Source organism: Lepisma saccharinum, chromosome 2, assembly GCF_977018435.1.
Source record: "Lepisma saccharinum chromosome 2, izLepSacc3.1, whole genome shotgun sequence".
In the NCBI taxonomy this organism is placed as follows: domain Eukaryota; kingdom Metazoa; phylum Arthropoda; class Insecta; order Zygentoma; family Lepismatidae; genus Lepisma; species Lepisma saccharinum.
Genome location: NC_139230.1, coordinates 44,204,902 through 44,265,849, shown reverse-complemented (window position 1 = coordinate 44,265,849; position 60,948 = coordinate 44,204,902). Strand labels below are relative to the sequence as shown.

At 36.9% G+C, this 60,948-nt stretch overlaps 2 protein-coding genes across 2 annotated transcripts; one reads left to right on the top strand and one right to left on the bottom strand.

Moving 5' to 3' along the window:
* Positions 1-243: 243 nt before the first annotated feature.
* Positions 244-42,001, bottom strand: caly (ubiquitin carboxyl-terminal hydrolase calypso). The gene is made up of 11 exons (XM_083117327.1): positions 41,773-42,001; positions 39,187-39,404; positions 35,651-35,776; positions 33,393-33,591; positions 29,390-29,564; positions 27,833-28,273; positions 27,150-27,316; positions 11,587-11,709; positions 8,896-9,242; positions 5,458-5,606; positions 244-4,199 (listed from the first exon to the last, which is right to left on the bottom strand). Exons 1-11 carry the CDS (start codon positions 41,828-41,830, stop codon positions 4,124-4,126), a joined length of 2,079 nt encoding a protein of 692 aa, XP_082973453.1. The 5' UTR covers positions 41,831-42,001; the 3' UTR covers positions 244-4,123.
* Positions 13,192-21,933, top strand: LOC145984314 (uncharacterized). The gene is made up of 3 exons (XM_083117972.1): positions 13,192-13,268; positions 15,086-15,210; positions 20,106-21,933. The coding sequence occupies exons 1-3, from the start codon at positions 13,193-13,195 to the stop codon at positions 21,840-21,842; spliced, it is 1,938 nt and encodes a 645-aa protein (XP_082974098.1). The 5' UTR covers position 13,192; the 3' UTR covers positions 21,843-21,933.
* Positions 42,002-60,948: the final 18,947 nt, after the last annotated feature.

The following is a 60,948-nucleotide window of genomic DNA, read 5'->3' as shown; positions in this document are numbered from 1 at the left end:
AGAAAGGAATGGCATTACATTACATAAAATGGTTAAAAATGTAACACTCCCTTAACATTAGGAACCTATGTCCAGCCAGTGAATCTGCACAGTATAATAGAAATAAAGCTTCTTTTATGTTCTTTCTGTTTTGGTGTTTGCATTTTTTAACTTACCAATTTCATTTTTTTTAAGGTATGTGTCTGGATATTAATCTTTTCTTCTACTTATAAACCTGGTGACATATGGTGTAAAATTCAAGCTTTTTATTATTTAATGGAAAACAGTTACACTGAAGAAAATTAGCTTTTAATACTACACAACAGAGATGGGCAAAAATCTCAACAAAATCATTATCACAATGAAAAAATTCAAGGATTTGCATTGTAAATAATGCAATCTGTTATTAAAATGGATTGTATGTACAAAATAAATTAGCAGGGGATTCTTATACAAATAATGAACATAATATATGTTTGTGTGAGTTTGCCTGCTTATGAAGAATTTCTAATATTACAATATAAGATCAGAAACAAATTCAATTTATCAGTTGCAATGCACTTTTGCACATGATTATACATAACACTTGAACACAAAAAAGTTCATCAGAGTTCATAAGATTAAGTAATTGACATGAAATTTGCCTGCAGATTTCAATACAGTATTGGTAAAAATAGACTAATTATGCTACTGAGATTGCAGTATAAAGTGGCTCATAATATGCCAGGAAAAAGTTAAGTTTCTATTCAATTAACTTAATTCTTCAACAATACTAGTAAATATTATGCTGTACCATATACAGAGTTCAAGAAAAAAAACATAACCATATGCACAAGAACTGTTATATTACACTTTTACATAGCTGAAATGGCAGCAATTCATTTATACAAATACAGATCATCAGTTTTTAAAACATTTAAAAAGTACATATAAAATATAAATAACTAAATAGTTCATGATTGAGATTTTAAATCAAAAATAAAATATAGCTGGTTTCTACATCAAAAACAAAAAAGCTCTTCAAATTAGGGAGAAAATAAACTCATTCACATGAAAGATAAATATCCAAAGTAAACAGTAAAGGAGTTGAGAATAATCAACAGTTGAAGCTAGGTTCAGTGCTACGTAGCATGAATTTTATAGCTAATGTTGGATACAGAATTGAGAGGTAGCATGTATACTTCTAGAACAATTGAAAATCACATTTCATAATACACTTGGACTATACTTTCAGTAATGGAAAGGCTAAGGAAAATTACTAGACACATATTAATCTGCATCAACAAATACAAAAAGTGCTGTATTTATTATCATTATTTTGTAAATTTTGGATGCATGTCTTTTACACCATCTTTCAACTAGCAGAAAAATGTATGAACTAGCAAGATACTGGTTGCCACATCTCAACCAGTGTTGTTCAAGATCCAGGAACTGTAAATGAATTCTCTTCCAGTGCAGAGCAGAAAAAAATCCACAAGTGTAAAAAGGTTTGCAGCTGTGAAGAACAGATTTCTCTTTAAAATATGTCAATGTAGTAACAGAACTGAAATCTCATGCATCGCTTTAAAAGGGTTAAAAGAAAGGTTCCATTGAAATCAGTTCTAACTTGATTCTCTGTGGCAAGTGGTACAGTCATGACACTTTTGGGTTGCAACGATCCCATGAAAAGTCAATGCGATTGTTACAATCCAGAAGTGTCTGCAACTGTACCATAAAACTGGAAAGAGATATTATTGTGGTCCAAGTTGAAAAAAAAATAATAAATTCCGGTCTAATCCATTGGCAAAGGTTGTGGTTACTTCATCTTAAACAAACACGATTGGAACATTTTTGGTTCATGATATATTGAATATCATTGGGCCTCATGAAAATAAATTGTTCACATATTGAGCATGAAAAACTAATCGAACTACTGGCTGAAAAGATGCAAGCACACAGTATAACATTTTGCAACATGCCCTAAACCTGTTCTTTTCTTGTTTTGTAAAACAGCAACATGTGAGCAATAGTTGAAAGAAAAAGAAAGAAAACAATTGTAGTCAGCCATCATTCAGATTCAAACTCCCTCGCTATCATCAAAAAGCCGAGTGGTGGTGTAGGACTGCTGGACCACTGAGTTAGAGAATCTGAATGGTGATTTTGTGGATGCTTGTGTTTGAGATTTTAGGTTGAAGTGGGAGTTGTGTTAAGACTGGCTTTCAACCACAGAGAGTACGAGCTGGCAACATGCACAAGGAAATTTCTTCTTTAAGGGGGTGTTAATAGGTAAAGGTTGGCCACTACTTTCCTGTGCTATGTCTTTCTACCACTGAGGACTATGCCATTCCAATATAAATTGTACTCGTGGACCTACTTAGAATGCAACTTTACATTGCACTATGTAGAGAAGAGAATAGATTCAAAACCTAAAACTGGAATTATCATGGACCAGAACCAATTTTTCTGGACCTATTTAAGAACTGTCTAATTTCAGTATTGAAAAGAAACAGTACTGAACTTCAACTGCATTTAAATTGTGCAAGGCAAAAGTTTCCGGTTCCTGTTACCGAACCCAATAAAACACATTACAATTTATGGGTTCCTCGACCTTTAACAAACTTGTACTCAACATTGTGGTAGCTTCCAATAATCCTGCTACTTGGCTCCACACCCCTGGAAGTGTTCAATATCATTAATAACAGACCAATCATAATACTTAGTAGAGATGCACCACAAAAATTGCAGATACCAATATATACATGATGAACAGAAATTAGGGATGAACCCATGATATTTTTGCAGACACTGAGACAGTACTGATACAAAATTTATCACACCAAAAACCAGTATATAATTAGAAATGTTCCATGAAGAATCTGAATGCTTTATTTTCATCCTTGACATACATAACCAGGTGACAGCAGTAGGTTTTGCCTTAGAAAAACAAATTATGTATTTAGACATAAGCAAGGTACCTATATCATACCTTTATATTCATTTTAAGAAAGTAACAGAATGACTTAATTTTGCTCTAAATGTCATTCTCTTTATAGAAATATTGGATCAGCAAAATTATCTGCAAATATTAGCAGATACCCACAGAGTACTGATTAATAGAAATACAATGCTACTTTCGGCACAAGAACACTAAAAAATTCTGTTTGTGTATTATAAATATTGTTTCATATATTACATTGGGGGACAATAGAGTTTTCACATGCTGATGAGAAGCAATGCAGTTATCAGATTTGAAATGAGTATAAAAAGGCAGAACTTCAAAAGTACATTTGTTAGACAACACAACTGCATTAAAACTTTCAAAATGCTGTATCAATAATATAATCTACGATCAAAATCTTGTAAGCAGAAAATTAATATTGGAATTTTGCAGATTCTGATATCTCATTTTCAGCCCATATTGACACATCAGAAATTGTTAAGAGTTCAAGAACAAAAATCATACAAGAACTTTTATCCTAATCAGCATTTTAGAAACTTGCTCTTAAAATGGTGATGCTCCTAATTATGTCTTAGCTTGGTTAGCGGTAACTGAATATTCAACAAATTTGCATACACAACAAGTACATAAAACCAGAACAGGTAAGCATGTATAGATAACATATACATAATAACAAAATCCCCAGAATATCTGAAAGATCATAATGAAAATAAATCAATGCAATAAGTTCATGACTGAGAAACGCCAAACCAAACAAAACATACAAAGTATAAATTACTTTTTTTTTAAAAAAAAAACTACTTGATACAATAAAAGTTACAACATACAAAAATATTTCTCTGCTATCGTCATATAGTTGCTCACAAAATTGAATGCACAACAATTTCATTATGAAAAACAATTTAAATTACAATTTCAGTCCTTCAGTACACATGCAGTGTAAGTCAATGTGGTTGTTTGTTCCATTAAATGGTTAACCCAAAATTTCTCAAACAGGAATGTTGACAGATTATATTAAAAAGTAGAAGGAAACATATGGAAGGAATCATATTGTGATAAACGAATCATTTCAAGGAAATATATAAAGTAAGATACAGATATTTTCATGTTCTCGTGTGGAAGATGTGGGTACACACTCATTTTTGTGAGTAACTTCACATATCAATTACATATAACCAGCTGCACTTTCTGATTGCTATCCCCTCATTACTTTCTCTTCCTATATTTGGTTCTTCCCCTTCGTCGTCTTGTACTGTTCCTTGAATCTGTTTTCTTTCCAGATCTAAAACAAGAGAGATTACCACACTTTAAACAAATAACAGCATTACATACAAGCATTGTAGGTACACAGGGCTATTGTATAGAGTCAGGCCCTTTCCCCTCTTCAGTTCTCTATTTAACAAAAATACATGTTAACGTTGAATTTTTTTTTAAGTCCCGCTCCATGGCCATGTGGTCTAAGGTGCAAATTTTGGGCTCGGGCTATGGGACACACACAGGTTCCAGTCTCCTGGGGAAAGCATAACAACTTTTCTTGTGTATGGGGCTGGTGGCCACTGGTGGAAATTGGGGAGCTACGAATGAGTAGAGAAACCTGGTCATAGAAAATCTACAACGACTGGGGGTTTGTCGTGCTGACCACACGCCACCCCGTAACTGGTTGGATGGAGGCCAGCAATTTATAGGTAGGCACTGGTCTTGCAGGCTGTTACTCCATGGGATATTATTATTATTAGTTTTTAAGGCAATATTTACATGTATGAAAGCTCACTCTATGCATACAGCAGCCACTTAGAAATCAAATCAGGGACCCCTTGATTACAATGCTATGGTATTGTATTATAAAGGAGATTCAATTCAATATCTAAATGACACACACAGATGTTGTTCAATGTAATAACTGATCAGAAATTAAAATGAGCACATAAAATGTACCAAAATTATCACTAATCAATATTTAAATATAACCAGACACCATCATAATTAAGTTTCAAACTACGGTTAATTCTGATCTTTGATTTTAGACATTTTATTTTATATTTTGGTTACTGAACAATGAATCTGATCTGTGCCAGTTAATAATACTGATGAAGATGAATGATTACATGGACAAATAAAAGAACAAACAGAAATATCCATCCTAGCCCAAACTCATACAAGTATTAAATGTACTAATTTTTAAAAATATTGTCATCACAAACTCATTTTTGCTGAAAGAAAGAAAAAAAAGGGACATGCTACATTTCGACAGACATTTGTGGTATGTCCTATCTTGTGTGCATCAGCCCTTTGAGGGTCAATACCTAGCAAATGGTTTTGAATGGTCAGTGTATAGAGACCTACTGATTTGTAGCATGTGACAGATTATACTGTGAGCTATGAAAATAATAACATAGAGAGGCGGGGGGGGGGGGGGGGGAGAAAATATAGAATACATACCAGAATTTGTTTCAACAACATGCTGGTATACAAGTATGCTTACATTTATCAAACTGCATATTTATATTACATAACCTATTATGTATCCTGTCATTCCTTACCTATGAATCCTTCCTATGGGAACGCCTTGCTTTTTGTGCATTAACAGATGTTGTTGGACTAGATCAGCTAATTTACCTTGTTGAGCCAGCATTGACAAGAAAGTACAAATGAATTCATCATAATTATGGGTTCGCCGACCATCATCTATCTGTAAAATTTGTCAGAAAGAACAGAAACAAGTAAATATAATGGCCATTAATGATTACTTGCCAGCTGTATATACATTTGCTGAGTATATCCACATAATAGACAAACTATAAAAGACATGAAAGGAGATTAATATTTACAGTAAACTATTCTCATTCAAAAGTATGTTTTCCTTTAACTTTGTTCGAATTTATGATGCTGTTGTAATATAACATTAATGTGTATTAAGGTTTTAAGGTGCTTTAAGGTTGAGTCATCATCTTTATCCTCTTTGAGGACCCGATATCCTCGCATCAAAATATGAAGTCTTCAAAATCAAATAACCCCACCATCATCTTATTACAATTACTAGCAACATTAAACTCCTTTGTCACCAGAAAGATCTAGAACAGGCATGAATATCAGGTATGCTTCACTTTGATCATTTATATTAACATGGATGTCAACTGCATATACTTTAACATTATTCAGTGGAACACCGATTTTATATTTTCCTGCATTATACATTCTACTTTCTTTGTCCCAATAAGGAAACCCATTTCCCCCAATTTTAAGTTATTTAGTCTTGGTTTCCTGAAAAATATATAATCGAGGCTCCACTGCATCCATATCATAGACAGTGTCACGGGGTGTAAATGGATGCTTGCACATACACCTGTTTTACGTCCAGCACCCACAAAATTTTTCAGTAATAATAAAACTATAGATTTTGAAGAAAATTATATTGCGTGATAAAGTTATAAGCTTTGACACTGTGCAACTAGTGTTATTTAATTGCCTTTTACAAACAATTTCTTTTCAAAGCAGTCACAAATCATTTCTTTCTTTCTATTTTTAGTTATCCTCTTATATAAATTATTTTTATCATCATTTTTCTTAATATACAAGGGAGATCGAAAAGTCCCTGAACCCAAACTTCAAAAATTTTTTTTTGCCGGTCGTTATTATGATAATGTTAAAATTTCTGTGGAAGCTGGTTTGCGAGGGTCTTAGCTGTACACGACACAAGAGATGGCGCTGGGGAGTGGCGCTAGCAGTCGTGGCGAGGAAATGAACTACGAGCAGTGCTGGTAACAAAATAATCATGCCAGTTGCAAGGATGGGTTTGTCGGTCATGCATTAATCAAGAGATTTCATGAACACGGTAGTGTGCACGATAAGCCGCATAGTGGGTGCCCTTTAGTTGTGACGAATGATGTTTTGGAAGACGTCGCCGCACGATTACAACAATCACCCCAGAAAGGACTGCGGCGGTTATCACAACAGGTGGGCGTATCATATGGCTCAGTACACAAGGCAACAAAACAGTTAAAATTATGGCCATACCACGTGAAAGTGGTTCAGGAACTGCAACCAGGTGACAATGGTGATCGAATGAAGTACTGTTGGTGGTTTCAACAATTCACTCGCAACAATATTGCTGTCCTTGATAAGGTATACTTCATGGACGAGGCCTGGTTCCATTCGTCAGGTCATGTTAATGCACAGAACACTCGCTACTGGTCCACAGAAAATCCACAAATCTTACACGAGGTCCCCCTCCACTCGCAGAAAATTGGTGTCTGGTGTGCCTTGTCCAGATCACGAATTATTGGACCGATTTTTTTCGAAAACCGAGAACTCTATTGTGTACCAGGACATTATAGAGCAGTTTATCGTGCTTTTGGATGCCGATGAACGAGATGTGTGGTTACAACAAGACGGGGCAACATGCCATACATCCAATGCCACCATGGCATTTCTGCGTGAATTTCTTGATGACCGCCTGATTTCATCAGGGCTTTGGCCGGCAAGATCACTGATTTATCCTCACACGATTTTTTCTTGTGGGGTTATTTGAAGGGAAAAGTGTACGAAAATAATCCCCACGATTTAGATACCCTGAAAACCAACATTGCCCAGTGCATTACTGCAATTAATGTGCCTATTCTGCATCGCGTAGCACGAAACATGTGCCTTTGCATACGTTTATGCATGCTGCAGCATGGGGGACACTTTTAGCATCTCTTGTGATGTGCCTACATCCACCCAGATATCCAATGAGAAAGAGCTACACGATCACGCAGGTAAGGTCCACTTGTTCCTTGCTTTCACAGTTTAGGTTAACTGTTGGTTTGGTTTACCTGATTATTTTGTTACCAGCACTGCTCGTAGTTCATTTCCTCGCCATGACTGCTAGTGCCATCTCTTGTGTCGTGTACAGCCAAGACCTCGCAAACCAGCTTCCACAGAAGTTTTGACATTATCATAACAACGACTGGCGAAATTTTTTTTTGAAGTTTGGGTTCGGGGACTTTTTGATCACCCTGTAGTATTGTTTCATTTCACATTCCATATCTGGGTTATAACAACATATAAAATGTTATATAAATTTTAGTATTGCACTCACTGCAAAAAAAAAAAAGAAAGAAAGAAAGAAAACTACATATTCGAAATAACATATGCAAAAACAAACATAAAACTTAGGTGTATCCCTTTGGCAAACCACAATAATTACATTTAAGAGCATGCAGAACAGTTTCCTCCAGGCTCTTCCATGCACCCATTTGGCTGTGAACTGGGGCGCCTGCCCCCATGCCAAAGGATGGCCATAGGAGGCAAGAAGAAATGCATTGTGCTAATGGGAGTATTATTTGATTTGTTCTCTTGGAAATATCAAACTTCTGATGGCACAGAAAAATATATCAACAGAAAGAGGGCAGAATCAGGCTCCAAAATGTTGGTAATTTTTTAAAAATAACACAGTGGTTAAAAGTCCAAAACTAAGAAAGAAAGAGAGCAGTTTGATGAAGCTTTTGACCGGCAGAAAAGCCGAAAATTCCATTTGATTAGTTGCAACTTGAAGTTGTTGATTTTTTTTTTCTCCATAAGGAACACATGGGATTCTGAAAATTCTCTCATCATATTTTTCAAGTATCGTGTCTAGCTTAATAATAGACATAAAAAAACACTTCCACTTGCAACATGGGAAGAAATTCATACTCTTGCATATGCCCAGGTCTTTTTTAGTAGCAATGCCCATTCTGACGATATTGAAATAAATGCACACATGGTGCGTAACTGTAACTCCTCACCTTAACGATGATTTTACAGTGCCAAAAGGCCAAATGCATAATGACTGAGCTACTATGTTTGAGACTAAATAAGTATAAAACTGATGTTTTTCTTTCAGTGAAATTTATGCATTGCACATTGCACCTAACGGTAAGTTCCATGCCCTATTTGCACCCATAGTGCCACCCATGCTCCCTACCAACACAAGTAAAAACATATTTTCTCATAGCCTTTACCTTATACTTCTTCCGTTTTTCATTTTCATCCCTTAATGTTGCTTCACAAATAGTAATCTCATTTTCTAGATTCTTTAGCAAAGCCAATAAGTCTTTTGGAGCAAAAGTATGGGGTTCAAAGAGTTCTGGATATTTGGAACATAGCTTAGAGTCAACTTTCTTGTCATCATTTAACGTGTAGCTTTTGGAATCCTCATTGCAATTTTTCATTTTCTCATCGTCTGTATCACATTTGTGATTTCCTCCTTCCAAACATATCTTCTTTGAAACAGCATCTTCACTTGATTCCAAACTTCTTTTCTCTCTTACTGGTGAAGAATCCCCATTTCCACTATCTGCTGCTATACCTACAATTAAAATTGCCATTTCAACCTAGTATGTTATAATATTTTAAAAGAAATATAAATATTTGTACACAATAACTATATTTCATTGAACCTTCTCAGTTAAGTAAGGTAAAAATCACAATTCCATGCTCCAAAATCACATAATTTGCAACGTAAGGCAATACTACATTTCCTTACCTTCAAGTACTACAAGTTCTCATTTAAAATAATAATACAATAATTACATAAAATAGAAGGTACATCAAACTTCCACCTTAAAAACAAGTAATGTAAGTAGAACTGACAATTCAAAGGTAAACATACAAGTAATAATATGTAGGAACAATTTGTTCACAAGCAAAAACATATTTTATCTATATATTATACAAAACATTTACATGCATAACACACACACACACACACACACACACACACACACACACACACACACACACACACACACACACACACACACACACACACACACACACACACACACACACACACACACACACACACACACACACACACACACACACACACACACACACACACACACACACACACACACACACACACACACACACACACACACACACACACACACACACACACACACACACACACACACACACACACACACACACACACACACACACACACACACACACACACACACACACACACACACACACACACACACACACACACACACACACACACACACACACACACACACACACACACACACACACACACACACACACACACACACACACACACACACACACACACACACACACACACACACACACACACACACACACACACACACACACACACACACACACACACACACACACACACACACACACACACACACACACACACACACACACACACACACACACACACACACACACACACACACACACACACACACACACACACACACACACACACACACACACACACACACACACACACACACACACACACACACACACACACACACACACACACACACACACACACACACACACACACAAAGAAAATAAAGTGACGAGTTCCTAAATTTTGATATAGGAACCATTTACATTTCACTGTCTGGCCACACTACGTCCAGAGATAGAAAGATGGTGTCAGAGTCCAGTGTAGCCAGATGAAGATGAGAAACAGGTGATGGACAAGATGGTGCTCACACTTGCATTTAATGATTGACTCGAATGAGTGGTGTTGGTTGTGTGCAACAGTATACTTTCCTTTTTCAGGCAAACTAAATTTATCATGTATAAAATTCATTATAAGCTTGCTACTAACATAAAAATGCCCTATGTCTACATAAATAACGGAGAACAATTAGGAACACTTTGTGGATTAATCATCATAGTCAAGTTATCTTGAAACAATTCTTGCAACTGTATTTGTATTACTCTCATTATGCTGTGTTATTTTAATGCTGCTTATCTGCCAGTTTTGGATAATTATGATGAGGATGAATGATGATTAGAGTGAATGAAGGAACACTCACACACATCAGACATCTATCTGTAAGCAGTTTAGGGTTACCAGACATGCCCTATGTTTTGAGCATAACATAATCGAATTAAGAAAATACATCTTTCAGTTGAAAATAACGAGGAAATAATTTATTCCTTGATGGGATTTATTACTCCATAATCTGCATTTTCATCAAGATATTGAAAGTGCATGTTTTAATCAGAAAAGTGGTGATGCAGTGCTGTAATAATTATTTAATTATTGTAATAAATAAAAATATCATTGTATTTAAAATTAAAATGTGTTAATTTCACATTATTTGCTAATACATTTTGTAGTTATATATATTTTACTGGGAAATGATTGTGTCCAATATTTTGACTTAAAGTCCTACATTTTGGGACTGCACGTTCTCCTTTTTGCTTACAGTGATCTGGTAACACCCCTAGGCCAGGACTTGACCTTGGAATTTTCAGTGTGAGTTTGGTACTCAACATGCTCAGTCACCAAGGTGGCTGCAATCATTCTTGAACAATCCATGCTGCCCTGTTAAAAAGCACATTCTTCTTCAACATACACTTTAGACCAAACATTCTGGAAGGTAATTCATGGAACTGAACTGGGTATTAGGTCATTAAGTCAATATGAAATATTAGAAAAGCATTGATAAAATCCAACTCCTGGAAGAAGTCATATAAGCAGCATATAACTTGATGTTTTCTAACGATTGTTTTAGCATCTACTACCAGTACTGTAACATCTTTTCTGGAATCACAATTTCAATTTCATGATGTTTATCATGGTAGATGATTCTACCATAAAGCACTAATCTACATACTAATAGTCACAAATTAATGCAATTTACCAGTTGTGGTATCTCCTTTTTCTCCATGTTTATCCTCCTCTCTTTCTCTTTCTCCAGCTACTCTAACAACCACGAACTTCTTGAAATCTTTTGGACTACTCTGTCCAGAATTCCACCCCCAACCTGAAAAAGACAATACATTTTACATATCAGAAAATGAACATGTGTGTTTCATATTCAACAGTGGCATATTCTAAAAATTTGATCAGGTTTACAGCAACAATTCTTATTTATTGTACATATTTATTATCTATTAATTAGATATAATAGAAATTAAACATCAATGTAGGCATGCAAGAAAAACAAAAACAGAAATCCAACAACTTCAAATTATCCAGCAATTTCTTTGTATATGAAAAAAGTTGGTCTACCGATGGGAGAATACACCACTGATATTCAAAAGTTATCAATGCAAATTGAATTTATTTGTCCAAAAATTTCAACCCATCGTGGAACACCCTGTATTTCACCTAAAATAAAGGCTAAGTAAAAGTAAAGTTAAAGCCAGACAGAGTCATTCAAATACATACACATACATAAAATTATAATTTATAATAGATACATAGGTGTAACTTAGGACCTAACTGGGGGCAGAATAAGTTTTCAAGCACATAAACATATTATCCAGGACTATTTTGATAAATAATTGTTACATTTGCAAAATCATAAAAAGTATTTATTGCTTTGCTCCTCAGTGCTCCTCAGGTTCTAAGAGGTTAACAAAAGAACCATTAACTTGTAAATTTTCCTTGCCCCCACCAAGTTACACCTATGCAAATATGTACATATTACACAAATATCTACACTAAGATATTGATTATATTTATCTTTCACATAAGAAAGGCTCTTCATTTTTTTTAAGTTTCAGAAAACAATCCAGTACTATTATACTAGCACATATAATAATTTTACAGCTTGTTTTCAAGAAGATACATTAAACTAAACAAATTTTTCCAAATAAATTCTAAGTCCACCCAACAATTTGCATTCCTTAATTTCAGACTAATCTTTATTCTTCCAATAAGTAATATACACAACTACAAGTTACTGAGTTAATAAAACAATTCACAGCAGTAAATTACAACTTATATGAAAAAAATGATTCATACATAATTTTAAACATTTAACATAATTTTAACCAATACTGCCAACTACATGTTCACTGAAGTTCACCATTCTTTTGCACTGAATCATATTTCTGAGGTCAGTTAAAAACTGGTAAATATTGAAGTAGCTGAGAAACTTTATGTGAATAACTGATTTGAAGGACACCTGCTTTCTCACTCTTTCTATTTACAGTTCAAATTAAAAAATAAAATTAAAAATGCTGTACAATTGCTTTACTACATTGTGCAAACATGAAACAAGGTTAGAGGCACAGACATAATTGAGTTTACCAGGTCTTGGAACTCAGAAAACAGTTATAAAGGATGTATCATGTAGCAGCTAACGCATATTGATGACATGCAAATGAATACTAAATAGTTTGTCACACAAAGAGGAAATACATCTACCTCAGTAAGAATCACGCTTTCGGACAGATGCGTGGCTGTCTTCAAGAATCGTCAGCTACACAAGCCATTAAGAACGGAAACAGGTTTACAAAATGCTACAAAGATTGTTCTACCTTCTTTTTCTTTCAAGATGGTCAGTTCCAATAAGAGGAGACAAAATATCAGCAGGTAATGTTTTTTTGGTTATTGTTAAAGCATGAAAATAATGTAATTAAACAAAAAAACAATATATTGGCTCACCAATTTCTACAAAATTAACATGTTCCAGTGCAAAATATCTATCTAGTTTACATTACAGTCCCAACAGTGCCATTTGCACAAAGTTATAAAGTTGCTCTGTGACTCAATTAGTTAACATAGTTAATATATGTTTACTAGGACTGAGCTGATACCACACTTTGCTGATACTGACATCCTGACTGATTCCAACTGATACCGATACTTGTATAATTTCAGTTTAGAATAACAAAGGGGTAGTTACTGAGTCATAACAATTCATCACATTATATTAACGACATTAAATAACTCCCAAATTATTCTCATGTAGCATTATAGCCCTTTAAAATGTCTTGTGTAATTTTATATGAACTTCCTTCTAGATCCAGAGTATGCAAAAAAAATAAAAGAAGTTTTTGAAATGTTACAAGCCTTTTTAAAGTGTTGCAGTTACACCAAAATATTGGTAAAAATAAGTGTCTCCATTTCAGTTTCATGTATACAATATTCTTGTCATTTGGGTTAACCTGGAGAGGGAGGAAAATGAAGTAAAAATATATACAAATACAGATGTATAATAATGCTCATTTGGCCAGCTCTGATTATGCCATACTGCCCATTATTCTCTGTCATTTGCAATAAAAATAAGTCACTGCAAGTGCAAAACAAGTGTTGGTATCAGCCAGCAGTCATACAAAAGACTCACACAGAAGGGTAGGAATCCACAACCCTCCCTCCCCATAGTGACATTCATGCCTTTCCCAAGAACTCCAAAAATGGCCCAGCATGATAAAAATGCTGGTTTTGAAAATGTTGACGTTCTTGCCCCACGGGTTTGAAAGCAAGAATTGTCAATGAATGGTTTCTTTTATTTCCACATAGTGTTACATGCCTTCAATGTCACGTTTGGATGCAGCACTTTAGTCTTGCCTTTGATCTTGTCATCTGCTTCTCAGGAGGGTACAGCATTTCTTGAAAATCTACATGGAACTTCCTGTGTTGGGCCCCCAAGTCACAAGGAAGGGTGAACGAACTTTTGAAAAGGATAAATCTTGACAAATGAGTTGTTTCTCTTGGCTACTCTTCTAGCAACTCAAGATCATTGGTATCAGCAAAGAAAATTCAAATGACACTTGATTAGGATCTGAAGGTATTTGGACATCAGAAAAATCACTGACCAGGTACCATTTACTATAAGGTATTCTTTTCCAGAATTGTTGCAAGGTTATGATTTTGAACACTGCATATTAACATATGGCATTCATTAATAGTGGTAAGTGGCTCTGCACATACCTATACAAAATACTACATACATGAAGCCACTATAATGGTTAAACATATTGAGTGCTTGACTCTCATTCCCACATTTGATGCTTTTGGATATGAGTCTCGGCTAGGGTATATGAGTTTCACTTTCATTTATACAAGTATCATCAGATGTTAAATATCCAAAATATAAATACAGACAGACATTACAACCTCAATTATGAATTTATTCAGGGGTATATGGTTAAAGAATATATATGTATAATATTTTGCTTCAATTGGCCCAGAATAGTAAAAGTTCTGGGAACCTAAAATTAGGATTATACTGTGCATATTCTAAAGATACAGGAATGCCTGTAGTAGAGGAGCAGGGTTTGTAATCCAGTATATCAGAAAAATATTTATTAGGTGTTAAGTATTTATCATCCAATTTAATGTCTCGAAAACAACATGGTGTCTAGATGGACATAAGATAAACTAACAATCACTGTCTTTCAATACAGGACCTACTTGCCCTGAAGCAAAAAGACAGCATCCAAGCAACTGCACACAATACTACAACTGCCTAAATATTCCTCATCATAATGGAGGATATGTTTGGGTGCCTGCTGAATGTGATCATGGTTTGGTATGTTATTTTCTTTTAATAATGCGATGTACAACAGCATTGTTAATTGATACAAACTTGTAGTATTAGAAGTGTGTACATATTTTCAACAACTACATCTTCATAATTAATTTTCCAAATTTGATTAAGTATACACCTTTATATATTATTATAATTTCTCAAAATAATACAGTGAAGTTTAGGAGCTGCTTAGTGAAACAAAATTGATCTATTTTTCTTATATGTTCATTTGTACATATAAGCAATGTTAAATCAGAAATCCACACTGTAAAGTAAAAAAAGTAAAGTGCTCCCCTGTGTTTTGCACCACACCATGAAGGTGCATAGGGGGTGTGGAGTTAGGGCTCCACACTTTCTTGATCACAGCCTAAGGTGGAGGTAATCTGATGAGCACCACACCCTGGCTGCCTTTACCCCCCAGAATTTTCTCCAGGTAGCCACTTTATACGACACTGGGAAGGCACTGGAGCCACTTGAACAGGTGGAAAAACATCCCAGTTCTCACCTGCAGGGTATCGAACCCAGGTCATCTCTTGAATGGTAGTCAGATGCCATAATGACTGAGCTACCGCAGCCGAAATTCACACTGATATTTTGGTTATTTCATGCAAATTTAATTACACTCCTGAGGCTACCAGAAGGGAGTACTATTACCACACTGTTTTACCACTAACGAAGGGGAAAATATATACATTTCAGATAAGATAAAAGGCATTCACATTTCAGGGAAAGAAAAACGGTTGCAAATGAATATGCTGCAATAAAGTACTTACTTATATGCAAAACTGATTAATCAAGTTCTTTTAATTTCGGTGGCCATTGCCAAAATCCATTTGGGAAAGTGTTATGTTACATCTTGGTATGCTTCTAGTATGTATTGTTTTTCTGCAAGCTGCTAGGCACTCTGTCACCTGTTTGTTTGTGGCATGGTTTACTCTTGGGTACTAGTTTTGATGTTAAGTTTGAGTGAGTAATGCATAATGACATGAGTTTCTTAGATTTCTGTGTCTTAGTGTGTGTGCTACATGCCTGGTGTATCTGTCAGTAGGATCTTTTTTAATGTCTGTCAGGTGCTGCTGAAATCTTTCATTAATGGTGTGGTTGTTGAGTTTGGTTTTAAGTCTTTATGCACAGAAAGGCTAATCTGGAATAGGCCTACAATCCAGAAACCAAGCTACAACAATGTCACAGAAGCATATATTTTTTGTTGTTACAAAAATACAAGCTAAGTTAAGTTTCAAATACAAAACAGAATAAGTGGACATGGTGGTGGTCGGTCTCAAGTTGCGAGAAAGATGAGTGCAGCAAGGCGGTGTCACAGAGAAAGCAAGGAGAGGCAACACACAGCATGAAATCAGAGGAGCAAGATTTGCAGCAGTTGTTCAGAACATGAGATACATTTTCTTTTGTACATAATTGCGATACGAAATTACATGTGTTAAAAAGATGCCGATATTGACATTTGCCATGTTTCATTAAAAGAACAGAACAGCAGTTCCTTAAGTGAACATTTTCAGTTGCTACTGATCAGCCATGGAGAACAGAAAGAGGATCTAAAATTGAAATAGATGCTCATACCACATTTTGCAGTCATTAGTAAAATGAATTTTTAAAATTGAATAGTAAATCAACAAATGAAGCAGCCATCAACAAGAGGGAAGATTTGGAAAAAGTGCTTCTTACCTGGTTTTGGCAAAAAAACATGATGCAGCTATACCAGTTAGTGGCGACATGTTGAAAACAAAAGCCATAGATAGTGATAAAATAACCTGTATTATATCTTGTTCCTCAAAATAGATACAATTACAGTTAATAATGATATGACATGGTATCTAAATCTGATTTGTAAGTAATTTTCAATTATACGTATTATTTTCTCTTCACCTTGACATATGTATAACTCAGGTTCAACCGTACATGGGTGGTTAAATAAAGAATTGCCCTAAACTACTTGTAGATGCTACTCTGTTGATTCTTGGCACAAGTTTCACACTTGTGCATAGCTACCATGCAAATTTACAATGTTTTCCATTGATGGATGAGGAGAGGGATACTGTTGTTGTAGAAATGAGTGTTTCATCATCAGGGAAATTCCCCCCCCCCCCCCCCCCCCGAATTCATTTGAGGGAAGGAAACAAGAAATCTGCTGGTGCAAGATCAGGTGAGTAGGATGGATTGGGCAGTAGTTTATAACCACACACAACCACTTGCCTCTTTGCTATGTCAACCAGGGCATTGCCATGAAGTAATCTCACACCTTTTGACAGTATGCCACATTTCTCCCATAATTTTTTATGTAAGTTGACATAATAGGCACCTATAATGGTACAAACTGTTTAGCAGGCAATCAATCATTACTATGCCTTGTTGAACCCAAAACACTCAGCAGGATGTTCCTTGCTGATGCATGGACCATTCTCTTCTTGGGTAGTGGGTAACCACAATGTTGCCACCCTTTGATAACCTTTACTTTTAGGTTCAAAATTGTGTATCCAGACCAAGGTCCACCTTCCTCTGAAGGTCTGGTCATAATGCCTGTTTTTGGCAAGCCGAGGTGGTTGTAAAACTGTGACGTCATAGAGATAAAAGATCACGGAGGGAAACTTAGTATCCACTAGTTTTAGCAAGGGAAACCGGTTTCTGTGATCTTTTCTTGCTCTTGTATTCATATATTTGCAGTTATTTTTTTAAAAAATAAGATTCATATTACAGTGGAACTCCGGTTTTTTCGTTCCTCGGTTTTACATTTTCCCACATTATACATTCAATATTCATGGTCCCAATAGAGCAAAATGCTATAAAATTTTCCTCCATTTTAAGTTTTTTCAGCTTGGTCCCCTGAAAAACGTAAAATCGAGGTTCCACTGTATATTGTCTGAGTGATAATAATGTCTCACTGTGTTGTAAGCACATGTCCGCACTATCTCAAGAAAACGATAAACACTAACATTGCTCACCATACATTTCCAAGGTTCCGAAAAATTGGGAGAGCAAATGCTATCGAAAAACCAAAATTTCAGGTTGCTAGCATTTTTTACCAGAATGTAGTGAACTTGATTTACAATCCAAATTACACCAAAGAAGAGACTGAAGAAAGGTGCCATTCTTACATTGTTAGTTCCAGTAGCACATGAGCAGGTCAGTGATGATAACAGCATTCTTGCAAGACTTGTGAAGTAGGGATGCCCAAATCAGGATTTTTTACTATGGAGTATATGATCATGAAATGAGGAAGACAAAACATAAAATACAATACATTAAGAAGTTTGTTAATAAATTCAACCTGAAAAATGGAAAAATTGATATAAAACTCTCTCCCCAAAATTCAATTGCCTCAGAAATCTGGATATTAAAATTTCTGAACCAAGATTTTAAATTTTCCAGAATCTGGATATTTTTGGCCATTAGTAGCATGAAAGCAAGATGTGCTAGGAAAAAGGTTCTGTGTAAGTGTGTCTGTAACCTTGAGAACAAAAATCTTGATCGTTCTTGTCATTTATTTGTTCATTAGAAAATGAAAAAATCTTGAAAACAAAACAGCAGGAAGTACTTTGTGTTTTGTAAAAAGTAGAGGTGATTGGGTGCCCAAAACTGAGGGGCAAGAGCAGTTTACTTTCATTAGACAATGATTAGCATTAAGAGACCATACTGCAGGGGCAAAAGTGGCAAAAATTGGGGGGATATCCTCGCCATGCCCCCCTCCTAATCGCTGCTACTGTTTGTAAAGCAAAAACATTTACTCCAAATTCGATATTTGAATGGCAGGATTAAAAAAATTGAAAGGAGAAATACCATGAAGCAAAAGCAATGGCTCCAGAGCTGCTCTTTTTCCAGTTCTTTCTGGCATTAACCATGGGTAAACATGCTTTTGCTTACATATATTTTTTTTCTATGCACAATTAAATTCATGTATTTTATGCAATTTATGTTGCCATGCTCTTCATTACATATTTTTCCTCTCAAAAACAAGAGCATTGCATGCTTTACAATGCTGGAAATACCAGACAATCGGAGAAGTATCATCTTCACGATGTCGCAGAAACCCTGCCAGGGTTGTAAACACGGGGACTGAAAAAAAGCCTGTCATGACCAGCCCTTCAAGAGCAGGGGAAACTAGCGGTTGACGGACCTTGATCCAGACTTCATCTTGTATAATTGGACAAGAGAAAAATTATTTCACAATTCTTGGTACATGGTCAACAGCTCATGTGATTTGTCATCAGCCTTCTGGAAAACTCCTTCATCTCAGAATCCACCTGCTATTCGATTTTGTAAATAGAGATGGCCACGAATGATTCTTTTACCTGAGACCACTAATCTTTACATCCTGGGACAATTCACACAGATATCTGACAATCTTCCATGATTGACTCCACTCTTCTGTCAATAACCGAATGAAGGTAAACTTAAATTCTGCCAGTAACTGACCACATCTAAAATGCATATGCCAGTGCTTCACAGTGCCATAGGATATGGATTCATTCTCTTATACATTAGTAATCTCATCGTGGAGTTTCATTGAAGATCTCTCTTTGTTAATGGATTGATTACAGCTCCAACTTTGCCTTTCTCCATGATTCTACTTACACGCACATTTAGGTTTGTAACAGAAAAACTAGATGAGACCTAGAGCTGCAATTTGCCAGTTTTAGTATGCAGGTATGTATCATAATTCACACAAAATATCAGTCTGTGCAATATGTGCAAATAGGTTACGGGAATTATTTACTGAACTGCCCACGTGTGTGTGTAATTATTTCCTGAATTTTATTATTTTTATTATTTTAAGTTCCCTTAAAGAATGTCTCTGTGTGTATAAGTTTCAGTGCTAAGACATAATGAATCTGAGTATCAAGCATTTCATACTTGTTTCTAAAGTAATTATCATATTGCAGGTGTTTCACCCCGTGTTGAAGATGTGTGTGCTCCCTGGTGAAGGTGAAGTTTGCCAAGAAAGAGGTCTGAATAAATCTTTAGACATTCCTGCTACTGCAGAAAATCATGATCACTTCAAACTTAAACATACAAATTTACCAATAAACAACAGCAATGATAAAAAATCTAATTATAATCAAATAAAACTTTCTTCAAATCAATCTGAAAATAGTCATCAGATATCTCACAACTCTTCTAATTACATTTCTTTAATTCCAATTTCACCTAGCCACAAATTCAATTTATTTAATCACCATTCTTCTCAGGACATCAAGTCTCAAACAATACCCAACATTATGTCAAATATACATCCATTCCTTGAACTAAAAGATATATTGTCATATCATGAACCCACATTAGATACACAAGAATCCAGGCCTATTTTACCCACCAACCAACCGTCACATGCTAACTATAATAATTACAGCCGCCTCATTGAACTTCTCAAAACTATTTCTGGATCACTTTTTGAAACACTAGTACTTAATAAATTACAAAGAACACCCTTTATAAACCAACAAGCAAGCCCTGTTTCTTCTTTATTTGATTCAATGGCTTCATTACATCATAACGAAAAAATACCACTGCATGACAATGTTGAGAACTCAACTGAAATGCTCTCAAATGATAATTATAAAAACCAAGGTAGCTTGTCAGAACTACCAACATTAAATCAAATATTCAGATTTCCATCAAAGGTTAATCTCTATAGGGAAAGGCCATTGCAGACAGAAAATATAAGTCATCAAGATCAAATACATGAAGTTCATAATAATGACGGATTCTTTAATGGTAATGTACATTACCATTCTCATTATATACCTCCCAATACCAAAGCCAATGAAATACATAGATTGCTAAGCACTACACAACATCCATTAACTTTATCCCTTCCACTTTTGAGCAACTTGACAGCAAATAACAACAATGCATCAAATCTAAATTTAATGTCTTCAGAGGAGGAAAAGTCACCTGCCATTAACACATTCTTTGAATCCAACCAGTACAACTCTACAGTGGAACAAAACAATGCCAACCCTTTCATCCAAATTGATTTTAGCAAACCTTACAGACTTTCTGGAAAATCTGAAGGATCATCTAAATCTCCAGATCATATCTTATATTTGGATGGAATAGAACCTTCTCGCAAACCCTACATAACTGTTGACAACTACAGATCAGCAGTATTATCTTTAATTCAACGAAAACCAATTAGGCTACTTCCTTGCACATCAGGTGTACGTTTACCAAATACTACAGACTGCACAAGATATTACTATTGCAATGCAACTGCTGCATTAATAAATTCTTATTCATGTCCTCCCAACACAGCATTTAATAGACGTAAGAAAAGTTGTGATACAGCATCATTTCGTGATTGCTTTGTTGGACTAAACCTTACTCAAAATTATAACGAGTACAATGGGAATTCGTCCCTTGGAGCTAATCAATATTCTGCAAATGTCCCACAGCAATACAAAAACCAACCTCAGCAACATGCAAATTTGCCATTCAAGTGTGGTACAAGTGGAAAATACCCTGATATTACTTCTCGGAAACATTATTACATGTGCGTGCATCAACCTCTCACTGGTGATCTGATACAATACAAATTATCATGTCCTCTGAATTTGGTATATTGTGATATCAAAAGTGTTTGCACGTATAAAGAATATTGTGATGTTGATATCTACTGAAAAATTCTGCTTAATTTATTTTTATATTTATTGCACTTATATATACAAATACACCTATATAATATTAATTATTTTACATATTTGCTCATACATGTGGAAAAAAAATATGTTTGAAATGTGTAATAGTAATATTAGGACACAAAATCAGACTAATAAAGATAGTGTGAATCAAATTTTGTATCATTTTACATCGTAAGTCATGAAACAAATGATAGACTTGTATTGCATTCTAATTTCTGTTGCCTTCTTTCTCCTTTGACCTGTCTAACTTTGCTCTATAACATCAGAGTATACATTCTTTTGCAGATTTCAACTTTATTTTTTGACAAATTTTGCTGTATTATGTATGCTTTTCAAGCACTAATAATATAATGAATACATTTACCTTACATTTTCAATATTAACTTCCCATGAACTTAAATGTTATCTGTATGAATATTAGAGATAGATTTATATGGAATTTTTGCTGATTCTGATAAAAGTTATGTCAATATGATGTTGCTAATGTGTGCTGTGAGAAGTATTTTATTAAAATATATTCATGTTAAAAGTAGCAACCAGCAACAGGCTGGAAGCAAAATTTGGTTTTGGCTCATATCAGAATATGGAGATGAGAAAGAAAAAAAAAACTTTTTTCCATTTTCATTCGAAATTTGCTTGGTTTGCTACTTCAGTTAAAGAAAATATATGTATCCCCTCCTTTACAAATTCAGTGATGGATTAATGAGTTTTTCCAGGAAGGGTATTTTTTTAAATTTGTCTCCCACTGAACTTGGAATTGTAAATTATGAGCAACCAAATATTTGATCACTCCCATATAATTCACATGTTTTATTGGCAGTTTATTAGAACTGAAATGAAACTGAACATAGGATTCATAAATAACCAATACTTAACTCTATTTCAATTTATAACTTATTGATGGGTGATCACCCAACCCACCCTTACTTTTATCCACCTTGTGTACAGAAACCTGAAAATCTCTTTTGATTGAACTATCCTATTCTAAGCATATTCTTGCTGGTCTGAAATTTGACACAATCAGACAGTGAATCTAAAGATATCCATTTTGTGGGTATGTGAAGGAAGGAATTAACTCACTATTCATATTTCCATGTAGCTTTTGGACCGCAATTAATTTCGCCACTTTTCTGGCAGCCTGTACATGACTGACAAAGCTGCCAAAAAGGGGGCAAAATCTACATGGAAAAATGCATTGTAAGTGGATTTGAATTGATTACGATTAGACAGGCAAATCTGATACACAAATATGATGAAACAATGCATTAACAAATTGCTACATCCTTGAAAGAACTAAGAAAAAATAAGCAATGCATGATAGTCAGCAGCTAACACTTAGGTAGAGAGGAATTCGGCTGCCAGCTTTCTCCAGCTTTTCACAAGATTCAAGCAACCTACCCACAGGGTTGATTGTCAATGCTCTGAGAAGCTGCAGTCATATTGTATGACACCACAACCAAAAATGTTTTCAAAAGTATCAGCACAGAGTTTTGGTGAAATATAGAACAAATTGGTATTTCTGTACACAGTGTAATGATGTGATCATTACTGGATCCTTTTTTATGTTATAAATTGTGTATGTCTATGTATTCCTGTACGTTTGGGTTCTTGGCCATTGGGGAGCGGTAAGTTTCCAGTAACAGTTTAGGTCATTAGCGGGGCCTATAAATAGGAAGGGCAGGGAAGCAGTCGGCATCAGATGTTTGGCGGAGTACAGCAATGTAAGAGGTATCTTTTTCTCTGAGGGGAGCGGCTGGGCGAGCTTTCTTTCCTTACTATGTGAACCGACGGGGATGTTAACTTTCTTTCTTTTAATACACACACTTGCTCTTTTCACATTATTCCAATAGTTTATTTCATGTGGGAAACCGGATACACAACACACATACCTTCAGCCACCTTTTTTGGTACTGAGGGTTATATTTTTTTTTTACTCGTGGAGCCAGTGGCTACGCGAGTCTACACACTCTCTTCGGGAAGGGGGGGAACAGGGTACACAGAAATGTAGATTTTGCGAATAACGGCCAAGAATTAACTTCTGTAAATATAATATGAATAAACATATATATCTAAAAGGAAATGGGCATTAAGCTATAATTTGAAGAAGTACGTGTCTATTGCCTAAACTAGCATCCACAGAACTTCAGGTACTGCAAGTTTTGAACCTCGGGACAAGGATTCAAAAATGTATGGTTGTGTATATTGTGTATGTTGCTGAGAATCAGCTTAAAAGCACAAACTATACCCCTACAACAGATAGTGTTAAAAGGTGGAGCTACTGCTGAGCATGCACACTCATCTGGTTCCCCTCGAACATTCAGTTACAGTGCTATGAACGTTAATATGAAACAGCAAAAGTGGAGTGTCTTATACAAGGTGCCAGATGTGCAACATATGGTTGCACAGTTGATAAGAGACAAATTTATTGAGTCAAGTATCACATCATAGGTTTCCGAAGGACACATAGATAAGAAATCTGTGGATATAAGTGGTACAAAGGAATGATTGGCATGCTGCTCAAGACCTTTGTTTGTATGACTTGCATTTCTTTACGAGCATGTGAATCATTTATCTATGTATGGTGTTGTGAAAAGTACATCTCTTAGGGAGGTTTCAGACTGAAGTGACACACGACAGCTAGGGTTCACACCTAAGTGATACGTGACATGGACCTGTTCAATCTCTAAGCAAGCATTTACAGTGCATGGGTGAGCAACAGGCTGAGGCAACATGATGCACGCCATAGCAATTGGGAGTCTGAGTGACACTTGCAGCTTGTCCTGTCACTTTGGTTTGAAAGGTTGCATTGATTACTGATGGTGTGCTTCCAAGAGAGACATGTCACTTTGAACTAAACTGAGATATCCCTTAGGAAGATTTCAAACCAAAGTGACAGCAGGGTTTCACACTGAAGTAACAAGCAACATGAGATATAAGCAAACATTCACCACGCATGCAACTGTAATGGATCAAGGTGACATGATTCATGGGTATTGAGAAAACATCCCAGTCTGTGCAACTAAGGTTACCAGATGTCCTCTTTTACCCAGACATGTCCTCTTTTTTGGTCCCTAAAAATGGTCCAGTTGGGTTTTTAGGAAAATGGGGAAATGTCCTCTTTTTGGGGGTTATAGATAACTGTCTCAACTTCAAGATTCGTAACAAAATTTTATATTTGTAAATAATTGTTAATGTTGTTTCTGTGTTCAATTTCAAAGTAAGGAAATGCAATGCTCTCACTTGCAAGCACAAAGACGAGAAATTTTTCTTCCAAAAAAGAATGAATATAGTTTATGCCATTCATTATTATGTAATATTCCTCCTTTAGGTCCAAATATTCTCTTAAGTTCTTTATTTTCAAAAACTCTCAATCTATGTTCTTCTTTTAAAATTACAGACCAAGTTTCACAACCACATAATACTACCGGTACAGTAAATAAATATTAGAATATTCAGATATTTGCCTGTAATGAGGCCTACTATTATTTATACTGAAACTGTGTAAAATTATTTTATAGGGGTGTGTGAGCCGCGGTGGCTCAGTCGGTAACGCATCTGACTACCATGCTAAAGGTCCCGGGTTCGATCCCCGGCCGGTTCAAATCCGGAAGCGGCCCCAGCGCCCACCCAGCGTCGAATAACACGGGTACCTGGGGGAAACCCTGGGGGGTAAAGGCGGTCAGGGACGTGATGCTAATCACATCACCCCCACTTAAGGCCAGATCAAGAAAGTGTGGGGCGTTACCCCCACACCCCCTACACGCCTTCATGGCATGGTGCTATGCACAGGGGAGCACTTTACCTTTACCGTTTTGTGTGATCTAGAAGCTCACCAAAACACTAGTAAACACAAAACTTGTGTTCAAAGTGCTGCATCTAAAAGCATCCTCTATTTTAAAGTTTGTTATCTGGTAACCCTATGTGTGACATGTGCAGCTTGTCATGTCAATTCAATTTGAATGGAAGTTTTCACACTGAAGTGACATGTCTCTCTTGTAAACCAACCTTCAGAAATAAGCAAAACCTTCTGAACCAAAACAACACATCTTGCTTATCTTCTAAAGCCAATCATCCATGCACATGTGAGAACAACAGACCAATGCAATATGATACATGGTATTGAGAAAATGGTCCAGTCCAAGCAACACATGCAGCTTCTTGTGTCGATTCGGTTCGAATGGAAGTTTTCAGACTGAAGCAACAAGTGTCTCTTGGAAACCAACCTTCAAAAATAAGCAAAACCTTCCTAACCGAAGCAACATAACAAGTTGCATGTCTCGCTTGTTGCTTGCACGTCACTCGGACTGACTTGTTTAATCAATACCGTGCATTGTGTCACCTCGGTCTTTTGCTAGCACATGAGTGGTGAATGGTTTGTTTTAGATTAAATGCTTCTATGTCACTTGCTGCTTAGGTGTGAAATTCCCATGTCGCTTGTTGCTTCGATCTGAAGGCTCCCTTATGGATTAAAGTAAATTCATGCAAGTAAAAGTGGAGTGGATAGCACACACATTTACCAGCATTTGTGTGTCATTACAATATATCTAAATTGTTGTATATTTTGAGTTCGTCTTGTGTGTACTGCCCGTAGTGTACACGAGATACTTGTATACATCTGCACATATAACTGGCAGTTACAAAGACACATTGCTTTTTAATAACCTGTACTGCAGTTGATCATCCACAGGATTCAATATATCCACTCCTACATGGAAAAATTATAACAAAAACCTTTTTTGACTATTGTTGCAAAACTGATGAAAACAAAAGTTCTGGGGGAACCGGGCAAAACATCACCAATGATTATTATCTTTACATTTTTAACACGGTCCATAAATGTGAGTGATTTATCAGCTCAGACTGGCCCAGGACTAGCTCACCTTTGCTCATATAGGATCAATCTTTCTGACATTTGCTAGAAAAGGCATATTGCCAGCCTGGCACTGGTCCTGTATTTGTATTTTTGTTATTTCACGTTGCTCTTCTGCCACTTTTGATGAATCGTGGTTATGAGGATGAATTATCTAGATGAAATTGCTGAAGGGGCACTCATAAAGAACACCTATGCCCAAGCTGGGACCCAGGAGCTTTGGTAGGAAGATCAAAAGTCTGGTACTGGTAGCAACCATATGTGTAAAATGTCATAGTTTTTAATCCTCCTTATGCTTTTGGGTTGTTCTAGTCATTACATTCTAAAGATTTTATTCTGGAGTTCTATTCTATCTCTTTCATAACAAATTTATTGCTCAATCAACAAAGAATAAAGACTTTAAAAAATTACATTACCTTGTGTTGGTGAGTTAAAAGCAGATCCAACTTCTGAGGATGTGTCAGTACTTGAACTGCTTGGTGCTGGTGATGTTTGGATGGTCAGTGGGGTTGAATAGTCTGGAGGGCATAAAGAATCTTGCACCTTTTCAATGTCGCTGTCTTCACTAATACTTTCAAGAGAACTGGAATAATGAAAGCACCATAATAATAAGTTGGAATCAGACTATATGTAATTTTTTTGTCATAATTCAGTGCAGTATTTGGACACGTGTAGATGTAAATTGAATGTAATTTGTTGACACTGACAACAAAATTGGCATATGTCTTACTTTTTCATTAAGTAACATTAAGTAATCACAAATTACTGTGCAATATGTATTGTTCTTATTCCTAAACATGTTAATACCAAGTTGTTGTAAATTTAACTCTTTTTCAGTGATTTCTCTCTCAGGTCCTAGTCATATCTAACTTTTTTTTGTGATCTCGATTTGGAGTGTTTATAAAGAATTAGTGTCACCTACTGTATATAGCCGAATAGCAACAACTCTCACCTTTAGTTTAGTTTTGCTGAATAAATTGCTCAGTTCAGTTCTGAATTTAATAAGAAAAAGCGACACCATGGAAAGTAATGAAAGAATTACAGTAACATGATATACATAGAGTACAATATTTACACAATTGTGTGAACACAAAATTACCTGCTTTCATAGCTTGCAGAAGTTTTCGAGTGTCTGCTATTTTCATCTATACTGGCAACAAGAGGACTTTTAGCATAATTGTGTGTTTCCAGAATGGGATGGGGTGGTGGCACATATGATGGAGGTGCTGGAGATGTTGACTTAGGTGGTATTTTTATGGTGCCAGTCTTCTGGTTTGTTGGAAACTTCTTTGTTGTTCCATTAATATCTGTTGGTCCACATTTCTGCCCACATTGTTTCACAATATCTTCAGTTTGCTTCCCAGCCAGCTGAGTTTCTTTTTTGGTCTTGGCACCTTCTTGACTGCATTGTGTTAAATTATTATTTGACAGTTCAAATTCTTTCTTATTAATGTCTGATTCCTCAGTTCCATTGTGTTCAGAGGTCAATTCTGGATGAGTAAGTTTAACAAGTTGCTGTAGAGCTTCCAAAACAATTTGTCTGTAAGGAAACATGAGATTGAATATTATTTATTCCTACACAAAAGATTACATTTGTTTTTTACATTATGCACATACTAGAACTTTTGATCCTTAAGTATACTACTAATGCACACATGTCCTCCTCACAATGATCTAAATGAGCAACATGCACTAACATTGGCATTCTGATCACATGTCACCATTTTTGACACTTATCTCAAACTAATATCTCTGAATGAATAATATCTCCACATTTCCAACAGAAATTAATTCATTGCTGAAAATAAACCTTTCAACCTACACCTCTGTAACCAATGTCCACTGGTAATATCATGTGGAAGATTTGAAATTGTGTACCCATTTGTACAATTTTTTGTGGCAAATTTAACATTCTCAAATAATGATATCAAGATTCTCTCCCTCCAAACTACCTTACGATATTCCTAGTTATCTCTCCTGACAGATAGACAGTGTACACTTCCACCTTATTTCTAAGACAAATGTCCACACTTTGTCACTTTGCTACCAAATATGGTGACCTTATCAATTTTCTGAAAAGTGATGCTGCATAAAAGAATGCTCATTATGTTGTCCCTACTAATTACATTTTAACAAATCTGTGAAGCTTCTCCATTAGAGGTGTGCTCTCAATTATTTTAAATTTACTTCCATGTTTATCACAATATTAAAGAATCATTTTAAAGCTAATTTATCTCATGGAATTATTAAATCATCTACTTATTAGCATTTCTCACAGAATATGGCTCCAGAACAACATAAGGTGGCACCATTGATTTGATTTGGTTTATTTTACTTTGCATTTCTGCCACTTTTGGGTAATTGTGAAGATGAGGATGAGTGATGACATGATGAAATTGATGAAGGGACACACACAGAACACCCATGCCCAGGCTGGAATTCGAACCCGGGACCTCTGGCATTGTAGTACAGTGTGCTAACCACTCTGCCAAGGAGACTGGCATAAGGTGGTACCAATAAGTAAATATTCAAATACCAATGTCACCAACTAATGATGCCACTACATCTGTATCAAATTATTTTTCTAGGCCCAAAAATATAGCAAGGTTTTCATTATTGCCATTTCATTTTACAGATAAGAGGCTTTGAAACTTACCTGTTTGTTTTCAGCATCTTCAATTTGTGTGTCAAAGCTAGTCTACGATCTGGTACCACCGCCATCAGGTTGAAACGTATATCATGATATGGTTCACTACCAGTTGCTATGCCTAATCTGTCAGTGATGACACGGCGGAATTTTTCTGTCCAGTCCTCTTTCTCTACCCATGGACCTGAAATATTATTGAATATCCAGTTTAAAATATCACTAATAAAACAAGTTCTCAGAGTTAAGAAACTATATTATTCAGAAAATTATGTTGGATAGATAGCCTACAACTGTATAATTTCCATTAAGAAACATCAAATCACAATAATGTAATTTACTTTCAGTGGCTGATACACAACAGCAGTTTACACTTACAAAAAACATTTCAAAACCATTACTTTTATATCTAGTATCTGCTCAAGTACGTGGGAGTAACATTAGCAGCAATCCATATCTTGTGATCTGGCTAGCTTCCTATTAAAATGTATAAAATAATTATATATAATTTAAAAAATGGGAAGTTAGATACACAAGAACTCTAGGTTCCTACCACTAACATCAGAATGTAAGTATGGATCTGAAGTGGAAAAAATTGATTGATTGATTGATTTGCTTTATTTTACTTCGCTTCTTGTGCCACTTTTGACTAACTTGCGAAGATGAGGATGAGTGATGATATGATGAAATTGATGAATGGGAACTCGCAAACATCCATGCCCAGGCCAGGATTAGCCTGGGCATGTGCTAACCAATCTGCCACAGGAGCCGGCTGAAGGGGAAAAAACACTGCATGCAGATAACATTGGACATTCGTCAAGAACCACTTGCATTGTATTCTCCAATATTCCTTTATGTATGATCTTTCCAACAAGCTGTACAAAAGGGTGGACTGTAGAGAATACTTGTTTTCATAATACCCTTCATTCTGGGATTTTATTTATGCACCCTTTTCCATGTGCTACAGCCCTCTGAGGGTCTCAAAAAGCAGCATTTTCATTGGGTGGTCAGCTCATCAACTCCCATTGATGGCTTTCGAGACCAGAGTCTGCTAATTCTCTTTTCAAGTAGCTCCCAAATTGTCCTCACACCAGGAATTGAATTTGGGACTGCTCTCAGCAAAGGCAAGAGTGATAGCCATTTGGCTACACAGGAGCCCTCATGGTCATACATGCTTCAGCCCTTCTCATGGCCTTTGGCTCTTATTGTATGTTTTCACCTATAAGTTGTGGATTGGTTACTTTTGTGCAAATAAATGTACTCACATTATGAGATAGATTGATTTGGTTTATTTTACTTCGCTTTTTGTGCAATTTTTGGCTAATTTGTGAATATGGGGATGAGTGATGATATGATGAAATTGATGAATGGACACTCAAAAACACCAATGCCCAGGCTGGATTTGAACCTGAGACCACTGGCATCATAGTGCGATGTGCTAACCACTCCACCACGGGGGCCGGCTACTCATGTTAGCTGAAATGGCATGTATAAGAAGTCGCCATTTTAGTCCTTCAACACACACACACACTTAAGCATTATCCACTATGCTGATTTTCATTTTCATTTACGATAAAGCCTTATTTTGGCATTTCAAAAGAAATGGCCGATTATTTATAAAAAGTGACTGGTAACAGTGATTGGATCAACAGTAACATCAACTGGTCCATTGGCAACCTAAGAATCATATTTTCGCTACTCAGCTGTTGGTTATCGTGTGAGTTAGTGCACGTTTAAAAGTCTGCATGATTAAACAATCCCACCAGCCGAGAACTATGGTCTGAGATTAGATGTCTTAATACCAAAGGTCACAATGCTGCCGAAATTCACCAAGCATTGTGTCAAGTGTATGGTTTGAATGTAATGAGCGAAGGAAAAGTACAGCAATGGTGTCCTGTGAATGGTTCCCTCGAAATGGGAACTTCTTGATAACTCCCTGTATATTCTGGACCTTACACCTAGTGATTGAATTTGTTGTTTTAAGTCCACTTTATGCACAGTAAGGCTAATTAGGACTGGACCAACAGATTAAAGTGGGATCCGAACCACTATTTGCCTCCACCAGGTATCGAACCCGGGACTCCTTGATTACAAGACGACGATGCTACCACTGCACCATCAGGAAGACCTTTACACCTAGTGATTATCACATCTTCCTGCACACCAAAAAGTGGCTTGCATCTCGATGATTTGAAGAAACTGAGATGTTGAAAATGGCAGTCTTGGATTGGCTGAACACCTAGGTGGCAAACGTCTATGCAGAGGGTATAAAAAAGTTTGTTCAACAGTACCACAATTGCTTGGAAAATAATGGTGACTATGTTGGGAAATGAAGTAGATATGTATGTGTTTGTAATCACTAATACAATGTTCCTAAACTTCTTTTTTCTTTGATATAATCAATCGGCCCTCATTTTTTTAAATGCACCTCGTGGCCCTCCCGTAGACACATGTAAGGATTCAAAGAACTGTAAAAGACAGCCCTTTAGTGGTTGGAATGAGTAGGTTTGGTTGACTGGTGGCAGTACCATTACTAAAAGTATGTTGTAATGATATCACAATACATTAATTGCATAATGAAAAAATGTGTATACTTTCTACTTAAATACATACATCATTCACAGGGTGAATAATACAGAAAGAAGAAAATTAAACTGAAAGAAATCTTAATTTTTGCCAGCACAAAATGTATATTTTGAAGTCACTTTTAAAGATCATTAAGCAAAATAAAAAAAGTAAAAACTGATCATAAAAATTTCACTCAGAATAACACAATAATAGTAATGAATTTCAGTATAAATGAAAAACAGGAAGAAGGATATGATGGTTACATAACACTGAACAGCATTATGCCCATTATTACATCCTAATACACAGGGTTATTCAAAGCAATTTATTGGGGTTTTAAAAATGGCCATGTGTAGTACACTACAAACATGATTACATATTTCTATATTTAATCATATAATTTTGTGGATCTACAAAATAGTCCAGTTTGTCCAAAATTCACTGCAGCATGTCAGTGGTGATTGTTTCAATGGAGGTTCTGATTCAAACTTTCAGTTCCAGGTGAGGAGGAACAAGACCAAACGAAAGGTGGATTCATTGCCAAAAAAAGTCTCAAACAAGTGCAACAATTGCAGAAAAGGTGACATTGTTGCCGAAAAGTGAAGAATAAGCCCAGATTTTTAGTGAAAAATGAATCAAAGAGGCTCAAAATGCAAATAAATCTTCTTCCACGATGAGCTCTTGCAGGTCACTACAAAAAGTCTTCCTTTGATGATGATCATCACGTGTTAAACCTTGAAGCATAGGGCTGCAATTAATAATTTCCATAAAATATTGGTATTATTATTATTGGTAATATAAAAACTGTTGGTTGTGGCATGACAAATTCATTGCTGCCTCTTACAGTTGGTTTTCTACAACTTGATTGGAAAGCCTTTTTAACTTGGTCCACTTGTGCTTCTGCCATGGATGGGCAACTGCTTCTGTATCCTTTATGCAGGCATGCTGTCTCCTTTAACTGTGGATACCACCTGCAAATGCAAATGGAATTGTCAGGTGATGGATCCTTCGTGAATTTTGTGCAGAAGTGCTGATGGACAATGTTAACCGACTGACTTCCATGAAATTGGATTACACAAAAAGCATTTTCTTTGCCATTTGCCACCGTCTTGCAAAACCTGGCTCCTAGCTATCAAATGCATACTGGACACTGTATCTAACTAAAGGAACTTCCATCAACTAGTGCACCTGTAAATATTATATATGCTTCATGGCCTACCAACACAAGAATATTGAAACCCGGACAATCATTTTGAATAACCCTGTGAATAACACACACACACACCCAAATAATTTACCACCATATTACAAAGTTTCTCTTAGGTTCACTTTAAGCTCATTAAGGCTAATCGAGACCAGACCTTCTGTTTAAAATGGAATCTAAACTACTGTGCAATATACCTCTACCAGGGATCACCATATTACAGGAAAGGTGGCCTTTGTTTACCATGATCCATGGGAAATGGCCTCAAGCCATCCAACTCAAAAAGGTTTCCTCCTATTGGCACATAGCTCACAAAATGGAACGCCTCTCCTGTGTGCCGTCCAGTAATGACACTTGATTTATCCAAACGCCTTTTGGCTTGTGGCATTGCATGAGAATTGTGTGCTCTGGCCAGCTCAGGAGTATTTCCAATGGCCCATCCCTGAAAAAAAAAAACTTTTATATTAAAAGCATATTTTAAACATTTCTATACAATTGCGAGTACACAACTTTTAAAACAGGATTCTTAAAACAATTTAATTTACATAAATAAACTTTTAATATGTTCAAATGTTGACTTTTAAAATCCTTTTCCTTATAAATCAGATTTCAAATACCTCTATAATTATAAAAGCTGTAAGCAAAATACTAATACCATGCCAGAACCTAAGAGCAGCTGGATGATATTTGCACATTTACAAATTTCTTTTCTACCTCATTACATAAATCACAATGAGAAACAACACATTAGCACTGAATATCTGTGCAAAACGCACTTAAGTATGTACCCAAATATAGGCTATCATACACCACATGAAAAAGGGCTAAAGATCGACTGCAAAGAAGAAAGCCTTTTCATGTTCAACAATAGGCTTTTCATGAATAAGCCTATTGATTGTTTTTTTGTTGGGTGACATATGGCCAACACTTTAAATCATATCACCACTGAAATACTATTTTCTGCTCCAAAGCCCATTACTAATTTTTGCAAGAAGCTCCCCAATTGCCCACACAATGTTAAATCAACACCAAAATTACTGAGTCTGTACCAGGAATGAATCCAGGACCATTCACACCACACATTAGATTATTCAGAGCAAGTCACTATATTATGCAGGAACTGGATGATGGTGATCCACCATACCCTCGTGAGAAATTGGAAATTTTTAGTGGATTGGGAAGATTATCATTCATATGAACGTATGTCGTTGTTTTCAGTGCGCAAAAATGCGTTACAAGTGAGTAATTAGCGATTATATGTGGTATGATTTATGACATCATGCACAACGTGATTGACGTCAGATACAACACAACACAATGGCAAACTCTCATTCAGACATCAGTCACGGATTGCCTGGTTAGGTCCGTTAGGTTTGGTTTGATTGATTTGCTTTATTTTACTTCTTTTTTGTGCCACTTTTGGCTAATTTGCGAAGATGGGGATGAGTGATGATATGATTGATTTAGTTTATTTTACTTCGCGTTTTGTGCCTCTTGGCTAATTTGCGAAGATGGGGATGAGTGATGAAATGATGAAATTTATGAATGGACATTTACAAACAACCAAGCCCGGCCGGGATTCGAACCCGGGACCCTTGGCGTTGCAGCACGATGTGCTAACCACTCGGCCACAGCGTCGGGCGAGTGATGATATGATGAATGGACACTCACAAACATCAATTCCCAGGCTGGGATTCAAACCCGGGACCCCTGACATTGTAGCACGATGTGCTAGCCACTAAGCTATGGGGGCCGGCTGTTAGGTTTGGTTCTATTATCATAAATACATTGCAAATTTATTATTTATGCTGCTAAAACTAAACCTAGCTAGCCTAAAATAAAAACTTAGGTATTCCTTGTCTGACATCTGAATGCAAGTTTGTCGTAGTGTTGTGCGATAAGCAAGACCCATTCTGATGGGAAAGCGGAATGCTTTTGTTTGCTAGGTTATGCTTGTTAGGTTTGGTGCTCTTAGCATAAATAACTGAAGTCCCGAAAAATTGCAGTAATTGTTAGGTTAGGCCAGTTAGGTTTGGTTCTCTTAGGATAAATAGTAAAAGACATGAAAAATTACAGTATATTTGTAATGGGAGAATGAAACCTTAGCGCTGAAAGGTACCCTGTATGTGGTCAGTGTGATTTGTCTGCCACTTGACACATTTCGCCCATGCAACCAAAGACAAGAGGGACGTTACTCCAATTTATAAAATTTACAGGAGAGAGGTAATAATGTATTCTTAGGAACATGTCAGACTAAAAAAGTCAGTAAATTGGAGATACACGACTCCACCTTACTGCTAAGGATTAAAAGTGGAGATATGCTGATCTGACTTTTCATAGAAGTTTATTTAAACAAAACTGAAAACCGCATTTTTGGAGTTACGTTCCTCTGGTTCTCATGTGATGATATATGTCCTGAAAAAATCAAGAAGAATAGGTATTTCCTTTACAACTGAACTAATTATACAACACAACTGATCTGAGGAATAAAATCACATTACCTTATTTTCTGGGCTCATTCCTGATGTATGAGCCTTCAATCGGCTCAGAGTAGACCCTAAATGGATTCCTTGGCAATTTAACAAAACACTTAATAATGCGTGGGTTGCACAGCTATTTGGAACCATCTACAAAAACAAAGAAAAAAAAACACTCATTTATTTGATTGAGGTGGTGTTTAAAGTCCACTTCATGCACAGTAAGGCTAATTGGGACTGGACCTACAGTTTAAAGTGGGATCCGAACCACTATGTGCATCCACCAGGTATCAAACCCAGCACCCCTGGATTACTAGGCAATGAGGGCCATCATGCAATCGGGGAGGCCCACTCATTTATTTGAATATATGTATGTATATATTACTATAAACTCATTACTAAATGACAAAATAAAGATATAACACTATTTATAATAAATTTAATAAACATATATAGGGCACATAGAGGACAAATGGCATCTTTGAAAAGATCACATTTCAATCTATTAGAAACCTGTTTATATTTTGGAACCCATTTTTAAGGGACGAAAATTTGATTCAGCATGTAGTTTCAGTTTTATTAAAAGTGAAATACGCATGTCCCTAATTACTATGCATAAATGATGATGTGGGTAAAAGTATATAATTGTGCTTGCTTGCTCAGTCAATGCTGAGTAACGTGGACACTGTTCCCAACGTACTCAAGTTGTCTGTTTCACTGCAGAAGCTTTGGTGAGGTTATTGCATTGCACGGCATTTTTTCTATTTGCTTTTCCACATTCACCACCAACCACACTGATCTGAGATTGGAATGAATATTGAGGATTATTTATTGTTTGAGAGTGATAGTGAAGACATCTAGTTCTACAGCGAAGTAGCAGCAATGTACCTGAATGACAGAGCACCTGCCTGAGTCAGAGTCAATCCAGTGTTTACCTCTCGCTGTCCCCTTTTCTTTAATCCTCCATCAAATTACATCCATTAATAAACTTTAGGATGGAAAGTGAGACAAATGCTAAAGATTATGCCTCATAATAAAATTATAAGTTTTATCAGTACTAATGTGGGCACTTAGAAGAATCATAGTGGACTGAATGTGGCCTGCAGGCTGTAATTTGGATAGCCCTGGTCTGCAACCTCTCTCTCAAAATAATATATCTACTTTTGTCTTTTGACAGCCAAAGAGATGTGATGATGGGAACAACATAATATATCAAGAGAAGAAAGTCCCTCACATGAGGAATGAGCTTACCATGCATATATGTTTGATAAGCTTGACAATGACATACACACAATTAGTATTTCAACAAGCAATGGTTTTTCAACTTAGAAAATAAACTAACAGGTTTGATCCTACAATATAGATTAAACACAGTTTGAAGCTTGCTTGAAGGCACCTATACACAGTCAAACTTATATTGAACAGCCAGCATTGATGAGGACTTCAAATAAAAGTTGAACACATTTAGGTACAGATCCACCACCATATTTGAAACCCTGGCCTGGAAGCAAAGGTTGGTGCTAGTGTCGCTAGATTATGTTATGATGAAGCCTGTAGTTCACATATTTTCCAAGGTTCAGAAACCTTCGTGCTAGTAAACTCTTACAAAAACCTCGTCTAGTTCGCTGCACTTTTTGACTCTGTTTGCACTCTAGCATTTAGTTGGTTACAAAGTGCAACACCGAGCAGTCTACTTCGTCGATTTGGTGTCACGTAGTGTACATATGCACTGTGCTCTGGAGCAGTGTAATGTGTGGTGTATGGTCATGTGGTGCATGCTAACTAATCACATAAATGTTTAAAACAGCAGACAAGCATTTATTGAATCTTCTGAACTTGAACACAGCTTGTTGTCTACTTGGTTGAACGTCATTTCCTTGCACCAGCTGACACCGGATACACCTGCACTACACCTAGTGTCAAAAAGTGAAGCAAACTAGATGGGGATAAAGTTAAAGACTGACCACATGTAGTGTATGCTGTATCAAAAGACACAGATGCAGCTAATTCATTTGATAAGACATTTTATTTTGAAAAACAAGGTAAAAAATGGTCTGTTAGATACCTGATACCATACTACTGGCTATGTGCTATCAAGGAACAAATACGAGGTTTGGCTAGAAAAAAACCGGATTGATGTTGCTATTGGCAAACAACGAATGCGCGAAGGTTGAGCAATGCATGATTCTATACTACCATACCCTGCCTACAGAATGACTAATTGCCCTGGGTGCAGGCCTCTGTTTCGCTGTGGCACTTGGACAAAGCGGAACGTGCGTCTGTGCTCCGTCGGAAAAATGCTGAGTATTAAAATGGAACAGCGTGTCAATATGAAGTTCCTTTACAAACTGGGGAAATCCGCAACAGAAGCGTACGACATATTAAAATCTGTGTACGGGGATGAGTTTTTATCACGCACACAAGTGTTTGAGTGGTTTAAATGGTTTAAAGAAGGACAGGAAATGATCCAAGACAACCCACGTTCAGGACGACCATGCACGTCAAAAACGGAAACAAACATTCAAAAAGTGAGTGATGTGATTCGAAAAGATCGTCGATTGACCATTAGAGCAGTTGCTGAAATCACAGGAATAGACAAAGAAAGTGTTCGACAAATTTTACACGAGAATTTGAACATGAGTAAAGTGTGTTCAAAACTCGTGCCAATAACCTGACATTGGAACAGAAGGAAGCTCGAGTGAACATTTGTACAGACACTTTGAAGAACACTGAAACAGACCCTACATTCTTAGAGAGAGTGATAACCTGTGATGAATCGTGGTTTTTCACGTACAACCCTGCCACAAAGCGCCAATCAATGCATTGGAAGACCCCGAGTTCGCCACGTCACAAGAAAGCTCGCATGAGCAAGTCCAAATTCAAAGCCATGATGATTGTCTTTTTCGACATTCAAGGCATTGTGTACGTTCATTGGGTACCCGAGGGTCAAACTGTAAACCAACATCATTACATTAATGTGCTAAAACCCTTCGTGAGCGAGTAAGAAGACGACGACCTGATTTGTGGCAACGGAAGTCATGGATTCTGCACCAAGACATGCTCCTGTCCATACGGCCCTGTCAGTGAAGACATTTTTGGCTAAATATGGCATCCCAGTGTTAGAACATCCGACGTATTCGCCGGACCTTGCTCCCTGTGACTTCTTTTTATTCCCCAGAGTGAAGTCCGCCCTAAAAGGAACCAGATTTGAGACAGTAGAAGCTGTGCAAAGAAAAGCGACGGATGTAATGAACATGATCTCCAAAAATGACTGGCAACACTGCTTCCAGCAATGGAAAATTCATATGGAGCGGTGTACAGATCGTGCAGGGGAGTACTTTGAAGGAGATAAAGTTCCTGTTGTACAAAATGCCGAATAAAAGATTTCATAGCATCAGTCCGGTTTTTTTCTAGCCAAACCTCGTATATCAATATAAGAGTTTAAATTTAAGACAAAATTCAGGAATCTTCTGCACAAAATGATGGAATACGCAGGGAACTCATTCCTAAAATTAAAACTTGTTACCAATATTTTACATAATTTGTATTTAAAGAATTACCTGCTGTGCAAAAAATATATTATTAACAACATTTTCATCTTTCACATATTTTTCACTTTGATCCCCAACTATCTTTCTCCTGCATCTGCGCTCTTCTTTCCAGCGAAACAAAAAAATGAATCCATAAACTGGACCTTCAATCGATTTTTGCAAATCATAAATTTCTTCCACTTGAACACCCCGAACACCAAAATCTTGCAACAGCAGCGTGAAAAGACCTGCAATAAAAATCATGTCAATAACAAAGTAACTATGAACACCAAAGGAAATTTTACATGTAATACAAAAAAAATTGATTCCTAGAAATATATGCTCATTTTTATTCTTCTATTATAAACAGTCCCACAACACAATGCAATCCTTCACTCTGTACTTCTCAACTAGTCCCCTCTTTATCGAGAACTAAATATAAGCGAGAAAGAATCATGCTGTTGCACTCAGCATAAACAAGCCAAGCACACAGTTGATTATGAGGGTCAGTGCTCAAATGAACAGACAAGAGTAGTAGTAGTAATACTGCTACTATTAAATGTATATTATATGGCAATAACAAATGCATCCAAAGTAAAATATATAAACATATTACTATGTCTGTCGCAAAATATATAAATGTTTGTCACTTCAGGAAATTGGGTTCTCATTTACATCTTAAACAAATAGCATTTAAAATATAGTATTCTTTTTCCTAAATTTCCAGACCACCTACCAACAAGATACAAATTTAGTAGAAGAACTTTATCCATTTTTACAAGAATTAATGTAACAAAGGATGGACTTTCGTATAATGTATTAAATCAATAAAATAAATGTTCAATGTCGCAGCAGAACTGAGTTCCGGTTCATGCCTAACATGCCTTTAAAGGGACTCTTTATGAAATTTTTCGTTTAGCCCTGAAAAAGTGACTGTTATATATCGTGCGGGTGGCTGCTACGAAACTGACATGGCCGCAAGTAGACTTCCACCTCGCAACTTTAAACGGCTGTACACTTGTAAATATTTGTTTCCGCGCTGCATAATTTTGTTTTTCACGATTTGCAACACACAATCTTCCTAAAAAAATTCACTACCAAAATCGAGGGTGTAGGAATTCAGGATGGACCCTAAAAACAAAAGGATCTTGGGCCTGAAATCGCAGTAAAACCAGAGGGCCTTGGCTTTACTTGGTACGTTTTGTGTATGAATTAATATTTTCTTTCCTTGTTGTAAGGGCATATGGCCCAAATTCCTTTTGTTTTATTGCGATTTCATCATGCTACAAATGCAATTTTCACATGGTTCGATTTCGATGTACGTCTTAACACATACTGTGGAGCTTTAGCGATTATTTAAGGTTTTGTTCAATATATGCTTTCATGGTTAGGTTAGGCAGGTTAGGTGTGGTTCCCTTATAAAGTCCAATAAGGTTCCAATTTACTTCTACATTCATTCCCATGCTTACGATATTTACTGTCGTTTGTCGACGGAGAATATCTTGTCCATGAGAAGTGCGTAAAATAATTTTGAAATTGTTTTTTTCAACATAAATAACTTTTTTCGAGTCCAAACAGTGCTCATTACTTTAAGGTAGGTTCAAATTTCGTGTGACAATGATTTCAAAAATTCTACGATAATTAGTCTTTGTGCTAGGAGAAATCATAAAACAAACGAAACCGTTACCCATACCCTGTTCATCGTACATGCATGCATCTACCTTGATTGCACTTGCGCGTATATCTGGCAACACGGTACGGTACTATTATAGTATGGGGGTGACACCTATAAATCATATATTTCGCACTGTTTTACATTGCTAACATACTATTTTGGAATGCGGAACATTTCCTAAGGTGAAATAATGCATTTCTAACTAAGATAATATCTATTTCTTACATTTAGGAGTACTTACTGTTACTTGTTATTTTGATTCTGTAACACATTATGGCGGGTGATAGCATACTGGTTCAGGGTGCGTTGTGCGAGTGTTTTGTCGATTTATGCAGTGTTGCAACCTCGTTCACGGGAAAATACCTACTTTCGTGCCCGGATTTGAAATTATGCTAATACCTCGCAAACCATTGACGTTAGCCTCAGAAACCATTGACGTTAGCCCCAAAAACCATTGATGTTAGCCCCAAAAACCATTTTCTGTAAGGTTAGGTTAGGTTAGGCAAGCATAGTTAAAAAAAATAAACAGCGTGTCGGACAGAGATTTTCGCAGAAAACAACATGTATTCGCATTAAAATGGATCAAAACTACATTCACGAACTTCCACAACGCTACAGAAAATGATTTCCGTAAATACTTTCTCCTGTAAATTTGAAGGAATCCGTCACCCCTATACTATAATGTTACCCACGGTACTTGGTTGTTGCCATGACAATGATGATACTATATGTTATCGAAAAGTTACTACTAAATTGCATTTAGTATAGCTTTAAATATTATCAAGCACAGATGTATGCAAATGCTGAACAGTATTTTTTCAAAGCGACAACCTATTGCACATTCAGATGAAACCAATAATATTGGCTAATTAATGTACCTATGATATTACTAGTGTAAACACATCTTTCATATTTACTTTATGATTTTTGGGAACACCTACCTGGATCACTCTCTAATTCGAGCCAACCCTCGGTTAGCCTATTTATGTCTACTGGCATTTTCAACAACAAAATTCGTCATATACATTATTTTACTGCGACAGATAATGTCTGCGTCATTCTAACAACGAATCTCACATAATGGTCGTCGAATTATGTTTCTTGGTATTCTACGTAATTGGACACATTCTGATTGTCAAACAACTTTAGCAACAACTCGCTCAATTCGATAGGGGGTTCTCACTTATCGCACAACACTTTAGCAACCTTGTGTTCTTACGTCACGGGAGGAAGCTTCTTAGTGTTAGGCTCGATGCCTACGTTGTCAGGTTAGGCTAGCTAGGTTCGGTTCTCTTAACCTAAATAATAATTTTCCAGTGTATTAATGCTAATGGAACCAAACCTTACAGACCTAACCTAACCTCGTACTCATGTATCATCTGACGTCAGAACACAAGGTAGCAAAAGTGTTGTGCGACAGGGAAACCCATTCAGGGACAAGTGAAGGCGGAAATATCTTCACTAGCGTCACCAAACGAAAGAAATTATGCAAACAAATGAAAGCAGTTGGCTGCATAAGGATTACCATGTAAATTGTCCATCACCATATTTATTTTGTTTGTTTAAACGCCAAACAAGCTGATAAGAACCTCTGCACCACCATACGTAAAAAATATTCCTTAATAAGACGATGGATGCAAGAGAAATTAATTAATGAAAATAGTCATGGACATGTACGGGTCTCACTTATCGCACAACACTTTAGCAATCTTGTGTTCTGACGTCACAGGAAAAGAGCTTCTTAATTTTAGGCTAGATGCCTCTTTCTGGTGCAGAGGTTGTTCTCTGCTTATTGATGCTTTTATTTCAATTCCTGAACCTCACATTATGGAAAACAAAATGAATAAACATGGTAATAGACAATTTGTTTACTTTTATCAGCTCTTATCTTTTCTCTTGTCTCTATATACTAGGGGTGTGCGGGATCCCGAGAAGTCGGGGCAGTCGGAAATTGTTTGTTTTTATTCCAGAAATGCAAAAACAATCACTTAAGTTGAAAATGACATGTAGAATTCGGGATTTTCAGAGGTTCGGGAAATTTCGAACATTTCCCTTCCCGATAAAAAAAAAAAAGGTCCAGTCTGCTGCCACGCGCGTGTCAGCAGTAAGAATGAGCGTCAAATTTGCTCCTGCCACGTAATTCGTCTGCTAAGAGGAGAAAATTGCAAGTTTATGACTAGTGGGAATGAATGTACAGGTAATTTAGAACCTTTTTTTAGAGAGCATTTAGCGATATTATTTTAATGCTATCAGAACCTAAACTAACTACGAGAGCATTTAGGTTTATTATTAGAAGAATGCTAAGGGACCTAATCTTAAAACATTTTTGTGTATGTAATCGCTAAAACTTCACAGTATGTGTTCCAGATGTAATTGCATACATAGCATGATGAAATCACGATAAAACAAAGACCGAATCTGCTGCCACGCGCATAAAATCTGTCCCGCACACCCCTACCATATACACGTAGCCACTCCATTCAAGTGTATGAATTTTGTGTGTGTGTGTTTTTTTAAATTCATGAATGAAGTTGACAGAAAGAATAAAGTGCTCAGGAAGTTTTAAACAAAGACTCGTGTAAAGAGGTTGCCGTTTCATTTGAAAAAAAAAGGGGAAAAAACTAGAAACGTTCGTGGAATATGTCGAGGTAGGCTCTCCGTTATGTTTTGTATTTTCTGTCTGTTTACACAAGTTACTACACGCATGGGCGTCCGGAAGGGGGGGGGGGGGAGGCGTGGTCCCTCTGGAAAATGAAAGTCAACAAAAAGTTATATATTTTTGACATAATTTCATTTCAGCCACAATAATATGTGTTAATTGTTGCATGAATACGATAAATTGAAATTTAAGCAATGTTTTTTTGAGGGAACTACACTATTATTGGGGAAAATGTGCCTTGTTTGCCCCCTTGAAAAAATACCATCCTTGCCCCTCCCTGAAAAAATCCTTCAGACGTCCATGACTACACGTATATTGCGAGGTAAAAAAAGCAGACTGGACCTACAGTTTTAAGTGGGATCCAAACCACTATGTGCTTCCACCGGGTATCGAACCCGGGACGCCTTGATTATCATAATTAGGTCTTGAGCCAGACAAGTTGTCGGTACCACTCGGGGGGACAGGTTCTAATATGATTTTCTGGTAAGATTGGGATGCCTAGAGATGGAAAATAACTCTTTGCCTTCTGTGTTATCACTCCACTTCCCAGATACCTTGATGTAAATGGAAAGTTTTGATAATTTTTAATAATTTGACATTTACTATTAGAAATAGCAATTTCAGTAATTCTGATTTAAATTAATAACAATGATGATAATAATTAAGGTTATAATAATTACACTATTTAAAATATGAGAATATTTTAATTATATAATTGACAATTTGAATGGGATTTAACACCATTACAGGATTCAATTGGATATTTACCCATCATTAATACCGATATATCTGAATTAACAACTGAAGTGCGCAGCTGTCAGAATGACAGTAACAGTCCAAGGACAGTGTGAAAGTTCATTGCGAAACGTGGGTAAATGGTACAATGCCTCTAAAGTGCGATTGACCTGAATCAATGGCGTGGAGAGCCTTAGGAAGGATGGAAACTTGACAGACTGCGAGAGGTATCTGCAGCCCTTGGAGTGTATCAAAGTTCCAGTTCTCGCCTGTATATTCGGTTCCAAACAAAGGAAAATGTGCGACAAAGGTAAGATGAAGGCCGTCCGCGAGCAACAACAGCAACCTCTTGTTAACAACCGGTTGGAAGAGACGACAGAATGCAACGAAACTACTGAGGAACATCGCAATTGGGGCTATAATGAATGGAGTTGAGCGGTGTTCTCCGATGAGTCACGGTTCAACCTCCAGCCTTACAATAGACGTGCCTAATATGTGGAACACGCTATAACCCTGCTTTTGTGCAAGAAACATTCTAAAATGTAGGCGGTGGCCTGATGGTGTGGGCTGGTATCAAGATTGTGGGGCGTACTGGCCTCCACGTCATCCAAAATGGCAGTTTGACGGTCCTTAGATATGGGGACGAGAACCTCAGACCTCTTGCCATGCCGTGCGCAGATGCAATAAGTGATCATTTCCTTTTCTTCAGCGATAATACTCGTCCTCACAGAGTTCTGTTAGTGCACAACGTGCCGGAGGACGAGGGAATAGAGAGTATGGAGTGGCCAGCCTGATTACTGGACTTAAATCCCATAGAGAATGTCTGGGATGCACTTGGCAGAAGCATTCTAGGTAGGATGGCACCTCCCTCAACTCTTCCAGAGCTGATATTGTCAAAAGTGAAGAATGGTGAGGAATCCTCCAAGCTCTCATCGATCACCTCATCGAGTCCATGCCACACAAATATGCAGCGGTGTTCACCGTTCGAGATCACACACCATACTAGGGGTGAGTTCCTGCTGTGACCCTGTCAGTTTCTGAGCTATTCTATTGATACACACATTGCTCTACAGTGACGCACATCATGTGATCATTGGGTCAAGCGACTGTAGGGTCTTCCTGTTACATGTACTAATCTTTACTCTACTGTATCTGTTCTCTGAATGTTCATTCAGTTGCATAGCCGAAACATCGGCTGTGCATGGTTTTTGTCTAGTCCTTTCTGTTCCTCTCTTGATCCAAGAAGAAGGCAGTGGATAGTAATGGCAGGTCAATTATCAGACAAGGCACTATTTGGTCGAATTTTTGTGACAGCACAGAATCGAAATCTTCAGTGGGTTATCTCTTAGAACCATTATCATGGGCTTTAGAGACATACTTGCAGAAAAATGTTATACCCCCCTGAGGAAATACCTGGAAATTCAGCCACGGAGATTGATGGTATGGCTCTTATTCAGAGAGTAAAGGAAGAGGAGTCAAAACTTTGGTGAGGTCTATCTGCATGCTTTGAGGAAGGAAATAGGAGTCCAAGAATTGATGTCTGTTTGATACGTACAATGAGACGTCTATTATAAAGAACACCGAAAGGACAATCACATGGGAAGAACTCAGGCATCAGTCACAGAGCATCTCATCTTCCCAGATTATCAGAAAGTGAAGGAAATTCCTAAGTCACGTAATGAATAAAACAACTCTAATTGCATTTCCTGTTAATGAATGTAGGAAACCAGAGGATTTTGTAAAACGTTTGAATACAACACTTCGCGAACTGTGGAGATAAATGATGCTACCTACATCACATCTGAAGGTAGCCCCAAAGTGCTCAATCTCAGCAGTAAACATGGTAATATTTGGTGATACTGCCGCTGCTAATGAGGGTTATGAAGCGGTAATGAGAGGCTCAGATGAGATAGATGTGTGTAATATGTGTTTCAGATTCCATGAAAGAATCATGGCTAGATTGTCTTTGAAATATAGTACCAAAAGATCCATGATGGTCCTTGACATTGGGAAAATAGCTTCAATTCTTATTAAAAGTGTTTGTCGAGATATGGTAAGTCTCCATGCGCATTTGCAGGAAAAGGAACACAACAGACATACACACACAAAAAAAATTCGCAGCCTCGGAGATCAATGGGCAAATTGTAGTTCTCGTTCTTATTGTGTGCTCCAAGATCTTCCGTACATTATGTGAATGACGTGGCATGTCGTTAATTCTGTACAAAGAAGGGTGAGATGGACATTTATCAACTTACACCTTGGAGAAACTGGCTCAAGAAACATGCTTAACGTGCGATTATCAAGCCGCTATAAGCAAGAGATGTCTTCTGAATGGTCCATGCACACTTTGTCCAAGTTGGAGAAGGTGGAAATTTAAAAAGAACACGAAATTGCCTCCCCGATGGCGCAGTGGTAGTGTCATCGCCTTGTAATCAAGGGGTCCCAGGTTAGATACCCGGTGGAGTCACATAGTGGTTCGGATCGCACTTTAAACTGTAGGTCCAGTCCAGGGCCGGCGGAAGGGGGGGGGGGGGCGAACCGTGCCACCGCCCAGAGCAAATTTTTAGGGCGGCAAAATTTGAAGAGAAGAAAAAAATAAGCCTATTGAAAACTTGAAAGTTATAATATTATATTATATTATATAACTTGAAAGTAAATATATGCGAACCCACCGTTTTGAAGGAACATATCAGAGTCTCACTTTAAAACCACTGAGTGCCACAAGGTACGAAAGCAGATTCGATGCCTTCACTCCGTTGAGATATCAAGTGGAAGAAGTCTATGATGCTCTCCTTCAAATATAATTGGCGACAATAAAACTGACAAAATGGTCGCACATGAGGCTCAGTGTATTGCAAACCAGTTACGTGGCTTTACATTCCTGTGCTCACTAGTCATCTGGTATGACTTTTCTTTTTTATTTATTACATGCAAAGGTAAAGGTAAAGTGCCCTTTGCATAATGCACCATGACATGAAGGCACATTTAGGGGATGTGGGGGTATTGCCACACACATTCTCGATCACGGCCATTTTGTTTGATGTGATCAGCACGACTCTCCGGCCGCCTTACCTCCGAAGGTTGCCCCCAGGTACTTATTAATTTGAGGCTGGGTGAAGCCCAGAACCGCTTTATGCTGGAACAATTCAGGAAAGAATTCAGACCTCAGATCAGCCACGTTTTAAAAATCCAATCATATACCTATCAAACACCTGCAACGGTGATCATATGAAGTCAAGATTTCATTTATTTCCAGGGTGGCGCGGAGCCGACTGACACATTTGATATGCTCATATATGATGGAAAAAAAGAAGGAGAATAAGGAAACCCGCATGTAATGGTGCATTGAAGTATGCAATTTTATTACTAACAACTTACAAGTTCATTTTTTGAAAATTACATCAGACAGGTGGCCTCCTTCGGCATCAATGCATTGTTGCAGACGAGACGTTCACACGTCTCTGTAGTTCCTCATCAATAGCCGTTACTTCCTCAACAATGGCTTCTTTCAGTTGTTGAAGAGTCGTGATATGCCTTCTGAACACACGGTCTTTCAAGAATCCCCTGAGAAAAAAAGTCTGACAAAAAGGTCGGGTGACCGAGCTGGCCATGCAATCTCTCCACTTCGAGAGATAACACACCGTTGTGGACTACGTTCAAATGCTTCCCTCACTTTCTGCAAGTTCTCGGGCGAACGCACTGTTCTTGGAGCTCCAAGTTTCACATCCAATACACTGCAAGTTTCTTCAAATTTCTTCACCGAAACCAATATGGTATTCCGAGACGGTACGTTACCATGTCGGCTAAAAATGAATTGTTTTCTGAACAATCGCTGCACTTTAACCACTGACTTCGTTTCGTAATAACTACGAACACAGAAAACGCGATATTCAACGCTCCAACTTTCCATCATGACTGTTGCTGTGTTTTTATGAAATGGCGTCCTATCCTCTTCTCATCCCCCCTGCAATCTACTTCAAACTATCGCGCATGCGTAATATATTCAACTTTCAAATGTGTCAGTCGGCTCCGCGCCACCCTGTACTTGTTACATTTAAGAGAGAGAGAGAGAGTTTTCGTAAAATATAATAATAATATAAAATTATTGTCGCATTTTTTAAAAGTTTAACTGTGGTCGAGTGAGATATCCATTTGTGCTTAATAGTATTGAAATAGCTTAACAAGTCTCATTATTTATTTTATAATTTGATGTTTTACTTAGGAATATATAGATTTTCAATTTCCCGTTGCTGCGTAATGACGGGGGGGGGGGGGGGCGTTCGAAAGGGAGAAGCATCTGCCGCCACCGCCCCAGGGTGGAAAAATGACTAGCCCCGGCCCTGGTCCGACCCCAATTAGCCTCACTGTGCATAAAGTGGACTTGAAACACCAAATCAATCAACCAACCAATCCATTAGGAACTACAAACTGCGTCTTCTGTCTAAATAAAATCAGGTGCACTGACAAATGCAGACTACCCACATGTGAAACTCAATGAGTGATGACGCTTGTTCATACGATGATGATGATGAATGTAAATAAGAAAATTTTGTTTATGTAAAATTATAACATAGACGCGTATTTAAGATTTAGCGAGTATTATTATTGAAAATTGTAAGTAAAATTTATGCATTTAATCTATGTCAGTATATAAGCAATATAAAAAAGTTTTATTATTATAATGATTAAATTAATATTATTACACTTAATAATTATAATTATTATAAAAATAATATTGACTTTAATAAGTCTGTTAAAGTTAAATTAATTTATTCATATATTGTGATGAATTTATATGCTATTTATAAAAAATATGAAAAAAACATCATTTTTCGGCCATGGTTACTAATTCAATAATCTCTTCTCTCTATATACAAAAATGGATGTATGTGTGTATATATACTATGTACGTATGTGCATGGACGTCCGCAGGATTTTTTCCAGGGAGGGGCAAGGAAGGTATTTTTTCCCAGGGGGGGCCAAGATTGCCTTTTTTCCCCCAATAATAGTGTTCATCGCTAAGATGAATGGTGACACTCTGAATGCCGTTGAACTCCAAGACACCCCTGGCACCCGTAGGGTTGGGTGTGGGAAGGGATGACATGTAAAACGACCGATATTAGTGTGGAATCGATAGTTTTCGGGGCCGCTGAGATGAATAGTGACACATTTTCGAGCAGTCGCTTTTATTACAAGTAAACAGACACATATATTTCTAATTGTTCGTATTTTGTTACTTACCATCATTTTTCTGCCACTTTTGACTAGTCGCGACAATGAGAAAGAGTGATCTTGTGGAGACTGTCACAAAGAACACAGGCCGGGATTTGAAGCAGAAACTTTCGGCGGCGAGATTGAAAGTATACCAATTAAAGTATCCGGTCACTGTGCTTGGCTATTTGAAAATAAAGTTAATGTAGAATGAATTCAGTGTAGAGGTAATAAACAAAATGCATATACAAATGCATTGTTCTGTTTTGCCTACAGAAGTTGATAAATTTTGTATTTTTTTCAAGGAAAAGTTCTGAATATTTTATAATATTTGAAAAGCTATTATATTTATTGATGGGAGAAAGAAAATGTGCAATGGTATCCCATATTGAACAAAATCCATAACGAGGTTATAGCGCACCTTACATTTTACCTCTGGTAGTGCTGTTACTGAAGAAATCTACAGGGTGAGGCAAAAGTCCGGCACCAACCTTTTAATTTGAAAACGATTTGACGGAGGGCGATGAAATTTCGGATATGGGTAATTGGGGTTGGGGCACACCAGATGGGGCTATAATGTGTATCATGGCGGCCATCTTGAAAGCCGCCATCTTGGAATTACATCGAGATTTTCAAATGGGAAGGGGGTCATGTAGCATATCATTTTACATGTGCGTTTTCTCATAAATAAGAATTTGCAGTTATTTTTCCCCTAACTTTATTTGGTGAGGATATTTTAACAGTTGAAGTTCACATTTGGCATCCTACAAGATGTGCTCTATGTGTTGCCCGTTCTGTGCTATACACAGGGCCGTATCAAGGTTTGTGGTGGCCCCTGGGGAAAATGTTTTGTGGGAGCCCCCCATTATTTTATTATTTTTTACTAGAAGCTTCATTAGCTCAATATGTTAACCGCCAATTTTCAGCAGTTGAAATAGTAGACCTGATTTTAGAATCAGTAGTCATTCACAATCGAACATATCGCAGATAGGTTTGCACGGAGAATAGCGCAGTAAAATAAAGTTACAGGACGAAAATTGTAGCGCTATAGCTACAGTAGTAGTAAAATTCTGCGTCTAAATGTCTACAGTATATTATGAAGAATGAACACCGTAACTACAATATATAGTAAATACTAAGAGGGTTCAGACGGAAACAGAGAACTGAGCAGTAGACTGACTGTACTTACGTACATAATTTATTATAAATGATATTATTTACAATTAAGAGTAAATATGTGACTACATGTGCACGGTCTATCTACTGGACAATTACCGACAAGTTCATTGTGGAAATTGTAGTAACTGCACTTTCTTCAAGAAAATTCCCGAAGGCTTAACACTTATAGTAGACACACTTTTCTTGCCTTTTTTGCCGAAGATTCATCTACTATATCATCGAAGTCCAATTCGTGAAGAAGTTCATGTTCAATGCTTAATAAACAAAGATCGGATCCCATGGCAGCACGAAGCCTGTTTATCACTAATTTCATTTTTGGGAAAGCGCTAATATCTCCACAATTTTTTCCCCTAGAAAAACTCACAGTTCTAATACGATGTTATTAACGAAAGAAAGTTATGTACTTCGTAGGATTATTTATTATCTTAATCGTATCTGAGAATTGATGCCAAATCAATCCATGGTATAAAGTATACTGAGCTTCAGATATCTACAAACAGATCGACTGAGAGCTGTGCTACAATTCGATCCAGAAGAGTGTAAACATACGACAATATTGAAGTTTTATTTTTATTTTTAAAATACAACTTCTTATGTAATTTTTCACAAGCATAGCTAGCTGGTTAAAATATTTTTTTGGTGGAGGCCCTTCACAGCTTACTTTTGGTGGGGGCCTCGGGGCAATTGCCCCAGTTGCCCATAGGTTTATCCGGCCCTCGCTACACACAACGTAAGACGTTTCAGCCAGTCGTCATGGACACGCAATAACACTGCAGGGTCGACAGAGTCACATGCTTGTTGGATCCGGTGCTGGAGATGTCGGAGATCAGCGATTTTTTTTTGATAAACTATGGCTTTAAAATTACCCCAAAGGTAAACATCAAGGGGCGTAAGGTCCGGAGAACGGGGTGGCCACTTAGTGGGCCCTCTTAAATCAATCCAATGACCCGGGAGCTGTTCATCCAACCTCCACGCGTAGCGCGGAGGCTCGCCGTCCTGCTGGAAATAGACTGGTATTTCGCCGTCTGGGTTCATCAGTGAGGGGAACACATCTTCCTGGAGAATATTCAGATATCTCTCCCCATTCAGGTTGCCATGGATGAAGACATGTTCCACAATTCGGGTGTTCCATATCCCACACCACACCATTACCTTTGCCGCACCGACTTCCTTACGAGGATCTGTCCTTGATGGGTTGGTATCTGACAAATAACGATGATTCTGCTTATTTACTTCATCGTTCACAAAGAATATGGCCTCATCGCTAAACAGAACACTTTTCGGGAACTGGGGATCTTCATTGCAACGAGCAAAGCCCAGACTGCAAACTGTAACCGCCTGTCTGGGTCATCCTCAGTTAAGAACTGCTGTATTTGAATTTTGTAAGGATGCCACTTGTTAGTATGCAACACACGGAGTGTGGATCTCTGACTGACTCCTGACACAGACGCTAAACGCGGAGTACTGCGTTTCGGGCTCTTGACCAAGGATGCCACGATTGCCATTGTTGTTTCTTCGTCGGTAGCTGTTCTCGGCCATCCACTACGTTCTCTGTCCCACACGGATCCCGTCTCCTTAAACTTCTTCTAGGATTTCAAGGTGTAAAACTTTATACACAAACTGCCAGAGGAATTCAAGAATCATAATACAACTAAATTTAAAATTACAGTAAAGAGCTTGCTAATGAAGTATTTGTTTTATAGCACAGAGGAGTACTTAGATCATATTTTTCATTAATAGACATAACCTTTGATTTTTTCTCATTAATAGACATAACCTTCATTTTTCTTGTACTTCTTATGTTATTTTATACTGTTTTATACTTTTTAATATGCATAAGTATGTGTTAATTCCTTTGTACTCAAAATTATACATGTAATTGACCTATCCCATATCATAGTGCTATTTGTACTTATATGATCAAGTGGATGGAAAGAAATTAATACTCAATCAAATACTCAATACGGTGAACATGCGGTAAAGCGGCAAAATATCGAAAAAACTTCTTATTTGTGGTAAGTGTTTACTGTCTCCTACCACATATATTTTGGTTTATCCACAATTCTGGCACTATTCCTCATTCTATTCCTCTCTGTATATATATATATATATATATATATATATATATATCAGAATCAAAACAGTCATAACATACTGGAAAATAATAATGAGTTCGACAGAAATGTCAACAAAACTTCAATATGGAAGAGAATGAACTTCACAAAACGTCCCTAAATAATGACAACATTTAACTTATGATATCCTGTGGGACTTGGTGTTTTAAGTCCACTTTGTGCACAATAAGGCTAATTGGGACTGGACCTACAGTTTAAAATGGGATCCGAACCACTATGTGCCTCCACCGGGTATCGGACCCGGGACCCCTTGATTACGAGGCGACGACGCTACCACTGCGCCATCGGGGAGGCCCCAGAGGACACGATGTAGAATACATGACTTAGTATCAGGGGATACTAGCCCTTAGGGCAAAGGATGCAATTGCCCCATGGACACACTTTAGGGTGTATCGAAAAAGGCCACATTTTTTTTTTTCAGAAATTCAAAAAGATATAGTGTGCAAAAGTTGCGTAATGGTAGCAAAACATCTCACAATTTTTTTTAGCCAAATTGAAGAATTTCTAGCCGCGCCTCCCGAGGGGTCAAGTTAGTCTAGTTGGGCGCAATGCCCAATGGAAGAAAGTGCGCTCTTCGCTTGATGCAAACTGCAACTTCTATAACGAAATGTAACTATTTAGATTAGTTACAACAAAAAACAAATATAGCAATGAAACCAAAATATATTCATGTGCGCGCATGTCTGGTCTAGTGTAGTATAATGCTGCAGGTTGCACCAACCCATGACTCAGCGCTTGGAGGTGGCTGCCAGCGAGTTCCATCGCACCCTCCCTTCATCCACTTTTCCCTCCCCTAAACTGCTACTTTAATTTCAGTTTTACTTCTTTCTTTGCTCAAAATAATCAGATTTCTTCTTATATGTTGGTAATTGCTTTCTTGCATCAAGTTTAGATCTGATATAAGCATCTCTTTCTCTTTCACCACAAACAGATGCTGAAGCCTCACTCAGTATTTTAACCGGTGTCTCAACTGCTTGAGTGTGACATGGGAAGGATGCAATTGTTGTTTCTGCAATATTCTGGTCATCCACCATCTTCTCAATGTCCTCGGAATTCAAATGGGCAACTAAAGGAGGCTCTGTTAGTAGTGTATTTTGGCCGGTTCTAAGTAATACTTAGTAGGTATCGTCTTTTAGCCTCTTTTTTTATCAATTGAATATCAGTTTTTGACATATTTTGACAATTTTTTGTCGATGTTTTAGCGTTTAGCGATGTTTTAGTAAAATTTCCCTTTTTTCCCACTCATACTTGGTAGGTATGCATTTGTATCCTCTTTTTTTTATCAATTGAATATCAGTTTTTGACATATTTTGACAATTTTTTGTCGATGTTTTAGCGTTTAGCGATGTTTTAGTAAAATTTCCCTTTTTTCCCACTCGCACTTGGTAGGTATATCACGATCTTACGTGATATAACTTAACCTATTTTTTTTTTTATTACGTGCTAAACTACACGAGAGCCTCTACGTGCTTTGACCTACTTTAGAGTAGACCCAAATGGAGAGTTCTGCAACATTAATTGAGGTTCAGTGTTGCCAACCCACCCCAAGAAAATTTCACCATGGTGATATTTTACAGGCGAAGCTAACCTACAATTAGGAGTTGGCAACACTGACTAGTTGCTTCACAAACCTCTTGTTTTTTAAACATATGATATTTCACAGGCGAGGCTAACCTACAAGTCACAAGTTGACGGCGTAGCCTTCTATAAGATGATAAGTATGCAGTAAGATGAAGAAGACGACGCCAACTGGCAATAGCGGTGTTAATGCTTCCTCCTCTCTACCTCCAACCCTCTTCTTACCGGGCCTCCTCCCTTATGGCGGGAACCCAACGTTCTGGCGCGGTCCTTTGAACTACTTTTTTTTTATTTTACGACGTTTTACGGACTAAACTAACCTGCAATGAGAGAAAAGTGGACAGAAGAAAAGCTCTGGCATCACTTTTTAAGCTATTTTTTTTTACCTCCTGCTCTTATGCTAACCTCGCCCTTTGATCTATTTTTAAAAATGACTTTCCTATAAGTCTGCTGTCTCCTCTCACTGTAAAGGTCCCCTCAGTGTAATCTACTACGACCTTGTACTCTCAGCGTAATCTACCACGATGTGTTTTTTTTTTTTTAAACTCATGTGTGATCTTCTACAATGTGTGGCCCCCCACTGCTACGACCTAAACGGGACCTCTCTCTCTCCTACGATGTTTTGAGCGCCCCAACTGCTACGATGTTTTTCTCCTCATGATGCAAAAAAAAAATGATATTGTAGCGACTGTGCTGTGTGAAGGGCATGTTCAGTGAACAATAGGAGAGTGGGAGAGTACAAGCAAGCGCCCCCTCAAGTTTTTTTTTTTTTTTAAGAACATGACGACCTATGTTTATTTTGGTATGGGTGGATAGAGGACACCGAGACTCGACCGACACACTAAACCCGACCTCTCTACGACTATTCGTTCAAAAGTTACGAGTGATCAAAGTTTTTGGGAGGGGGTGGGCTAACTTCTTACCCCTTGACCCCAGGACCACCAAAACTTGGTACACGTATTCTCCACCTCCAAAGTCGACAGGGGAGGTAGCTTCGCTACCGGGATGGGGGTGTTTTTCGATATATTTTTTCGATAACTCTTACCATTTTCGAGATAATTGCAATTTAAGATTTTTTTAACACTGGACTTACAAAATTTTCGGAACATTTTTTTTTTGTTCCATGACGACCTATGTTTATTTTGGTATGGGAGGACAGAGGATACCGAGACTCGACCGACGCACTAAACCCGACCTCTCTACGCGTACTCTACGTCACCAAAAAAGGTTAAAGGTTCCAAATAACAATAGTTAGAGTTCCCCCAATCTAGTAAAGTGGATTGGTTGAAATCTCTAAGGCGTATTTTGCATTTTTTTTTCAAATATGAACATGTTAAAACTGAACTGTCTCAGATTTTTGAGTTTTGTATTCGCCCTGAGAAAATTCTATATAAAATAAAATGTTGTTGCAGTGCTCCTCTTATTTTTTTTTTAAAAAAAAACAAAAAATATAGCAGATTTGTATAAATTGAATTATAGGTTTGTTTGATTTAATATACAGAATTTTCTAATATATATTTATATCTGTCCCAGTTTGTTATACAAGATCAATACATGACACATGGTATTAGGTCATTGCCTTTCCATGCACACCACGACATGCCTGTGCAGACATGCAATTGTGATAGGTCAGTGCTTCAGTATCCCAATACTTATTCTACCTTTGTGCATGTAGGCTATTAGCTTTACAACCTGTCATAGGTTTATTAAGTATAGAGTTTTGATTTGAACCCCAAGAAATTTTATATAATAAACCAACAACAAAGCCAAAAATATTAAGACACTTAGTATATACACTAAATATACAAAGCACACTGCTGAACCCAACTGATATTTTTAATTAAGCATAGAATTTTGATTTGAATCCCAAGAAATTTTATATAATAAACCAACAACAAAAATGCCAAATCAAAAATATTGTAATCAATGCAATAAGAATATATCCAGCCCCAATTGGGCTAGGCACCAAAGGAATTGTGATCCAGATAAATGCAGAACTCCCAAAAAAATATACCCAAAATGCCATAGAAAATATAGCATGGAATACTTCACATATAAACATAAAGATACTTGTTCTACACAGTCATCAATATTGCCCCCACAGCCATCTACATCTGGTCTGAAAAGGAAGCATGAAGCACCTGTTAATGCTAGACCGGCAAAGCAGCCACGCTATGAACCCATCCATAGCAGTTTTGCTGGCCAACTTAGGGATTACCGGTTTGTATCAGAGCAAAAATGTGACCTTAAGAATTTTTTGAACAGTAAAAATCCTGATGTGCAGGCAATTCTAAATGCACAAAATGGCTCTTATAAGCTGTCCCTCAAATTGTTTACACAATATAAGAAACCAAATGGCACAAAATTTACACAGCCCCACATAACAGAAACTGTAGATATATATTCAAATACAAATTTAGACAAAATAATAAGCAGTTTGATAGATCAATTGAATATTAAACACTCTGAATTTGCTGCAAAAGAATCGGGTTGGAGCCTATGTCGATCTCCGCACAAGTTATATATTAATATTTCTGAATTCAGCCCATTACAAGGACCTACATATCTGCCATTACCTGCCAATATTAAAAACAAAAGAGCCGTGGTTAACATAGAAAATAATGATGAGAAATGTTTTATGTGGTGTATTTTAGCTGCTTTGTTTCCAGTTTTAAGGCATCCTGAGAGAATAACTTATTATAGACAATATGAACACAATTTTGATGAAGCAATGGAGGGCTTAGAATATCCAATGTCTATTCAGAATATTGATAAATTTGAAAAAAAGGCCCGGGATATCAATGGTAAACAATTATCTATTAATGTATTTATTTGTTCTACTGGCCGTGGCAATTGCTTGATAGATCCTCTCAGAATCAGTACACTTGATGATGATTCTGCTGTTCCGATTAATCTGCTCTTAATTGAAGGGGATGACACACACCATTACACTCTGATACACAGTCTTGAAGCTTTAGTCAGAAAACAACTAGACAAATCTAAGACAATATTCAAGTTGTGTAGAAGATGTTTAACTGTATTTGATGGTAAAAAAATAATAAATAGGGTTTGTAAAGTGAATACAGAAATTGCTGAAAACAAGTTAATTGAACATTTAAAATACTGTGGCAACCATAAACCTGTTCATATGCTTATGCCTAACCCAAATGAAAATGCCAAATTCAAAAAATTTGAAGCCTTGTTGGAACACCCAGCATATATAGTCTGTGATTTTGAATCAAATCTCAAACCCCTTGCATTCTGCAGCCCAGATCCTGATGAATCTTCAATTACATCATACCAGCTACATGAACCTTCTAGTTTTTATTATGTTGTTGTACAGGATGGTGTTGTTAGTGAAGAATATTTATACATGGGACCAGATGCCATCAAAAAATTTGCACATAGAATAGAAAATGAGTGCCATAACATAGCATCTAATATCTTATTAAAATCAAAACCTATGTTGCCTTTAACAGAGAAACAGATTGAAGATTTCAACAATGCAGAAAAATGCCCGGTATGTGATTCTGAATTTTCAGATACAAATATCAAGGTGAAACACCATTCTCATACAAATGGTAAATTCAAAATGGCCCTGTGTAATAGCTGTAATATTAAGATCCAGAGACCAAAATTTGTCCCTATATTTTGCCATGGTGCATCCAATTATGATTTCCATCATCTGATCAGGTACGAGGGGTTTGACAAGCAGAATTTAAATATTTTAGCAGAAAATAATGAGAAATATATTGCTATTAGCAAAATAATTAAAGTTAATGGTGTTCCTATTCACTTAAGATTTCTTGATTCCTACAGAATTCTGTCCGCTAGCCTGGCTACACTGGCCAGTCAATTATCTGATGATCAATTCAAAATCACATGTGCTATGTTTCCAAATCAGGACCTGAAATTAATTAGGCGGAAGGGTGTATATCCATATGATTACGTTACAAGTTTTTCTAAATTTGATGAGTGTTCTCTGCCACCACAACAAGAGTTCTACAGCAAACTCAGAGCATCTGGAATCACTGATGAAGATTATCACCATGCCCAGTTGATGTGGAACAATTTAAAATGCCAGACATTTGGTGATTATCACAAGGCATATTTAAAACTTGATGTCACTCTCTTAGCTGATATACTTCAGGCATTTAGAAAATCATCCATGAAAAATTATAAGCTGGATCCAATGTATTTCTACAGTGCCCCAGGCCTAGCATGGTCTGCAATGTTTTTAAACACTAAAATGGAGTTAAATTTAATCCAAGATCAAGATATGTACTTGTTTATGGAGCAATGTATAAGAGGAGGCATGGTGCAATGTTCTCAGAGATATGCCAGAGCTAACAACAAATATATTCCTGATTATAATTCAGCACTGCCATCAAATTATATACTGTATGTAGATGCCAACAGAATGTATGGTTATGCTATGATGGATAAACTGCCATATGCAGGGCTTGAGTGGGTTGAAGATTTCAATATTGAAGATCTTAAGGATTTTGATGACAGTAACTATGGCCTGTTCTTAGAGGTTGATCTGACAATTCCTGATGATTTGCACAAGACATTTTCTGATCTGCCCCCAATTCCTGAGGTTGAGTGTTCACCTGGCTCTAAACAAAAGAAGCTCATGATGACTCTAGAGCCAAAACAGGATTATGTCATATATTACAAAAACCTCCAGTTCCTAATGAAACATGGTGTTCAAGTGACCAAAGTTGGCAAAGTCTTGAGGTTCAGGCACTCAAGATGGTTGAAGCCATATATTGATACAAACACAGAGCTTCGAACATCTGCAATGAGCCAATTTGATAAGACCTTGTTCAAATTGATGGTCAATTCAGTGTATGGCAAAACCATAGAAAATGTCAGAAAACATACTGATGTTAAAATAATTACTGACCCCAGCCGGAGCAAAAAATTGATTGCAAAGCCTAATTTCAACTATAGAAGAATTTATGATGAGCATATGGCACTTTTTAATATGAAAAAAACAAAAATTAAGTTTGATAAGCCTATTTATGTAGGGGCTGTGATATTAGAATTGGCCAAATTACACATGTTAAAATTGTATTATAATGTGTTGAAGCCTATTTATGGTGATTGTGTAAAACTGATGTACATGGACACAGATAGTTTTATTCTTAATATTCAGACAGAAGATGTTTATCAAGATATATCACAGCCTGCATTGCTTGAATATTTTGATACCAGTGAACCCCACAACAAAAAGGTGCCTGGCAAGTTAAAAGATGAGACACTTGGTGATGTTATTGTGGCATTTGCTGGGTTAAGGGCCAAGATGTACAGTTTTGAAACATGTAGTGGTGTTGTTGCAAAAAAAGCCAAGGGCATTGGCAGAGTAACTGTTGACAAAGAGCTCCAATTTAAAGATTACAAAAATTGTCTCAAATCACAGAGTTCAATCAGAACATCAGAATGCAGAATTCAGAGTGTGGATCACTTGTTGACTACAAATGTTGTAAGAAAAGTGGTTCTGGACCCACATGATGATAAGAGATGTATTTTATCATGTGGCATACATACTCTACCATGGGGTCATTGTGACTTGAGAAGTGGTAATCAATGCCCAATTACAGAGCATGATTTGAAATAAATAAACATGACTATGAACTTATTTGGGTTCAAAAAACAGGCTATTATGGACCTGTCAACACCAGCACACTCTTCTGATATAATATCTAAACTAAGTGCTTTGTTAATTATTCATCTGAACAGCATACTTACAGATGTTGATGATGAAACAGGTAAAACATTGTACATATTTAACAATAATTTAAATCATTACCAATTACCTGTAGGTGGTCAATTACAATTTATTACAACCCCCGAGGGTAAGGTCAAGATTTCAATAGGCAAAAATATTTACAGGATAAAGCACTCAAACATGATTTCTGGCACTGTATATACTGTTTCTGCTGGTGATTGTTTATATATTGAGGTCCCAGGATCCTATGACAAGCTTATACCTTTTTTTATAGAATTAAGAATTAGATATTCAATAATAAATAACCACTAAAACAAAAATGCCTAATGATATATTTGGCCATACAAGGCATGAAGATCACAGTGATGAGATTCTGATGCTTGATGTCAGAGTCAAAAAATTAAGAAGTGATTTACAAGCTTTACAAACCACACTCAATGCCAGTCTTCAACTAGAAATTACAAATTTACAATCACAATGCATGGACCCTCTTCTTAAAATTGATTCTGAACTCAAATTGCTGCTTCAAAAATATACTGACTTGGCTACATTAGATAAATTTCAAAATTTAGAGGAAGCTGTAGCAGCTCTTCAAGCCAAATTTAAGACTCAGGCTACCAACTCTGAGCAATTGAAACAACAATTGGAAGAGCAGATTAATAATGTCCAGACACAGCTCCAAACAATTGTCAAAATCATAAAATCACAAGAAGATTTTGATCTAGTGATTTCCACTCTAAAGGAACAGATTCAATCACTACAGATACCTAATCTGGACTCTCTGAACAATGCCATAGCCGAGGTTAAAGAAAAAATTGAGACACTTGAAAATTTTATGAACAACTTGCCATCTTCTGATGCTTTGAGTACTATAACTCGGAGTGTT

Coding starts and splice junctions, on each gene's coding strand:
- LOC145984314 (XM_083117972.1), top strand. CDS start 13,193: ATGCTACAAAGATTGTTCTACCTTCTTTTTCTTTCAAGATGGTCAGTT. Junction 13,269..15,085: donor AGGAGACAAAATATCAGCAG/GTAATGTTTTTT, acceptor CTTTCAATACAG/GACCTACTTGCCCTGAAGCA. Junction 15,211..20,105: donor CTGAATGTGATCATGGTTTG/GTATGTTATTTT, acceptor ATCATATTGCAG/GTGTTTCACCCCGTGTTGAA.
- caly (XM_083117327.1), bottom strand. CDS start 41,830: ATGCCAGTAGACATAAATAGGCTAACCGAGGGTTGGCTCGAATTAGAG. Junction 35,777..39,186: donor ATATATTTTTTGCACAGCAG/GTAATTCTTTAA, acceptor TTGTTTTTGTAG/ATGGTTCCAAATAGCTGTGC. Junction 4,200..5,457: donor CCCATAGGAAGGATTCATAG/GTAAGGAATGAC, acceptor CTCTTGTTTTAG/ATCTGGAAAGAAAACAGATT.